At 40.3% G+C, this 72089-nt stretch overlaps 1 protein-coding gene across 1 annotated transcript; it reads right to left on the bottom strand.

The window, feature by feature from the left end:
* Positions 1–15798: 15798 nt before the first annotated feature.
* On the bottom strand, positions 15799–51048 carry ALX1 (ALX homeobox 1). Its single transcript, XM_063308455.1, has 4 exons — positions 50824–51048; positions 45520–45824; positions 31140–31268; positions 15799–16425 (listed from the first exon to the last, which is right to left on the bottom strand). The coding sequence occupies exons 1-4, from the start codon at positions 51044–51046 to the stop codon at positions 16111–16113; spliced, it is 972 nt and encodes a 323-aa protein (XP_063164525.1). The 5' UTR covers positions 51047–51048; the 3' UTR covers positions 15799–16110.
* Between the last annotated feature and the right edge of the window lie 21041 nt (positions 51049–72089).

A 72089-nucleotide genomic window follows, 5' to 3' on the forward strand; every position in this document is an offset into this window, starting at 1 on the left:
TATATTAAATTCACTTTCCTGAGACAGACAGTCAAATGGTAACAAGTGATAGAAAACAGTGCTATATTTCAGCATGATGTGTGTTCTCTCCCTTATAATTAACCCCCCTTGTGGGCCATCTGCATTTAATGGATCCAGACTACTTTGTAACTGCAGATTTTGTTCTCTTCTTCTCCTTCTTCTTCTCCACAGCCCTTATTTATTTGAGAGGAGGCCCAGTGACACCCTCAAAACATACAGCCCTGCCAAAGGAATTTGAAGAAAGAGCAAATGAATGAGCCAGTGTTGTTTTAAACATTAAGTAGTATAAATAGGAAGTGTAGATAAATACAGAGGTTTAAGTGGCTCTTTGAGAATCTTTGTTATATCCTTTGCTGACAGTCCAGAGGAGAATTAGGCCAATTAATGTATATAATATTTCATGCTGGCTTCCAATCAAAAAACTCAGGGGATATAGAAAATGATTATTTGCAAAGCTGATACTCTCTGTCAGAATAGTTTTTTTGTTTTGTTTTGTTTGTTTTAATTAGGAGATTCTTCTTATAGTAAATGCATACTAACTGATAAACAATAGCAAGAGTAGAAAATATAGTCAGCAAGTAGCAAGTTTTAATTCAATAATTTAGTAAGATATATGATTGAACTGTTAGAATTTGAAGAAGCAAGATAGGAACAGTATTGATGTTTTTGAACTTTGGTTTTGAAGAAGATTCCTGAGAATACTGTGAACAGCCAAGAAAACAAATGAATGGATCATTGAACAGATCAACCCAGAGTTCTCATTCAAGGTACAAATGACCAGGCTCAAATTATCTTACTTTGAATACATTATGCAAAGACCTAGCTCTCTGGAGAAGGCTCTTATGCTGGGAAAGGTGGAAGGAAAGAGAAGAAGAGGATGAGCAGCAGCAAGATGGACTGTTACAGTGGTGATGAGTGTTTCATTGGAAGACCGGAAAGACCAGGTTAGGGACAGATCATTATGGAGAAAAACTATCTATGTGGTCACTAAAAGTTGACACTAACTTGATGGTACAAAATCAGTCAATCAATAATCAATCAAAATGATTGAACTATATGAGGACAAATGAATTATAACTTAATGCTATACTAAAAATGTATTGATGCATTAATGTAGAAGTGATTTCTAAAAAAAAAAATCAAACACAAACAAGATTGATTCAGTTCTCATTAGTGAGGTGTAGATTCTTCCTTTTTTTTTCCGTCATAATATGACCAAGGGTTTTGTCTGAGTGTCTTTCATTGCACAGTCATTTTTCTCATGGTTGGTATGAGAAAAATGGCTTCCCATGCCTCAGCAAAATTCCAGAGGAAGACCTCATGTGAAACCGACTTCCAGATCAGGAAGAAGTACTGTAGGTGCTGCATAGGAGGTTGCCGAGTGTATAACAAAAAGCAGCAGCACCAATTCTCATCCTTATTTTACAATATTAAAGTAAACTTGGTAGCAAAAAATGTTAAGAAAAATTCTAATCTCCCAGGGAATGAGGTAGAAAAATAAAAGCATTCTTTGTAGAAAATTTTCATAAAATCTCATGAAAATAAAGCCTAATCAAGCTAAGACAGAATCAGTCGTGAAAGGAAGGAGGGAAGATGTGTCACTTCATGACCATTTTTCTTAAAATTAACCTCCATATTCAAGGTGATCCAAAAGTTCTCTCTTAGGAAACTAACTTGAATTTGGGGAAAAAATCTCTTCAGACTATGAATTGTGTTGAGAATGGGGGGAAAAACTATACAATCTGCAAAGACCTTGAGTTTCTACACAGGAGATAACAGTCGTATTTCAGTATACAGGTGTGAGATAGGTGGCAGAGAAATTTAATAAATAAATAAATAAATGGTAGTAATTGTAACTACAAGCCTCTGAGCTGACAAATACTAAACATTTACTATATTTGGTTCCACAGTAATTTTTTTTCTGTAAATTTTATAGCATTACCGCCAACAAAAATACCATGATAGTTGGAGAATCAAGGAAATACTGACAGTGCAAAGACCTGAGCATGTTTCCAACTAACTTTTCACTATTAGGATGCATCCAGTGAACCAGCAAGGCATAATGTTTGGACCAGCACCAGGAAAATCCAGATTCAAAATACCCACTTAGTAATGAAGCTCAGTAATGATTTGGGGTTGATCACTACCTGGTTCACACAGTGCACCGTAAATCATTTTAGTTTGGTTTGGCTTAATATATTGTGTAAATTCAGAATTGTGATTTTTAAATGATAGCTTATTATATAACCTACTGAGAACATCCCAAGATCTGCAGTTTTCAGTGAAGTATGGTTAACAAACAATTGCTTATTATGATATGTAAATTGAGCCAAAAATTTCATGTATCTCTCAGAATTGTACTACAAACATCCCCTTGAGTTCCTGAAGAAATGTAGGATATGAATGCAACAAGCTTCCATTTCTATTCCCAACAAGTTTCTATTTCTATCCCAGTCTCTGTCTCTTTGTCTATACCTCTCAGTTTGTGTTATTCATAAATTATAGATCAGCTTCTGCTGCTGAAATGTTACTTCCACATGTTCTGACTAACCATATTTTGGAGTTTAGTTACCAGTGGAAAATTCTGCCAGAGTTTGGAACATCCTGAGATAGCAGATATAAAGGACAGTGTGGTTCCAAAGAGTAATTAGTTCTATCCTCACAGGTAAAAATAGTTGAACAGACTGTCCCTCATCAAGGCAAAACTTTATGTGTTTCTTTTTTTCAAAGTCAGAGGAAAGGATTTCCATTATTATCTCAGCTTTCCTTCAGTAAAGTACATACTCACTTGATGTCTCCTAAAAGGGCAGTGAAAGCAATATAGGCTTGTGCTTTATATCTGAACAAATTGGAAGAAAGGAAGGTTAAACTAGAGAACTTGTTTTGCGCATCCAACAGGATTTTGACATTGTAATTCTATTTTTCCTGGTCCCAAGTGATGGTTTTCATGAGAAATGTGTGGGCCAAGCTGTCATCAGTGTAGATCAATGGATGCTCACATTCTTTACCCACCTCAATCGAGCCTATATCAGAATGTTGTATCTTTCTATAAAGTAGCATCTTGGGTTATGTACTATTAAAGATACATTAAAAGTCAGCCTCATTTGCTTTCTGTGGGAAAATACAAGTCTTAAAGTACAGTCACTCCCAGTTTTGAACATACTGTACATATTTAGCTAAATGTTGCATACCATCCAGAGATTTACAGACAAAGTATTTTAATTCTAGCATCACTAGCATCAAAAGAATGGAAGAAAACTATATTTTTTACAAGTAAATCATCGCCATTTTAAATAGATATTCCTGGAACAGGATAATACTGCAGAACTGATGAAATTATGGTATTCTAGTGGAGAATCATGAAATCCTCATGTTTTGCTGTGTTTTTTTTAAAAAAGGACCTTGTGGTAGATTTCATAATATTGCTTGCATTATATTCTGATTTATGGGAAACTTTTTGAAGGGTGAAATATTTTTAAACAATAAATGTGTTTTATTAAAATGCCACCTTTTTGAAATCTTATCTACTAGATGCATCAGTTGTCATTATTTTAAAATGTAAACAGCCACCATTACATTCAAACAAGATGAAGTTGGTCCCATGTTGAAAATATATCCCACAGTTGTTACAGTCAGGCAAGTGTAAGGAGCCTGCTAAAACAGAGTTGTTTCTCAGCCAAATTTTGGCCTATTTTCTGGGGGTTGAGGGAAATTAAGGGTGGGAATGGGTGTAGCCCATCTTCCGAAAGTTTTGCAATCCCATTCTTATTATTTCTGTAAAACAAAAATGAAAAAAATAATGCTAGTGAAATTCAGCCATTTGGCTGCTAAATTTTGGCAACTTGTTCTGGGGTGCTTTGAAAACCACAAGTAGCTTTTACAGTGGCTCCATATTGTCTGTGAGCAATGAGTTGCCTATCCCCATTCACAGAACGAAAACAGCAGAAATGGTGTTCCCTCTTCCAGATTTCTCCTAGCAACAGCTTTTGAGGTAGCTCAGAATTGGAGATAGCGACTAGCCCAAAGTCACCCAGTGAACATCCATGGCTGAGCTTGGACTTGGATCTGAATCACCTGGGTCCTAGCTCAACACCTAAACCACAACATCATACAGGCACCATAATGGAGAGAAAAAGACTGAAGGAAAAATAAATCAAGGGTTCAATGCTGTAAGCGTTTATCTGGTAGTAAGACCCAATGAACATGGTAAGAGTTATATCTGAACATGCATAAACAGGGTTTTCTTTCAGACTGAAAATCTATACACACTTATCTAAATAACATCTTTAAATATATATAAACAGGATTACACAGTAATAGGGTGATTTATCATCATGCCTGATAAAACAGAGGAGTCCTGTATCAACGGGGCACATTATATTGATGGCCAACTTTTGGCATATGGTAAATAAAACTTTAATGTTTTCCACTGGGCTTTGCTATAACTAAAACATCTTTCATATGTTCAATGTCCTGATAACAAGCAACTTGAAACAGAGTCCAACAAACTAGGCCTTGCGATTCTGACAAAAGTTCATTATTGCATTCCTATCTGAGATGACAGGCAGAGTCGCAATTGACAGAAAATGACATGTAGCTCCTTGAGACCTGATTCACATGAGCAACTGCCACATAAATGCATGGCAAGTGATCACCCTATGATTCTGCATTTGAGAATTGACTTTTTTGAGGTTTTGAACAGGCTTGGACAACCAGGAGCCTCTGAGTCTCTTTTCTGCAGTTCCTTGAGCTGTCCTGGCCATAATTACTGAAAATCAATGGTATGGTTTCCTGCCATTTTGAAGTAAGGGAAACACAAAAACTGGAGTGTAAACCCAAGAATGAGTTCACCATAGCAGATGAAAACAAAGAAAGCTCTCAAAATTCCTCTCCCAAAGTTCAGAAAAGAAAAACAGAAAAAGGTGACCTGCTGATTTGCACCATTTGTTCACCATGGCCCTCAGAGTCCTCTAAATGTCCTGAACCACCCCAAAAATTGTCCATTCCTGAATGAGGCCCAGTTTCAATATCTAAGTCCCCAGATCAGTGAATGAGACACTGAAGCACATATTGTATCAGTGATTTGATTCAAAAATGTGATTCTTGTCTTATGACTCTTTAAGGCCATAAAGACTAATCTAACATAACTCTGCAATCTAATGGCTCCAAACTGACATGGGTTATCTGGATCCCCATTCATCATGTGGAAAGCTGCCTCGATAGACTTTCATTCATTGCAGCTATGAAGCTGTGTGCAGAGGCATGACAAGTTTAAAGCAGTGTCTGCATCTCATCACAGCCTCTGCTCCAGCAGGATCGTGAATACCTGCTTGTCTAACTGCATCAGGGTATGCCTGCAGTATGTAACCAGAATAATTTCCACCATAAACATAGTGAGGGAAAGTTTAATTTAAACACAGTCTTTCCAATTAGTTAGAAATGGCAGGAAATTTGCATCCACGCCCTCTTCCCCTCCAGTTGAAGTAATTTTACACAATGGTTGATTGGCTGCAAATTCTCCACTACTGTTGTCTATTGGTAGGAACTTTGCAGTTCAGAGCTTACCAAGATTGCTTTGTATTTAATTATCATCAATAATGCTAACAATACATAAATTTTCCTGGGAATGAATAAATTAGATTTTGACTTCAAAACAGAGTAGACATTGGCAAAGAAATATTGTTCTTCTGTTGATAATGCTAATAAAAATTATCTGGAAATTTAGTAGGCATGCTATACCTTGGACAAGATTCTATGGAAATCTACTAAAAAAAATTAAAACGCTTTTCAAGAAGAGAGTTTTGCTACTTAATTGTAAATTGCTTATGCTTTCTCTTTCTTCTTATTTCCCTCAGTGCAGGAGAAAGTGATCATCAAGAAATTCACAGAAATATCTGGATTTTTAGCTCAGTAGCACCACTTCATAGTAATCATTTACTCCACTGCAATCTCAACAGATCATAATCTTCATTAAATTCTGAAATTGCATTTTTTTAAAGAAGTAATTTTATAAACTGCTAATCTTGAAGGGTTTTTTTTTTCTCCCCCTCCCCACCTTTCCCACTTCTGCAAAGTAACTGTAGACATGCTTTCAGAAGAAATGAGGTAGTAATTATCAGAGAGCCAGTTTGGTCTAGTGGTCAAGGCACCAGGCTACAAACCAGGAAACTGTGAGTTCTAGTCCCGATTTCAGCATCTCTCTCTCAGCCCAACTCACCTTACAGGGTTGTTGTTGTTGTGGGGAAAATAGAAGGAGGAAGGAGTGCCTTGAGTTATTTATAAAAATAATAATTATTATTTATTTTCTATCCTGCCTTTATTATTTTTATAAATAACTCAAGGCAGCGAACACACCTGTTATTCCTTCCTCCTCCTATTTTCCCCACAACAACAACCCTGTGCGGTGAGTTGGGCTGAGACACAGTATAAAGGTGGGATTGAAAAAATGATTTGAAAAAGCTTACCAATACATTATTGAGTTTCAAATTGCACGCAGAGACAATACATCTCTCCTGATAAACAAGTGATGCTATAAAAACTCATTTAAAGTGCATTATCAATAAGTATTTTTAACATTATTTTAAATTACTGTTTAAAAAAAATTAAAAGAGCTTCAAGCTTGGAGGTGACTAATCAGTAATTCCCTAGACAGACATAACTTTCAAGTTGTCAGCTGGAATACAGATTTAATAAGCAGACTTCTATGCCCATGGTAGCCATTTATACCTCACCTTTGAACAACTTCCAGTGTATAAATGGGGCCTGAAATATTAAGTATTAATCACATAATAATTAAAGATGGGCAAGGTCCCTCGAGCTTGCAACATATCACTTAAGCTTTTGGAAACCTTGATCTTTAAAAAAATCAGCATTTGGATATTTTTTCCAAGTCAGTGTATGGAGTCAGAAAAGACCCTGACTCTGCCTCCTTGTCCCCTGTTCCTCCAGCCCTAAGCCATCTTAGGCCTACAACCAAACTCTCTTCCCTTCCCTTCCCTTCCCTTATCCTGAATCAATAAGAACAAAAGTACACATCAATAGAAGATAAGCAAATTCCTTGTTCTACTCTCTACATCAGTCATTCTGAGAAGAATTCAGTGACTGAAAAGTTGATTGCTAGGTCTGGAACAAGAAAATTCATAGAGGTAACTAAAGACGATGTGATCTATCAATTGCATAATCTATATACTCTTGCAATAAATTAGGTTGAACTATTTTGAATGCAAATCCACCACCAGACACCGTTTGTGTGCTTCTCAACAGTATTCTTCCCTAGTATACTATATTATACTGTACTTCTCTGACTATATGTTCAGTTCTTCAAGTAATGGTCACAAATAAGGTTCAGTGTAATCACTGTTTCATCAAAGCACTATCCTTGTTGTTTATGGTCCTGGGTTGATTGCTTCAAGGACATGAATGAGGATTAACATAATTTAGCCAACTACTACCCAAGCAAGCTATATTAGGAAAGCTCTATAGGCTTATGCAACTTTTAACCAGCTATAAGCAAGAAAGAATATCTCAGTATGTCAAACATGGTAATGATAGGTTGCCTTAAGAATGTACAACTATGCCTCAAGCTTGATTATTTTAATTCAGACAAGAGCCATTCTAACATATAAGTTCTGCACCATGGTCATGCAGATTTTCTTCAGATTTGCACATACAATACATTGTATAGTTTTTGCTATTTTTTAAAAAAATCTCCCTCTGAACATTGAATGAGCTTTTCCCCACAAAAATCCTGACCAGTAATTTTTTCAGTAAAACAAGTTCCCCATTTGTTTAATTTGTTTTTGTTTTGTCAAAAGAAAAAGTATATAGTCTGCAACATTCATAAGGTCTTTAGAATCTTTTTAATTTATTGTGAATGTCATGCATCAGCATTTTCTGAAATATAGTAGAAACTGATAGCTAAACATTTAAAGAAAAAATGAAATTTACCTTCCATTATTTTTAGATGCAAATGGCTTTTATGATATTCACTTACCTGGAAATGATTAGCTCTCCCAACAGAAAATTTTGTTATATTATGAAGTGTACGTACAATAGATGTTGGGTTCTAAATTTCTGCCAATGACCAATAATTCTCAATGTTTGTGCTCCATCACTGGCATATATGAGGCATCATTTTGTTTCATAGGTTTGCATATGTTTAGCACATCCCCAAAATATCACCAGCTTTCTGGAAAAGGCTGTAATGCTGGGAAATACAGAAGGAAAGAGAAGAAGAGGATGCCCAGCAACAAGGTGGATGGGATGTTACAGAGACGATGAGTATACCATTGGAAGACTTGAAAGACCAGGTTAGGGATAGATTGTCATGGCGAAAATCTATCTATGTGGTCACTAGGAGTCAAAAATGACTTGATAGCACATAATCAATCAATCAATCAATCAATCAAAATATCTTATTATTCTGATCCTTTACATTTTTGGTCTATTTTTACAGATTTTCATATTGGTTTTTTTCTGCTTTCAACAGCTACTGTATGTATCATGGTATCCTGCAGGACCATCTACAAAGGTTGGGAATTGGTGGCACCATTCTATGGTGATTGTACACTTATCTGAATTATCGTTCCAGCATGTAATTATAGGGGAGCAGCATTCATATCCTTGGATGCTCCAGTACAGGAATGCTTCAGGGTTCTATCCTATGTTATTTAGTATCTTTATGAAGTTGCTGGAGAAGCTTATAATATGCTGGGATTTGAGGTGAGGTATCAATAGACAATTATACATTCTTACTCCAGGCCAAACTGGAGATTTTATGGAAAGCCTGAATCATTGTCCAGAAGCTGTCAAGATCTGCATGGACTGAAACAAGTTCAGATTAAATCCTACCAAAATCATGGGTTTTTTTACAATAGACATTGTGGTAAACCAGTAACACTGGTCCTGACAATTATACTAATTGAGGACACATTCCACCTGAAGGAGCTGGTTCATGACTTAGGGATCTCCTGGCTTCACAACTCCTGCTAGAAAGTCTCTGGTTGATGTGCCAGTTGTGGCCCCTTCTAGAATAAGATTCCCTGGCAATGGTAATGTATGCTTTGATCACCCCGTGATTGGACTACTGCAATGCAGTCTCCATGGGGTAGCTTTGGAGATCATTTGAAAATTTCAATCTAGAATGCAACACCATTTGGGTGGCAGGGTAATCCCACCAATTCAGGATAAACCGATTTTGAGATCATTGTGCTGGTTATCAAGAGGCTTCCAGATGTGAGAACAGCCAGTTTGAACTCAATGACACAGAACCAGGGTCACATCCAATCAAATGCGGTAAAGGCATTATTATAAGATATGTCACGACAATCAAGGAGAAGTGATATATGTCTTCATTGGTTGCATTGGCTGCATTCAGGAGAACAGTCCAAAAGAGTTCTTGAGGGTTGTGTGGAAGGTAATCTAGCCTTCAGTAATTCTAGCCAGCACCTTATCACTGAGCTCCACTGTGAACAGATTAGGCAGATATTTACAGACAAACCTCTAAAGTTCATCTGGGTTTTCTGCAACTTCAGGCAATAGCATACCTAGTTTGTCCACCACCTCATTTAATACTACCTGTCTGAATCAGATGTATTACTTCTCTTCTGAGGAAGTAGATAAGGCCCTTGGATTTATTTGCACCCATATTTACATATTTGATACCTTTATACAGCTTGACTTACAAGGGTCCCTAAGAATTCCATTCTGCCAAAGAATAGAATACCATTAACACACACAGGCACCTTTTTTTCTTTTTTTCTTTTTCCAAGCAGGCTCAGAAAGCACCTTAAAAGAAGTTACACAAAACCGAAACCTTTGCTTAAGGTGTCATCTTTGGACCCAGTTCATTTAAACTATGATCATGAACCTATGTCCAATACTCCATGTTGGGCAAGCTGGTAAAGAAGTGGTGGAGTTGGAGTTCCAGGAGCTCTGAGATGAAATGGATCATTTTTATCCTTTCCAATCTTGGTTCATACTTGAATTTGGCAATGAGATAGCCTTAGCTGTAGAATAGATTATTTATACTGGGAGGGGGAGGGAGAGTGCAACCTTATTGATATCTCTTTTCAACAGCCCCCAGTAACTCACAGTATTGTGGTTTGTCTTATGAAATGAAGTATCAGTGGAGTTGAAACAAACCATTTTTTTTAAATCAAGCTTGTTAATCTTATTGTTTTAGCTTCATGTTTTACACTTTTAATTTTGTCTTTATGAATGTTTCTATTGTATTTTGCAAGCCACTAACAACCCGTAAGTGCTGGGTGCCATATACATTTTCTAAATAAGCATATAGATGAACTGATGCAAAGGCACATATCTGCCTTCCTAGTAGGAAGCATGCAGTGGCAATTTAAACACCTAATACTTGGTTGACAGTATATTATTAGTAGGAAGAACTAGTGTACCATAATGTGGTGGTCAGCAGCCTTTGTTGAGGTGTCTCCTCTTTTCTTCTTGTAATTTTATTGCCCAGACTTTCTTTCTGCAAGGAGGTTGTCTCCCCTTCCTGTCTGAAGTTCAGGGGTTGTGAGAAAAAAAGCAAGAATGAACAGAGGCTGGCCTGTATCCTGTTCTACTCAGGTCCAATCTCAAGTGTTCCTTTATTTCAATTAAGTTGTGTTTACCTTTCTGAACTTGGGAGAATGTTTCTTTCAAAGAAGCGAATATTTTGTTCATCTGAAGGAGTCCGGAATGTGACAGGGGAAAGGGAGGAGAAGTAAATCAAAGCAGATAGCAATTCACCAGATGTAAAGTATTTTTCTTCATTGCCCCCTCCCTCTTCCCTCTTCCCTCCCTTCATCCCAACACACACATGCCTTGTTTTTCCTCTCCTACCAGAAGTTTCAGAATGTTTGCTGACAATTTAATTCCTTCATATAACAGAGGCACTGACATCCTGTAGAGGAGCAGCAGTTTTGTCTCGCTCCTGCTGAAAAGCCAGGGGGAGTTTTGCCTTGAATCATGTGCAACTCAACATACCACACAGACAAACCCTGACTAAGATGGACTGCAGTCAGTTTGAAAGTTCAGCTTGGTTTGAACTATTGTAGACCTTCTTCCAACTTTGCAAATCCATTTTTCAGCTTAGTAACCGTCTGGAACTGGCAGCATTGCCTGCATTCTCTACCTTGCCTTAGGATGCAGGAGAAAAAGGGATTCCTGAGAGTTTTGAGTCACATCAAGATTCCTTTAGTATTGAAGAATGACTCCCAAGCATGAAATATATAGCCAAAGGGTTAGCAAATAGGGAATGATGAACTGGATTCAGAGATCCTTTGAGCAGAGTTCCACTCACAGAGCACTCACACCCTACAACAGTATGGAGATGGTATAGGAGGCAGCAGGGAAAGGGCAGTGGATAAAACTCCTCTCCTCTCCTCTGTCTTTCAGGGTTGGGGCCCAAAAGCTTCTTTGGGATGCAAAACATAAATAAAAAAACTACCTTTGATTTAGATTTTGGGCAGGAGAGGGAAGGAATTCTCTTTAAAATGTGAGTGGGGAAAAACCATAATTTTGCCCAGTTACTATTGGCATGTGTTGTGGATGAGAAAACCACAATTTCTACAGATGCTGAAAGCATTCATGGTGTTATTTGTGTACTCATTTTGAGTTCTGAAATTGATTCTAAAGTGTTTTCAAATCCAGCAGCTTTAAAAATGAGCAAACCACCAAACATGAATTTGAAGCCATATAAATGTGTAATGTAGAATAAAGAGGGGAAAAGGATTAACAGTGGGTAAAAGTATGAAAGGTTGAATGGAATTTCATAGAAAGTTTGTTTCTTTTTCTTTAGGTCCCATTTCCATGCCTTTACTTACTTCACTCCTTAAATCATATATTCCCTGGAAATATTTTAATCATTTCATTTTTGTTTTCCTCCTAATTTCTAATCTCATTCCAATAATTGGGCAAAAAGGAACAACACTTGACAGCAAAATAAATATTTATAAAAATGTTTTTGAAGGTATATTAACATTTTAAGAGACCCGTTTAATTTCTGTCTTCAGGATCCCACTGAGAAACACGTCCCACAATTGGAGAATAGCTATTCACAGCTATTGCACTTAAGGCCAATCCATGCTGGTTAAAGATAAATCTTACACCAGCATATTTGTAAACAACTTTGTCAGATTTACATATAGTGTCAGAAAAAGATCCTCTTGCATGTTTTTTTCTATAGTTTTTATACATTTTTACAAAAATAAATATGATAAAAATTTCAAAAAAATGTTAATGTCATATTTACATACAAGGTAGCCAAGGACTATGTATAAAATCTCATCTTTCATTCCATGTAATCCAAATAAGAGATCTTGGGGAAATTCCTCCTACTCTTTTTTTTTTTTTCTTTTTTTAGATGCTACTGGGGCTTTGATGGAGGTATCCTGCCATTGAGAAATGGTTGGAGAATTTCTTCTTCCTATGAGAAAATCAGAGCAATTTCTCTGTCTACAGTCTTAACAGAAAAGTTTTAAAAAGCCATCTGTGTCGATCTCCGCTTGAACTTTCAATTTTGCCTACTAACAAAATAATTTATAGGTTCACTTTAAAATGTACTTTTCAGTTGTCATTAACACATCACAAGTGAATGGAATGTTATAATAAAATGTCTGGTTTTGATTGCTGTTAAATATTATATTGAAACATAAAACTCAGATACTATAGTGCTTTACACAACTGTCCTCAAATATCTAATGAAAGTGCTAGTCATTTTAGATCACCAATCTGTCTGACTCTCATTAAATAACTGGAGAAGAATTTTACTTTCATCAGACCGACCACATCTTGTTATAACCACCAAAATTAGCAGAACCTAGATTCAATGGAATATTTAAAAAAAAAAAAAGCAGCCATGTTTCTTTATGTGTTAAAGTATGGGCTCAATTAGAAGGCCCATTAAGGAAAAAAAAAATCTGTTGTGGATAATTTTGACATAGATACTACCACTTCCTAATTCCTCAGACTCACAAGATGCTCAATATGAACACATCAATAGTAATATTTGATGCATTCAATCAGTAACTTGGGTCAACTGGGCAGAATGCAATCTCAGTAGTAAGAAGCATCCAGTTCTTTCTTTCTACCCAGTCTAGTCTTCAAACCAAAGAAGCAAAGCCAGTAAACATGTAATTTGGCTTCTGCACCTGTTCTTCTTGCCTCTCTCACTCTTCCTTTTTTCCTGTTGGTGTCTCCCCTTTTTCGCTATTTGGATTAATGCTCTCTCACATAGGACAGTACCTTCTTTTTCTATGTTAATCGTAGCTCTGTCTGGGCATCCTTTTTATAGAAGTGGGATCTTCTATCCACAATCTGGAGAAATATTCAAAAATAAAAATTATTGGGAGAACCGCCAGCAGTGGAAGGGGGATTTCAATAGCCAAATGGGTTGAGGGTGATGGCTATGTCAAAATATTGTCCATTATTCTTTGGTAGGGAGAAAAGTAGGCCAACATAAAATTTCCTGTATTCAGTATCAACAGCAGCAACAGGTACTACCTTACCATTTTAATGTGGAACAGGCAAGGGAAGCACTTGATGCATTCCTTTGGCTTTATTTCTCCTCCTACTAAGCATCATCTGCCAGCCATAAACCATGGCCAATTGCTCTCACTAACTTGAATGGGGAAAGTGGAGAATGAGGCTTGGAATGATGCATTTAGCTCCTGCCAATTTGCCCAGTGAACACATCAGAGGAACAGAAGAATTCTGTACCTGTGACCTGTCAGCTGGTCAATTTCTCAGCACTAGACTGTTCTTTAAATACAGGTTCAGCTAGCTTTTCTCAACCTTGGCAAGTTTAAGATGTGTGAACTTCAACTCCCAGAATTCCCCAGCCAGCATGGCTGGCTGGGGAATTCTGGGAGTTGAAGTCCACACATCTTAAACTTGCCAAGGTTGAGAAACACTGGGTTCAGTGTTCCTCTGAAAGAACTCTAAACCTGTGTCCAAAAATAGCCTGGCTGACAGGCCACAGGCATGGTGCAGCAGTACAGGGTAAAGCAGGAGGGTGTGACTGCATTCATCATCTAGCACAGCAAGAGAATGGCAGTGCTGGTAGCAAGTGCCCATGCTCAACACCATCTGAAAGGAGCCCCTGAAATAGCAAACTGCATAGGTGGCCACCCCTGAGGAGGAGGAGGAGGAGGAGGAGGAAGTTACATCACACAGTACTTCCCTTTTTGTCAGAAGCAGTCAAAAACATGTAAGCCAATCAATGGTGACAGGACCAGCAATGCCGATCTCACAGAACCCAATCGTCTTTCTAGGTTTTAAATCAGCCTTTTATGAAGCACAGGACTAGCATTCCCTCAAGAGAGGTAGTCCTGCTTTTTAAACTCAGGTCTCGTGCTCTTTCAAATGTCTACTGAAACCATATTTTTGAAAAAACAGAGGTAGGACTCTTTCAAAAGTGCACTAAACCTGTGTGTATAAGGATCCAGATTTGGAAAGGACTTTGGAAAGCCCTGATCAGACATCATGTGTGCAGTTGCCTCTTTGAAAGCCAGTTTCCCATCTCTTCTCAGCCCAGGCCAACTGGTCATAGAGGTCTGCCTGCAGTAGCCTAAGGTGTCCAGTAGAAGCCAGGGAGATTCCATCACTGAAGTGGGTCATCATCAGAATCAAGGAGGCATTGTGGATTATATCCAAAATTATGCCATGAAAAGAGGCAGAACGCTACAGCTAAAGATGATTTTAAAGTACCTCACCTGTTTAGTGGAGATGAGACAAAGGCAGCATCAAGAAGATGAGTCATATAAAAAACAGTTAGCAGGGCATGGTTTGTGCCATAGTTGGCCCTCTAGGTGTTAAGAGGAGAGGAAGTGACCTGAATATCCTAAAAGGAAGTATGGCTGCCTGGCAAGATGGCTCAAATACTAGATTGCTCACACTGAAAATTTTGCTGCATATTTTATGTTCATGTGCCTATTTACACACACACGTGTAGTTTGATGTACACCCTTTATGCATAAACATGCTTTACGTGAAATGTTTCATGCAGATCTATATTTACCTGCCTTGGTGCACAAAAATTCTTAATGTCATGCAGCACTTTTTGTAGACTTTTTATAGCAAATAAGGAATTTGGTATTATAAGTTGCGGCTGTTTGGGGGTGCTTACAATTAGGCCACCTGAAATAACAAGCAAATGGCAAATTTGAAGGAGCAATAAGAAATTGCCCTAGTGGTGCTGTTGTCCTATATGCCAACAACTCTGAAATTTTGTACATTCTAAAGCAGATGGCTTTTAAAATTCCAGCAAAACTCACTGTGTTCATGGGAAATAGTTTTTAAGAAGGATGCATTATCAAATAAATAAATGCACAGCCTTCCCATAATAAGGTACAATCTTCCATCATCTCCTGTTTGTTAAAAAGGGAGGGAAAATATATATAATTCAACATAAACCATTCTTAAAAGTTTTCCTTTAGAACCTTGACATAATGAATTTATTTATTTGTTTATTTATTTATTTGTCAATTTTTTATCACCACCCATCTCCCCCCTAAGGAGGGACTCTGGGCGGTTAGAAAAATGCATTTTTCTCTGCCAATGTCCTGCTTATGAGTGTATAAGGCAGTGTTTCTCAGCCTTGACAACTTTAAGATGCATGGACTTCAATTCCCAGAATTCCCCAGCTAGAAATTCTGGGAGTTGAAGTCCACGCATCTTAAAGTGCCAAGGTTGAGCAACACTGGTGTAAGGCATTCATCCTGTACACAGCACTGACATCAAGTAATATGTAGCAGATGTACTTCTTTAATAGGTTTATTCTTTTTGCAGGTTTTACAATCATATTTCATCAAATGGTACAACAAAACATGTCTGGCTATTTTAAGAGGGCTTTTGGAGATTGGCACGTGGTAGTTCCATTTAGTCCTCATATACATTGATACTTAAATGTTAAATAGCATACTGGGTATTTACTCAAGCAGGCTTCTTTGTACATCCGGATCACTAGCAATTCTTCACACAGCAGCTTATTGTTGAGTCCTTTAAATATAGGAAATAAGAATGGTGGGATGGTGGGTGGAGGAGAAGAGCTTTTTTATGCCTGACCTTGAAATGGAAAGAGATTCTGGTACATTACATAGCCCAGGAAATATTAGCAGTATGTTCCTTGGCTTTCATTCGTAAAACTGCAATACTGGAGGACCTCCGTTCGAATTCTGGCTTGGTTTCAAATGCGTGTCCATTAGTTCCAGAGAGTAAAGAGTCAGTAAAAAAGTTATTGAGGGGAACATGGCTGAATTGGCTTTGATGATTTGAAAAGCCTGAGTACCCAGAATCTGTCCGAGGAGAATGGGAATAAGGGGTCATACAAGAGGAAGTATCCCGTGGAAGCATGCAGGAAGTCACTGAACTGCTAGCCGCATTTCCTGCCCACAAATTATTCTGAATCTGGAACATATAAACAAGACAAGATTAAATTTATATTTTAAACATTTTTTTTCTCTAGTTTCATTTTTTCATTAAATCTGTGGTCAATACAGCATATCTGGTAGTAGTATTTGTTTATTTATTTTATCAAAATTTTATTACCACCTATCTCCCCCCCAAAAGAGAGTATAATAAAGTATAATAGTATAGTAGTATAAAAGTAGTATAAAAGTATAAAATAGTATAAAAGTATAAGATTAAGATTATGCAAATGAAAAATAGAAATCCAAATGAGTATTGTAACTTTCTGAAGTGGCTGACCAAGTACCAAGGCTGATCTTGGATAATCTGCCTTTCACTAGAGAACTGGCTGTCATTTGCTGATTTGCCTCAGACTAGAAAATACCTTTGGCCACATTTGATCATAACCATCTTCCCAAAAGTAAAACTCAACAATGAAAGTAACATTAATACATTGGATGAAATAATTGGTAGTCCATTCATGGAAGGTAGAAGCACTTGTTTTATTATACCTAAGAGTAGGGCCTGTCTTTTCTGGGGAAATTGGCATCTTGCAGCAGAAGACTGAGATGCCAACATGATTCTCCTGGAGCAATGCACGAAAGCAAGTGTATAATGAAATGTTTTCTGGGCACCTCTGGTTTGTAAGTCTGACTTATATATTAACAGAAAAAAACTTGAAAAAGAAGGATACCTAGAGCTAAAGTTCATAAGCTCTATGTTTCATTTCAGCCTTGAAAATAAAGTTGTATCTAGTAGATTTAGAATTTCTTATTTCTTTTGGTAACTGTTCACAGCTGTTGATAGCATTAATTTCCTACTGATAGGATCGGGCGGCGGGCTCAGTCTTAGTGATGCTGTTAGAAACTTTTTCGGAAAACATGGGAGCAGGGCATAAGTCTGAGAGTTTTGTTTTTCCTACACTTTACAAAATGTACTCCAAATGGAATTAGATCTGGAGCATGTGGAAGATGCTATGTAATGGCCTGACAGCCAACAATTACTGCTGGTAATGCCATTGGGTAAGATAAATGTCACTCTCAAACATCTGGTGGGAAAAAAATTTTCTCCCTAGAGAAATGTAGTAAAATGATCACCTAATTCTTCTGTCCATGGAAAATGTGAAGGATTTGTAGGAGACATTTATGCACAGTTGTAGATTCATTCCTTAGTTTGAAAGTAGCTATGTGTGCAGCAGCAAACATGTAGTCTGCTGCTGAGAATCACTACAGAGATGCAAGCAAGCTATAAAACTAAACACCAACATGTAGAGATAGCTTAACCCTCTCATCTGACCTTGGATCTGGACCAAAGAAAGAATCAGAATACCAGCTACTATTGTCTGAAAACAAAAGGATAAATTCATTTCAGCTGTGGTGGGGGAAATGGTGCCATGCCTTGAAGCCTTTGTTTATGGAGATATTTTAAAACAATTGCAAGCTGGAGCCGAAGCAACTGAGGAAAAGCCAAGTTCTGTCATCTTAATCTTCCCCATCAAACTCTCAGGTGACTAAATGAACCAAATGGAAACAGGATTGCATTCTGCCCATTCCCACATGTTTGAGAATGGCTTTTGCACATAAAAAATTGTATATGCATAGGGTCTGTAGGCATAATCAGAAAACCCTGGCACAGCCTAAGCTGTACAGAGCCTACAAGTGTGATTGTAAATATATATGTGGTTGTACATTTGCTGATGTCTGGGGTATATTTCTGCTCTCTTTTCTGATTGATTCATAGCATCATTTGAATGGCAAGAATGAGAATACAAAGTACTCCTTACTCACATGGTTCTTAGCATCCTTCCCTCTTTCCACACATTCCATTCCTCAACAATCCTCTTGTACAGATGTTCCAACATCCAATGGAGCACTTCTGGAATGTCAGAGAAGTCATACTGGCATTCCTTATGTCTAGCAAGGATCACCTCTATGGTTGCTATGAGGTCACCATATCATCTCATGAAAACAACTTACTAGCCCATGGCTTGGCCACATTAAGGATTATATTAACGTGGCTGAAGGTATGCTGCCCCACTTGCCCCAGGGATGTCACACAAATCAAACATTTCCATCCCGGACCCACTCATATCTGTCTACACAGTCCCAAAGGCCAAAATACTGCCAACTGTGGTGCTTATTTGCTGGACATATTTAAATCAGAGCAGCAACCCCAAACACGTCTGCTCTTAACATATATGCAGGGCCATTGATAGTATTTACAGTAATTAAATTCATAATGTTATGGTTCCAAATAGCTCAAAAATTCTAGGAAAGCCTAAACAAAATCCATCCCTTTGAAAAAACATTTGGCCACTGTTAGGTTTCACTTAATATTGCTCAAGATAATTATATAACAATCCACATGGTGACTGTTAGATCAATAATTACAATACACTTTTACTAAACAGAGAATTATTAATATTGGCATGTTGCATGTAAACATTCAAGACAAGTAAAAATTGGATTAGGGTTTCCAAAATGCTGGCATAGTTAAAAAAAAAAAACAAGCATCTTGCTTGCAACACCGTGTTCAAATTATACCCTCAGCAATTTCCATGAATGGGAGTGGCTATGTTCCTGTTTGCTTTAGCATAGCTATTTTAGCTTAGGGTGCCATCCAAACTTGTTTAATATCTAATAGATTTTGGCTTAATGGTGTCTAATCATGGTCCTGATCAAACCAATACTCTGCAGCAATGGACTGAATCACCAAATTTTGATCTCCTGTTTGCAATTTGATCTCACATTTTATCAAGTTGGGTACCTGGACTCCCAAAGAGCTTTGGAAGGATGTTCGAAACACATGGGATATGGGCAAAAACTGAATTCATGACTTTGTGATTTATGCGACAAATACAGAGCCCGAAATCCCTCTAGCAACACATGGTTTAAGTGCAAGCAGCAAATGTTTCCCATGTTTTATTGTACACATATCACTTTAATTTGCTCTGAAACTTGAGAATTTAACCACAAAGTTTATGTCAGACAAATACATTAAGAATTTATAAGGCTGACAAGCAAGCTGTGAAGGTTTTCTTTAGTGGAGAAAATCTAAAATACAAATTGGATAATACAAGCATCATGATGCCCAACAGAACACTCACTGCTTGGCTCATGAATCTAGTTGGCACCTTACAAGTTATGATACTGTGAGTTTCATCCGTTCTGCTTCTTTAAGTAGAAGAGTTTGGTTTGGTCTGGTGTGCCCACCTGCTGACCTGTTGATTATTACCAATAGTATGCCCTGAAAATGACTTGTTTTTGGCCAAAGACAAAGCCAAGAAGGTGGCGTCATATTGGCAGCTTAAGGTTTGATCTGGATACAAAAGAAGAAGTAGAAGAGTGCATGCTGGAGACTCATTACTTAACAAGGTATATACTGTAAATATTGCAAAATAAAATCCTAAAACTAAAATTTAAAATAAATACAACCTCTGCTTTACAATAAGTAGAAAACTCTGGCACATGGGAGGGAAAGGAGACAGTGCTTGAATGTAAAAAATATTTATTCCTGTTTAAATGTTCTGTGATCTGTGTAGCATATAAAAGATAATTCAGGGAGTTTCTGAATAAGCCTATACATAGATCTCACCTCTGGTTTCTGTTACATCACAAACATTTTAAGTTTTTCTCTTGTGGTTACCATGAAATAATTGAAGTATCCTTTAATGTATATGTATGCATTTATGTCTGAGCGTGTTGCATAGGGTCTGTAAGATTCAAGCAGCTTAATTCATCTGTGCATCAACTACAATTTTAGTTGATTAATAGATAAATATAATTTTAATCTATGAGATTGGCACAGGATAAATATACTTATTTAACTTGAAGTTATTTTAGCACTGGTAAGTTACCCTGCTACCAAAAATCAAACTAAAGACTAGGTCCTTTACAATCTTAAAGAGATACCCATATTGCTGTAACACATTTATTTAAATGCACTGGGTTACAATCAGTGCAAATGCAGATTATTAATCAGTTCAAAATATCATTTAATTAACTAGGTAGAAATACCAAGTCCTGACCTCCAAGTCATGTCTGGACTGTTTAATTTTCTTAACCCATGACTCAGAATATCAGTATGCATCAATGTAAGATTGATTGAAGAACAAGTAATAGGGAAGTGAGATATATAACTACAACCAAGTGACAGATACCCTGCAAACTAAGGGATTCTAGACATATTCCAAGAACTTTTTTTATTTTTATAAATTTTATAAATCCATGTTAAATGGAGGAGAAGAAGAGAGGCATATCATGCCAGCTGATATCAAAATCTAAATCAAAAGAACAATAGCCATCCTGAGTATCAACTCTGTTGAAAATAAGAAGCTGATATGCAATATTGTGTGGCTCATCAGTTTTTTTGACTCTAGCTGGTCCAAATACCAACCCAATCTAATGCAATGTTCTGATGGTTAGTTGCCAATTCTACAATGAGCTACTGTATTTGATTTTCTTTTTTTACAATTTCATATTTCATGTCCTTTGACTAGATTGTAAGAATTGTAAAAATAATTATAACCAAACTGTGAAAATGAGCCTCAGTAATTTATCATTGTAAGTCAATGTATGCTGCTTAGTCTAACTGACTATCATTCCCATTTTATACTGATAATGAAAAAAGTTAGAAGGATACTAGGCTTAGAATATCATAACTTGGAACTGAAGCCAAAACCTCAGGATGATGACATTTAAAGCTGTGTGTCAGTCAAATTATTCCACCAAATAGGCAATGTCAGCACAATCAACAGGCAGTTTTGAGAAGATAGCTGCGGTCCCACAACACATTTAACTGGGCCAGTGGGGATTAGCATTTCATGGGAACATCAAAAAGGGCCAATTGATCCAGCCAACTAACCCAAAAGTTAATTAGCTCTCAAAGACCCAGTCCTTGTTTAAGTTAAATTAAGTCCACCAGTCAACTAAATCCCCCATGCAAACTAAATACGAGAAGTGGATCTGTCCCTTTTGATATGTTTGACTGAGCCTATACGTAGTCTCAGTCTCTGTGGTCATTTTTGTTTTTATACCCACTGTAATACAAAGAAAAGCAATACTGTATTCCTCCTTTCCTGTTTTTAATCTCTTGAAAAGAGGTATATTATACACACACACCCCGCAAAAAAAAAAAACCCTTGTCTTCTGTGGCTCTAACTCCATTAGTGTTAAAGCCATTAATAACTCCAAGAGGTGTGGAGAGAAGAGAGGGCCTCCTATCCTCCTTTGTATTAGCTGAAAGGACTAAAGCGTGACAGAAAGGCTGGGGTAAAAAGATCCTCTACTGCATACTTCCCTGACTTAGTGCCCACCAGATGTGTTGAGCAGTGTGACTTGAAATTCTGGGAGCTGCAGTAACAACACATCTAAAAAACAGGTAGGGCAACTCTACTACACAAACAAAAGCAATATTTGGATAAGGAGCAGGAGGGAGCTGCCTTTTTATGTATTCATATGATGATTACATTTATATTCTGCCTTCCTTGTACATCTGAGATAAGTTGCACTGAAAGAAAGTATCTAACCAAGGTTACCTAATGAGTTCCATGTCCATGGTCGCTTTGGTTCTCCTAAACAAGTCATAATTATAAGTCATAGTAAGTTCATTCTGTCTTCCCTGGGCCTCTATCTCTCTTGCCATGTAAAGAAATCTAGGGGGCCTCTCCTAGAACCATAAATTGACCCATTCCAAGAATCAGGAGAGTAAAAGGTCTGGCCATGGCACCCTAGATCACACAATATTAAGCTTGAAGTGCTGGTCTGTAGAAAGGCAGTTCTGTTCCTACTGTCCATACTGAACCCATTATTCCATGCCACACACGGTCAACCTATATCATATGCAGGTTTGGGCATTTTAAAAGGGAGGATGGCTGTAGCAGTTTTCTTTTTCAGAAAAAAACAGCTACTTAAGTCTCTGCTTTGGATGACCACAGCACAGGGGGAGAGTTTTTTTTTAATCTTCTGAGTGTATTATATCTACATAGCTTTACTTGCACTCTCAGCTTTAAAGTGTTAAAGGTTAAGTGATCCCTCCCATCAATCTGTTCTTCTTTCAGGGATTTAAAGAACTACTTCCCAGGCTACCAAATTTGCAGTTTGTGAAGATCCCTAGACAAGTGCAAAGAGGGAGAAGTCATCCATTGTTTTTTATAAGGTGAAAGACTTTTTCTCAGTGCAAATTAGCCCAACTTTACCCCCAGCTTTTGCAGAATATCCAAAAATAGTTACCCTTTCAGAGCAGAACCTGATTATATCTGGAATTATGTGCCTTGCTATATTCTGCTGTTTGTCTGTCACCACAACCAGAGAGAGACTCTTGTATCATCCCAATTACCCCCACTTCCACAATTGGCCCCACTTCACTCATTGCCTCCATCTCCTCCTGTCTCCCTCATCCACCTCCATCATATCTGCTTTCAAGACAACCACCCTGCTCCATGTTATTATATTTAGTTTCATTTTCCTTGATTCCTGGCCTGCAATTTTATAGGAACCAAGAATCATAGTTTAAAACACAAATGTAGTACCCAAACAGCAAGGGAATCCAAGCTTTATTATAGTTTAGCCATTGACATCAGTTATTTTTAAGTTACTGTTTTTGATTTATTCATAACAACAAACCAAAACTTGGGTGCCGTGAAACTAAATCATAGTTTTTCTTCTTCTTTCTTGACGTGCAGGAAGAAGAGAGGGAAAGGGAGAGAACTAAAACTTTGCTTAGCCTTATAAGAGCTCATGCCTGTAATACCAGCATATGAAACAATTATTCAGTCAAGCAGTGGAGTTGACCCTGCTCTGTTTAGTAATCTGTCTTTGCCTATTGCTTCCATCATATACCAATATGAACTAGCAATACAAACCCATGTTATATTTGTTTTATATGATTTTACAATATGGGAGCATTCAGAATGGGTAGAACAACACAGCCATGTATGCTACACTTTCCCCCACAATGCATTCATCCCACTTCACAGAGTTTGAGCAAGAAAATCAGGAAGGAATTTATTTCTATTTGCATTTGTTGAAGATGAGGAGCAATTAGTAAGATGAGTTGTAAGCATTACTTTACAGGGTAAAGAAAGAAATAACTAGGAGATTTTAAGGCACATTCCACCGAAAGTGAGTAGAAACTCTTTCCAGATTTTTTCTTTCTCGCTGTAGTAAATTCTGAAAGTGAGGAAGTAAAATAACATGTGGAGGCTGTTGCTGTTCCTCTTTGCCCTTGTATCTTTCAGGGAGCATGTGAAAGGGCTTACCTTTCACATGCACTCCTTGTGTAGGGGGGCGGGGAGATGGGCAGTGATAAAGTTTGATAAATAAATAAACAAATATCTTTCATGCATTACTAAACCATTCTCTATTTATCTAAAGAGAATATTATGAACTGTTCTTTCTAGCTGCTCTGTTGGACTGCTGACATTTTAGGCTGCCCAACAGTTCCTATGGAGCAACCTGATCCTAAGGTTATTCAGGAAAATGTGGTAGCTCAATTTTATCATCCAATAATAAGATGGTGAATTTTGAGAGGCCATTTTCACTAAGCCTTAGATAAACATCTGCTTCCTGGATTTCCAAGAGTATCTTCCTAATAAAGATTGCTGTGAAAATTTGGGCACTTCCACATAGTAACCAGTTCCACATACACCAAAATTCTCCAAAATAGACTTATCCTGCCATTCCAGCTTCAGAAATGACCAGCATTTCCTCTGATTGACAAATGGAGAAGCACAAAAATTTGTAGCCTCCCACCATCTGTTTTTAGGGCAAAGAAGAAAAAAAAAATGGGTCTGCCAGCAAAAAAAAACACACCTAAAAACCTGATGTAAGGACATCAAGGAATTCTACAGATTTTGCATCTGCAAGGGCAGCAAGTGCTATGAAGTCAGGAAGACAAAGCTGGTGCGAGTTCTGATAGGAAACTGGGCTGTCCCAAGCCCCATCAAGTTCCAGCATCTCAAAAACAAAAGTTTTGCAGTTTGAGCTGTGCCACAGCTGAGCTAGAATAAAATCAGCTGGGCTGCCCAAAAAAGATGGTGTGTAAAAGCTGGGGCATGGTGCAGATCTGTGATCAGTGCCAAGCCCTTTGTGGAAGGGCCCCCTAATGATCCAAACATGACATAGTGAATTATACAGTTAATAACTGGAAATTACAATTGAGATAGTCATAATTACCATTTTCTACTTGCTAAGTTAAGTATAAGGCTAGATAAGTATTCCTTAAGTGGAATATCATTTATCCCACTAAGAATAAAAAGTTGTGGTCAATGAATGTGAATTACTGGCTTTAAGAAGGACTGGGAGCCTTTGTGATATTTGTCAGCTTACATAGAACAAAACAACTTTTAGTCAAATGCCATGTGGTATGTAATATAGACCATATGGAGTATTTAATTAGAGCATATAACTCTGACTATTGCTAATGGAAGTTGTCCATGTATGCTATGGTCATAAAGGGCTCTGATGTGAAATTAAGATGCATGCTTAAACAAAGAACATGTGCATATTTACATGTGCTTATTCACATCCTTGGCTCACAAAGTAGAATTGTGCACTTTTACCAATTCCCACTGTAAGGAAGATTGCAATAGATGAAACACATTTCCTCCAATGGACTACCTCACCATTGTATGTTTACGTAAGGCCAACCAGTCTACTACACAGTAATTACGTTTGTTCTTGCTATTGTTATTGAAAAATAGAAGGCTAACCACTTGCTAAACCCTTTTCTTGATTCCATATACCCCAGTACTACCTGTTTGAAAGAGATTAAGGGAGTAGCAATTTCTGAAGTGATTTTCCAACAGGTATTGCTGCCTCACATTTACTTCTAAGTGAATTTAATTTAAAGCTCCCCACTGACATCTAGCCTTCAGCAAATATTATAGCATAACTTTATGCACTGATTAAATATATATCCCATTTTTTCTCAAAAAGCGCTCAAGGTGCTCCACACATATGCATTGATCTTGCTGGGTAACAGTCTCAGACAGCTTGAATGGGACTGAACAGGGTTACATAAAACCACAAATCTCCCTTAGGAAGAAGTGGTGATGGTAGTGCTGGTAGCACTGATTTTATAGGAGATAGACATTTTATAGATTAGACACTTTACATCTTTACATTTTGGGGAAGTTGTATAATATTCATACGGTATAATATATCTTGCATTTTGGATATCTAGAACTCTTTTTAGTATTCTGGCATTCAATAGCATTTTGAGAATGACAGAAGGGAACAGTATGAAATACACCCACTTGATCTGCTTACTAGTTTTTAAATCCATTCTATAATAGGTATCCCCTTTGGATATTCTGTGAAAAGAATGACAGGCTTCCTTATTTCATTATGATCAAGAAGACCGCAACTTGCCAGGATTAACTAAGAATCAAAAATACCCACCTCATATGCTTGAAACCTTTTGAGGTTTTCCTCTGTAATATCAAAATTTTCAGTATGCCATTGGTAAAGCACATAACAGGTGGAATGAAACTTCCAAAAGTTATATTCCATTAACATTTATGCCATAATAAATATATAAATGTATTTATCTTATAGTACCTTAAACATGCTTGATTGTTTTTGCTGCAACAGATTGATTAAGCGTTTTCCTGAAAATTGTTATAAAGTATGGTGGTGAGGAATCATGAAAATAGAAAAAAGAAAGACAAGTAGATTTCACGAGATTGGAGTTAAGACCCTAATGCTAAAGCATTTCAAAAGATAAGACGAGATGGCAGAAAAAAAAAGGAATTTGTCTCTCCCTATTATGAATGCTAGTTAAATAAAAGCTGCTGTCATTTCAAGTGATTATTATTCTGCAAATAAATCCAATAAACTAACAAGGGAAGCTTCCTTATTTCAAATCAGATTATCCTTCTAGCCATAATCTAACTGGCAATTGCATTTTAGTAATCTTTTCCATCACTATTTATTTGTTCCTTTTTTACTTAAGACATTGGATATTACAGTTTAACCCACCCACCTTCAAAGAAATGTACTTGACTACAGTTTCTCTACTATTAAGTTTTTGCCTAGGGCTATTTTTCCAATTTATTAACCATGTTATCCAAGATACTGAAATGGCTTTTGGAAGTGTTCAAAAAGTAATATTGAATGAAACTGTTTTTACCATTCTAGACCAGAAGAAGTGACCAGAAGAACTAGCATTAAACAAGTTTCCTCACTAGTGGTTTACAGAATCTTGTGGCATCATCCAGCCATTGTTGAGGTAAAATAATAAGTTACTCATGCCCTGATCACTACTTGGTTAGACTACTGTAAAACGCTCTACATGAGACTGCCTTTGGACACGACCTAGAAACTGCAACCTTATCAGTACAGTATATAAGGTTCCCACTCCCTGGAACAGCATCTCCCAGAGATAAGGACAGCACCCTCTCTTCCTGGGGTTCTGGAAAGCTCTTCAAACCTCACTTTGGTCCCAGGCTGGGGTTAATGTATTAATATATTGGGGAACAGGGGAAGGTTGTAATTTGTGTTGCCTTTAAGATTGTTTTTAGTCTGGGCTGTCTTTGTGTTTTTAGCTTTTAATCATTTTTAGGGTATTTTGGCTTTTACACTGCCCAGAGTCTGTTGGAGTTGGATAACTATTTGAATAAATAAATAAATAGTAACTCCAGTTTTGAAGTTGCTGTATTGGTTACTAGTAAGCTTCCTATGCAAAGTGCTGGTATACCACTAAAGCCTTTCACAGGGCAACACCTTGCCAAAAAGCATCTGCCCATCTGTCTAGGACATCTGGGTGAGGTCTGTTTAGATTCCTTTCCATTTGTGAAGTCTACAAGGTGATGGACAAGGCAACAGCCTTCTTGGTGACACCCATCTGATGCAACAGCATCATCCTGAAAGTACAGGCAGCCCTGACACTCTTTGCTTTCTGGAAGCGAGTTGAAGCAGTACTGTTCCAATGAGCTTTTGGCCAATAACTTTGCTGAGTGACCATCATAGTTAGTTAATTTATTCAAATCAATTTATTTATTAGTCACTTCAGTCTCCAAAGTGACTCTAGAGGGCACACACAGTAATAATTAGAACATCTACAATAGCAATACAAGGAAGAGAGTGACAGTTTATTATTATTATTATTATTATTATTGATTTTTAAAATATTATATTCTGAACTATTGCATGGTGCCAGAGTCTGTATAAATTTAGGCAACCACTAAATATGGATAAATAAATGTTTATTAGGTAAAGATAAAGGTTTCCCTTGACATTAAGTCCAGTCAAATCTGACTCTATGGGGCGGTGCTCATCTCTGTTTCAAAGCCGAAGAGCTGGCATTTGTCCGTAGACACTTCCGTGATCATGTGGCCGTCATGACTAAATGGAACGCCGTTACCTGCTTGCCAAAGCAGTGCCTATTAATCTACTCACATTTGCACGTTTTCAAACTGCTAGGTTGGCAGGAGCTGGGACTAGCAACGGGAGCTCACCCCATCACGTGGATTCGAACCGCTGACCTTCCAATCAGCAAGCTCAGCAGCTCAGCAGTTTAACCCACAGCGCCACCGTGTCCCTTAAATGTCTCTTAGAGACAGGAAAATAAAAATAAAATGCAGTTCCCTACTGAGAAAAATTGCTCATCCCTTCCTAAAGAGCACCTTTTTGGAAATTTGTTAAATGTTTGGTAATTGTCACAATGACTGTGAATTTCCTAAGGCTGTTCAATGTCTCAATATAATTTTTAGAAGACAGTATAGGTTAGATCATGGCTGGCTGGGGAATTCTGGGAGTTGAAGTCTACATATCTTAAAGTTGCTCAGGTTGAAAAACACAGGGTTAGATTATGTATGCCCAGATTGGAGACCAACATTTCAGCACCTCCCTTTAATTATGTTTTCATATGTATAAATAGTTTTAAGCTTGTAAAAGTCAAGCCACTCTAAAAAAAACTGAATAGGATCCAATTCTGCAGCTGCACTCAAGGAGGACTTGGGAGCCACTGGATACCTCTAGTAACAGAGAGATGCTTGCCAGCTTCCAATTCCATAAAGCTAAAGGGAACTTCCCAGGACAGAATGAGAAAGTAGGGGAGGCTGAGCAGGATGGAAAAAAGCCAAGGAAGTCAACAAATCATATAGTCTTATGTATTGTGGGACTGCACCCATTATTGGGGGGGAAGGGGGAGGAGGAGGAGGAGGAGGAGAACACTTGATTCTTTATAAATGTAGAGTACAGTACCTCCCTAATAAACTTCAGGTCACTCTTTGTTTTTTTGTTTTTTTTAAACAAAAAATCTGCTTTTCTAAGCATTGCATGCAGTCAAATATCATGATCTCACCCATATTTGCGATAAGCAATTCCATGTGCTGTCATGTTATAATGAACTTGAAATAAATTTGTGATGTTTGAAGGGAGCTTGACATGTGGCTCAGGACCTGCATATATTTAGTCCTGCCTGCTCCCAGCAGTTTCTGCTCATCCCACAAGACCTAGAATATCCTTCTTCATCAAGGCCCATGAGAGTGGACCTTTTCCATTGCTCCCCCCTCTCCTCTGGAACAGTGCTGCACCTGAGACTAGATCAGCACCAATTCTTTTGGCATTTAGAATAGCCACTAAGAGCAGGCTATTTCAGAAAGCCTTTAGAGATTCCCCCTCCATAGTATATGATTGCAGGGACATCCATGGGGTGCACAATCAAAGCCCTGTCCTTTTATACATGTGTCAATCACACACTCATGGCCACTATCTTGACTTTTTTTTTGTCCTTCAACCTTGCAAATGCTCCTTTATAATTGTAATGTTAGCAAGAGTGATATTCTGTGGTATGATGGAGGTAAAGGTTATTGCTATTTGCTTGCTTTTGTACTATATTATTTATTGCTTTAACGTTTCTACTCTATTGGAATATATATTGCTTAGAGTATTTATGAATGAAGCGCCTTATTAGCCTAAATAAATAAATAAATAAACTATTGAAAGTGGCTCATGGCTTGTGGCTCATAAATAGTCTTTACTATATGTGACCATAGGAAATTTCACTCCATAAGTTTACTGAAAGCACAGGATGGAAAGATTTATACATGCATGAATAATCTATAAACATATAATCACTCAGATTTTCTAGGGCTCCTTCTCTCTAACTCAGAATATGAAGCATTGGTTTCAGGCTACAACTTTCATATGCTCCAATCAGCATAACCAATGGTCAGAGATGATGTACCCCAAACAGCTGGAAGGCACCAATGTGAGGAAGACTGCAGCAAACAGATGTAAGACATTACAAAGTCAATCAACTCTAACTCTAATCATACCTAGTCAAGAAGTAAACAGCTTTGATATCATAGAAATAATATGGGCAATTGTTTTACCTTTTTGCATTGGAATCTCCATTCTAAAATGTTTTACTTGGAAGTTCATCCCATGCTTTTCCTACTTTCAGAGAAATGGAGATACTAAAGCATCTACGTTTGTCAGTGTTGTGCCATAATAAAACTAAGAAAACCTCTTGTTTTAGCATAATTACAACTGGTTTTATAACATGTGTAAGGACTCTAAATCATCTAGAAGACTCCACCAGATTGTCAAAACAGAAAAAAATAGTAGAATTTCCAGACAAAAGGTTAGTGCCTGACATTTTGCTAGGAAGCCAGCTTTGGGACTTTGGAAAGAGTTGAAAGAAGTTTTCTCTGATTCTCTTTTCACACAATATTCCAACAGCTAATTATTTATCTTTGTAAACACTTCAGTTGCTCTGATTACAATGCTTTCTGACATTTATGGAAGGCAAGGGGGGAAAAAAAAAACCCTCTCCAAAATGTGTTTTAGGGAAAATAAAATTATACAATTAGCAATTCACAGAATGGAATAAAAAGAAAACAGATGGTTGGCTACATTACTGTTTTTATAAAATTCTTGTTCAAGCAGGTTACAGATTGCCAAAAAAGTCCCCAAACATTGTCCTAGCATGCTATACAGGGGCAAATTTCTTTTCATAGTTAACAAACACAGTAATTTTGTCAAAACTAATTTTACAAGCTTATGGGTTTTCATTTTGAACTTTTACTTAAAATGTCTTCCATGCATCAGAGCTAAACCAAATCTACTGGGAAACAGGCATCCTGGTGCTGAAACATCTCACAACTGTGGGGGAACTCCCATGCTTTCCCCTGGATAAGGGTTCCCCAGTTAACTCTGCTGCCTGCAGACTGATTCTCAGTTTCAGGTGAGGCAGAGGAGACAGAAGTGGTTTTCTTGTACTGAGAGTTTTGATTCTTCACTCAGTATGAAATACTTTCAGACAAGTGCTCCATGTGGCACACAAAATCCCCTATTAGATGCAAATGATAAAGAAGAAAAAATGAATTTACGGCATAAGCAATTACACATTGTGCCACCTGACATTGGTTTGTGTGTGTCCTGACAAGCAGGAACCATGCTGAGACGAAGAATGAGTCTCTAGTGTTTATTACTGCTACAGTAGCCAGAAAAATCCTAACAAACTGAAGAAGCGTGGGAAAACCCAGACAGATAAACCCCAAAAGTCAAGGCGGGTCTGTTCTGGTTCTCTTTGAATGACAGCTCAAACTCTCTCTACTACGCATGCATTTCCCCCCCTGGATAGGGGCCCCCTCCTGCTCACCATTAGTACTCATGACAGTGTGTGTGAGATAAATAAATATGAATTATATGCTTTTGCCTTACAGAAAAAAACAAAAAAACAAAAATATTGAGTATATTCAGTACCTGGGGGTAGCTATCAGTCCGTGGTAGAACAGATATGTCATACGTGGCAGCAAAATGACTTTTGGCTTGTTGGATTTGCCCGTACCGTTCTCTCTTTCTCCATTTTGCTCTTCGGTTTTGGAACCAGACCTATGTCAAATAAAAAAAATATGAGAATGTCCAAAAGACCACTTCGGCTGCCCTCCCTCTTAATTGTTTTGCCAGCCCATAGATCAGTGGTAAACTGCTTAAGTCCCAGGACTGCAGCTGGCCCTTGAAAGCCTTGTGTGCATCCCCCAGGGACCTTGAAAAATTACAACCTCACATTGTAAATATTAATGCAACAGAAGGAGAAAGTGTTATATGCACAATCAGAAAGTAATATGAACTTTATTACATATTAATTTCATTTAATAAATGTAAATTAAATTTTAATATGTGGAGATAGGGTATCTTGGCTCACTCACTGCTTTCTGGACCACAGGTCCCATATGTTGTGTGTGCTGCCCCCAGAAAGATTTTTGCTTGAAATTATTATCAAATGAAGATAGAAATATAATAAGAAAAGCTGATTACAGCCATGGGATTCTTTCTTCTGATTCTCCAGAGAAAATCTGTGTATTAACACACCTTAGAAATGTTATAAGAAGACACTTTCCTCTGGAATAGCATTAGAGAGAGACCTTGTATATAATCTGGTTCTCAATGTCTCTCACTGAATAGCAGTGGGAAAATTTATTCCAATATATTTATTTCATTATTACCGTCCATAAGCTTTTGGTTCTGAGGAAATGCTAAATTCAAAATGGGAGACAGAATGTTTCTACAATAATCTTGTACAGAAAATCAAAGGAGTATTTTAGTGATTAGAAAATATACTAGAGTTGATCCAACAGGAAAGAGGGGAATCCCAGAAAATGAGACAAAGGCAGAAGGGATGGGGAAACAAGAACAGAGGTCCATCCTCACATTCTAAGAGATTAATTCCAAGGAAATAATTAAGACCCATTTAGCTACTGATGTTGACTTCATTTTCTTTACTTTTCTTTTTTTCCTTTTCAAATCTAAACTTTGACAGCCACTTTAGTGTCATATATGTGAAGGTACATTCAGCAGAAAGTAGTGCAGCCCAGTTCCACCATGTACTGTTCAGGGTTACAGTTGTAAGAAAAGATCCTGCATGTCTGCGCATCTTAATCAAGCTGAATCTGTCAAATGAACTCTAATTACCAGACTGTGATAGAACTACTTGGAACAGAGTTCCTCTTAAATTACTTTTGAAATATGAGACCTATTAATTTAGTTCAAACAATTTGTAGCTCTTAGAGACTGTTCCCCAATGAAATTACTGGAAATATACTCTTCCTGTTTCCTTTACCTAGCACAGTCAGAGAATAGGAATTGATGGCATAAGCAGTAGTGGGGAGCTACCCACAGCCAGCTACAGAAAAGGCCTTCAAAGACCACGTGTGTTGATAGCCTGATAACCATCACTGATGTAAATGGCACTCATGGTTGGTATCTAACTATGGAGAAATCAACTATGATATTTCAATAAGACTTCAAGAAAACACCTCTGATTATGTAAATTCTTTAAAATAGAACTAATTATGCCCAAATAAATATGAAGAATGAAAGACATGCTACAAGTAGCCATCATTTTAATATGGACATGGATATACAAAGACAAGGGCATCTATATATTTTACTTCCATTCTTTATGCCTTGGAAATGAATTAATACGCTACTGATGTTGCTCCCACAATTGTAATATGGAGTATTGCCTTTCATCTGTTGAAGTAAATGTCCCTCTTCCAGTAATTTCTAGGAGCTTTGGATCATATTCAATCTTGATGGAAGTTCCACTGAAAACATTTGCCAATACTTTTATGAGTTGAATACTCTTTAGGTAGATAAAAAGAAGAAAAAGAGCAGATGAGGCAATGTTGCCCAATTATTATTTATGGAAACAAAAGAAACCTGAATATCATACAAGACATTGGAGAAAATAGTCTTGGGATTTCTTGTGGAAGATGAGCAGAAATATTGAGAGGTGAATACATTCAGTTTTAATAAGCCACTCCAAACAAATGGAATGTGAGCTACGGATTCAGCATTTCAAGCATTTTCAGTAGTTAATCCCAAACTAAAAACCATCAATTCTTAGGGGAAAAAAGCCTCTTGGAATGGCCTCTTATTATTCCAGCAAGCACTTATAAATTATCCTTCAAGTTCTATAAAACTATGAAAGAAAATAAGTTTCTGCCAGAAATTTCTAAATTGGCACCAGAATGGTGTACTCCAATATTGGTTCAGTTGTTTACATATAAAAATACTGTCAACATTATTTCTTCAGGCTGGAAATGGAATACAATTGTTCCAACACATTAAAAGGCAGTAAAACTGAACTGAAATATTTCAGGCCTATCTGTTTATTAGATACAGCATTTGAACTGTATATAAAATGTATAATTTAGGAAAAAGAAAGAAGCAAATAACTTTTTTTCAGAAAGAACAAACTAGAACAATGCTTCTTCTTGCACAGTCTTGATATAACATACACCAGTATTTTCCATACAAACTTAGGCACTACTGTGGAGGATTATCATCTACTTCATCTATATTTCAGCCAGTGAATAGACCAAGATTGTGAGCCAAATTGTTTTGGGCCAAAAAGTGCTGAACACAGTGCAGAAATTGCAATTTGATGACTGAATTAAGCCAAGTGGATCTCCCTCAAAGGAGATAAATATTGATAGAGTGATTAAAGATGGATATACTTTGATTCAGGGATTTTTTCACCTGTATTTATAACAAAATTTATCTCCCTTTTTTTTCGCTAACAATACAAAGTCAGAAAATTCCACTTCTCATCTGTGCAGAGGAGTTTTTTCTCTCTTAGAAAGTTAGACCTGAGAACTTTCAAGAGCACTGTCAATAAGAGATAAAGTCTTCAAAGGCAAAACTACTTATCTTTGGCATAGGTTTAAAGATCCATAAATGGTTTATACATATTTATGGATGGCACAAAAATGTCCTTTTTAACTGTTTGAGCAATATGAACTTATCACAGAATGGCAATTAAGCAACTGGCAGTTTCAAAACAAGAACTGGGGGTTATGTACCATTCTTCACATATTGTAGACTCTTTACTATCACTAACAGGTAAAAGTCAACTTGTGGATTCATGTATACAATTATGACTTAACACAGACATAGAAATAATCAACTGTTTGCAAGCAGATGATGTTTCTCTTTTAAAAAATCATAATAGAATTAACTATTAAATTAATTTGCATTTTGCAAGTTGGGTGGCCATACAAATCATTTACAAATAAATATTTTTTCCCATGTTGAGAGAACACATGTTAAGACTACAGATAATGCCCTCAGCAATCACCGCTTAAAGTTATTTCTAAAATATTCTGAATGCCCATTCAAATATCTGTGAAAGCATAATTGCTAAATATATTTCCTCATTATCTAATCTAATTTTCTGTAGGATGTATATGACAGCAGAACAGTTGTTTTGTTTTACCCAAGAATGGAACAATATTTTACGACAGGAGTTGGACCTCAACATTTTGGCAGGTAGAAACTCTTTTTCACTTATCAAATTGGACAATTTGCTGTTTCAGTAAGAAAGTTATATGCTCATTATTTGAGCAAGATCACAAATGTTCTGAAAGAAGGATTACACTCATCAGATAGGAGCTGTTTTCTTAGATGTTTTATGTTTTGGGGATGGATACTTTTTCTCATTTTTTTAATGTTGGTCTTTATTGTGTTGTTTATAAAACATTGTTTTACTCTTGTGTGATTGCTTATCTATTGTTTTTGCTACAAGCAATAAAAATGGTAATTCATAATATTTAATGTGACAGATGGGTCATATTAAATTCATGGGGGTAATCATATCAATTATATTTAATCAATTCAATTTAAAAGAAAGTAAAGGTTTTGTTCTGGTCCTGCCCATTTCTTTGCTCTGCTATACATCTCCATCATCCCATTCATTACTCAAAAACCAAATACAACCCTTGGTCCAAAACACTGAGGAGAAACATAATCAGAATTCAGTTCTTGACTTGAGAGTCATCTTTAAATTTAGGGCTCTTTGCAGATAAACCTTTTGTCCCTCCTTTACACTATTTTGGATTTTTATGAAATCCTAGGGCCTAACAGCATTCTGATCTTGATAGGTACTATCATAAGCTGTCCCTAATACATGCTATAGAAGATGTAAGTGGTAGACCAAGGAAGGACTTCTTAGTGGAGACCCTTTATAAAGACAGAATAAGAAAGTACCAGCATGACTGAACTATGGTCCAAATCCAAATCCATAAAACTGCTTTTTATATACTAATACAGCTTTGACAATCAATGACTCTTGGGCTTTATGTAGATTTTAGTTTAATGTCATGCCACCCTCAGGATAATTTCAAAAGTCCTTTTCAACTAATCAGGCTGGAGTTCAAAGAGGAAGGATTTCTAATACTAATATCATTTACCTAAATGCTGTCCTGTTCAGACTGTGAGATGGCCAGGCAGGATTATAAAAGGAAAATCTTTATTTACAACCAACTATTTACAACAGAAAAGTGTTCTTATTAATAAGCAATATGATTCAATCAAGTCCACCCAGACAATGGAGGAACACAGGGCAAGGCTGCCAGATCTGGAGTAGCAGGAGATTGTGGCAAAACAGCAAGACAGAACTTGGCTAACTGTCTCAATGAATCAGCAAGACTGGGTGTGGCTAGAGTCCATGGCAAGGAGGTAGCTTGAGGTTTGATTGCAGGATGCGACATGGAGGTAACCCCAGAGACTAGGCAAGACTCTGCTGGAGCGACAAGACAAGGCTTAGCACTGGAGACAAGGCTGGACTTGGCTTGATCTGCAAGGCAAGGCTTGGAACTGGAAGCAAGACTGGACTTGGCTGGAATGACAAAATGGGGCTTGGAACTAGAGGCAAGATTGGGCTTGGCTGGAATGGCAAGATGAAGCTTGATACCTGAAGCAAGGCTGGGCTCAACTGGAGCGGCAAGATGAGATGTAGAACTGGATGCAAGGCTGGACTCAGCTGGATCTGGATGCAAAGAAGGTAGGTCCGCATTGGTAGAGGGAGCTGGCACTGATTCCATGTCAGCTACAGGCAAGGCTCCATTTCCTGATGAGGATTCTCCTGGCGAAGGTGTAAGTGCAGTAAAATGGTTGTCCCTGCCAGTTTGCTCCTGGCACTGGTGCCTTTTTATGTGATCCTTTTTGTGCCATTTCTCTTCTGTAGGCAATTGGGCTGCCTTTTGCTATGCGCACTTCTCCGCTCTCCTCTCTGGCACACTAATTGGAGGATTCAAACCTCCCTCTGTATTCTGCCTCATCAGCGTCTCTGAATTTTCCTGCTCTGCTGAGTCACTTGCTAGTTTCTATTTCCCCTAATCTTTCCTGATAAGTTTCATTTTCCCCTTCTGGCTCAAGATAAGTTTTGTTTTCAGAGTCCAGGTCAGACTCAAACCTCACAAATGCTTTGATACAATTTGGGCATATGCTAAGATAACAATTCCATACTTCATGTCTCAATTCAAATGTCATAGTCCGAATTAGCATGTGATGCATCTCACTTCCACCATGCATTTTTGATATATCAGGATATTTGAAGGACCTGTTATCATACCAAAAATAATTATCCCAGGAATATTTTAGAAATGGTCTCATAGCAATATTTTCAATGAGTTTCTGTGCAATATTTTCTGTGAGTCTCTGATGCTAGTCTGTTGCATGAGAGCAACAGCCATGCATCAGATGTGTCTAGTAAATTACTTCCCTGTTACACTGAAGCATTTTGAAGAATTCTGAAATATGGCTCCATGATCTCTTTTCTGAATGTCTAAAATTAGCAACATTTCAGACTTCCAGTGGGGACATGGCGGACTGAGCAGCTGTGCCTGCAGGCTCTGTGGGCGGAATGACAATGCGGCAATTTTTGGGAAGCTCAGGCAGGTTTTCCTGAAGCCCAGGAGTGTTCTCCGGATGAAGGAAAACACCAGGAATCACCCTATATGTCCTCCAGACAGCTGCTTGCAGCCAGAAGATCACAAACAGTGTTTTTCATTCAACTGGTAAGAGCTAGCTGGGAGTCTGGGATCTCACTGTTTTCTAAGCCGTGCTGTAGCCTTAAAGGGACACTAGGAGCAGCTACCCCATTTCTAAATCAACAAATACACACACACACACACACACAAGCATACATACTGTGTGTGTGTGTGTGTGTGTGTGTGTGTGTGTATGGATGGATGGATGGATGGATGGATGGATGGATGGATGGATGGATGGATGGATAGATAGATAGATAGATAGATAGATAGATAGATAGATAGATAGATAGAATGCGTACCCTAAGAGAGGCTTTCTATAGTAAGGAGAAGCAGGCTGTCTTGGTGCTTCTCATTATTTTTGGGATTACTTTTTTAAAAAATTCTGTTTTTAAGTTTTGGAATTTGTTTCCCTTCCAAATATAAAGGAGGATTGAGAGTAAATAATTGTCTTCCTGTTATTATTTTGGTATTAAATTTGAAGTTATTAGCATTTTTCTACACATTGAATTGGCTGATTTAAACCTTCAGCTTTCTGTTTCTACTTTACCTTGGGAACTGTCTGTTTATCTCACTTTCATTTTGTGTAAACATACTTAGGAACTTTTTTGTATCTTCGACTTTCACTGGTTAAGCACCTACAGGGTGCCATAATCTACTGCATGAGACATAGAGGACTTTAAACAGATTTTGACTTCCATCAAGATTTTAAACAGATCTTTTCTGACTCCTATCAAGTTTTTATACAAGACATTCAGGACATTGTGGAAAATATGAGGTTTTAAATGTGTCATCTGGTTCGGGATGTAGTGGATGAAACTGAGAAATTCAACAGTGATAGAAATGTTTCTTCTAAGAATGAGTTTGGGATTTCTGTTGAGATGCTGGATGAAGATTGGATAGTGGAGTTGGAGAAGTTCAATGGAGAGAGGGATCTGCAAGCAATAAGTAAATTTGACTTTTTGGTGAAATGTCATGAAAAAGCAGGGGTCATTATGTATGGGAGGTTTTCTGAAGAGAAGTTGGAATTTTTTAGGGGGGCTGTTGGGCTGTTTGATTTTTTTCAAGAGAAGAGCTCTGTGTACATTGTGGGGATATGTAAATGCTTTGGTTTATTCTGAAGTGGGATAAGGGTTGAAGAATGTTCATCTGGATCACTTTTAGGTTTTGACTCATGTTGTTTTTAAGGATATGGATTAAGATTATTAGGGTATAAAAATGATTATTTGGATGTTTCTAAGAATTTAAGGTCATTGTTTTGAATTGCTTTTCTTTTTGGGGTTTATTAGGATTAAGACTATTAAAACTGTTTATTATTTAGTATAATGGCAGACAATTTATGTGCTTTTTTGTTTGACTTTTATTATAGTAGACAGAAATGTATAGAATAGTAGTAGGAAGGGAATAAGTAAATAAGTGTTATTTTTGGGGTGGGGGCATTGTTTAGGAGGTTTATATGATTTTTTTTTCTTTATTTTAATATAAGGGGAGGAAGTAACTGTACTTAGTGATTTTTATAATGTGCCAAAGTGGAATGATTTATAGAAAAAATGTGATTTTGGTTTAATAGAGAGTAAGAAATTGATTATGGAAAATTTTTGTATATCCTTTCTGTAAAATGTCAGAAGTCACATCTTTCTGTAATGTTGTTTGTGTGTGTGTGTGTGTGTTTTCACACCTTTTTAGTTTATCTTCTCTTTTTTGTAGTTTTTTTTTGTTTTTTCAGTGCTTTTATCTTTCTCTTTAAACTTAATAAAATTCATAATGAAAAAAATTAGCAAGGTTTCCTAACTTTAGGTCCTCAGATGCTGTTGACCTTCACCTTTCATCAACCCAGGCATCAAGCCAATTTAAAGAGATTTTGTCATGTAAGAGGCCTCATGATTAAGTCCCCATAATATATTCTTTGGGCCAGTGGATTGGGGAGTTTTCATAGTCTTCAGCAAAATAAACATATAAATGTACCAACAAGGATATGATCCTACAACTGATGGAACTCCAATATCTGAGGAGCCAAGGTTGATAACCACGAGTCTATAAACATGCCTTCTTTGTCTTATACTGAATGGCTTTAATTTCAGTTCTATAATTTTCACTGTTGTTTATTTCAAAGGAATTATATTGTTATGGAAATCATTTATCATTATAATTATTGATAAATGATTTATATATATTAAGCTTACTAAAATCCGAAGTATTTTGTTCTGCATAATCATTTGTAACTAGATCTCCACCATTTTCAAGCATTTTCATTTATTTTAAATATGCTGAAAATAGGAAACAAAACAAAAAATACGAATGATAGTTTAAACCAGTGTTTCGCAAGCTTGGCAACTCTAAGATATGTGGACTTCAACTTCAGTTTGAACAAAGGATAGGCAGGATATATTTTTGGACAAGTGGCTGGTGACGCACCACCTGTTTACCAGAAGCAAACTAGTGCAGTTGTCTCCTGCCACTCTTTCTAACTCCAAAAGAAGGAGGGCACACTTCCAAACAGATCTGAGGGCTGCCTTCATCCACCATCTTTAAGAATGCTTATGGGACCAGTATAGGGCTCCAGAAGCAGCCTTGAAAATCAGGATGATGCTAGAGGCTATTTTTCACTATGCCAGCTTTCATTTTTTAAATTAAAATAATATATATTAAAAAAAAAAAAAGTAAAGTCATCAAGGCAAGGAGCCCAATGGGCACCAGCAGAAGTGTCCATAAGCACACTGGCGAAGTAAGCCCTGCATTGCCTGCTCCTGGTCTAAAACATTAGCACAATCAAAACACAGTGTTGGAAAATACATCATTTTAAATACAGTTCCATCAACTAAAAGGCATCTGTAAAAGCAAACTTTACAGCAAAACTCTATGTCTACCAAAAGGCAGCCAGAGATAGAGCAACACAGGAGAAGACCCTACCCCTCATACCTTGAAGGGAAAAGGCAGAGAAAGAGAGCAGGGGAACAGAGCAAGATACCTTGGAGCCAAGATGAAAGGGCTCACCTTAATCCCACCTGAGTTTTCTTGCCATTTCTTTCTTTGCCTCTTCCCTTGAGTGGTAAGCTATAAAGGGCTTTCAAAGCCTACATTTTATGTTAAAATGAACAATGAATGAAATAGTGTAATATAAGATTGGAATCACCAAGTACAGGTTAGGGTCACCCCAGTGGCAGTTGAAATTGCTCTCTCTCCACCACGCCACCTCACCACTTAGAATAATAATTGGAAACTGGCAAGCTGTAGGATAAAAATAGGGAGTATTTTTAAAAACAACTGCTTGAAGGAAAACAATTGGCAAAAACTCTGGACAGAGCACAATGTCTTTGCAATGTTTTGTTGCAATCCCCATTTTCACGTTCTTCCATGCTGATTTTAAAGACTTGCTGATCCAATTATTCAGCTAAACTAAATAAAAGTACAGTGTTTTTTGAACCAACTGAAGTTTCCAAAGGCAGCCCAACCACGCCAAGCATATTACAACTAGTTGATATGAAGCAGATGGAACTTCTGCACTTGAGGTCTGCTACTTTTGTGTTTTGGAACATCAGTGAAAAGGCTTATTTGCAACTCTCAAAGAAGTATAAGGTGGAATGGTTCCTTCAGTCCATTAGAGCTGCTATACCCATAGCAAGTCATGGCAGGACTGAGATCTCATGAAACTTGGTTGCTGCATAATTATATGACTTTCCAAAGTTATTCTTGCAGGATGCATATTAGCATGGCAAGTTGCACAAATAATTTATTTCATATTTATTCCTTTTCAGTTGAATATATTCTATTGTTGTCAAGTTGTTATACTCTACCACATTCATAGTCAGCTTTACACAATAACAGATCTACTACAAACAGAACTGTATTTCAGGGCAGTTAAAGGCTAGCCAATTAAGAAACGATTAAGCCACTTGAAATTGCTTTCACCTAATAGCAGAACAGGAACTTGACTGCCATGCTGAAACACCAGTGAGAGAATTAAAGTTCCACAGGCCCTCTTGCAAATTTAATAGAACGATTTTGAAAAGTGCCCCCAGACCATCAAAAGCAGACACACAGTTAGTAAGTATATCATCATCATGTATAGCAACCACTAGTCAATAAGATTTACCCAACTGCATAATCAGTTGCAAGAATAAATATTTTGTTGATTTATTTGTACTCTTATCTTTTTGCCTCCCCACTGTCTCTGCAGTAGAGGCAAATAACTCATAGTAGAAATTTAGCATTTAGGTCACAGTCATTGTATAGTTCTTGACCATCTCCTTAGGCTGGATGCCAATTACTTCACTGACATGCAACAGAAAACCACTTCAATAAATTAGGTTTAGGCAGACTCTTTTGGCATGTAAGCAGGATGAAACTTAAATTGAATCTTGATGAAATACTGGAGAAGGGAGATGTGTGGTACGTATATTCAGCCAATCATTTGGCTAAATTAAATCAAACAATTTGCTTGAATTTTAGAGGAACTGTTGGGAGAAGAAACCCACATATTTTAACACTGCACTCCCCCAAAATGTTTCTGTTTATATCGACTTACTCAAAACCGACTCTTGGCAAAGATAAAGTAACCATTGCCTATACAAAACGAAGAAACAATCTGCTGCTTGTTATCCCTGCCTAACCAGATGCTGGTCTCTGATGATGTAAGGCCTTTGAAAATTGCTTAATATCATGATGAAATACTGTTGCTGCTCAGTGGAATTATGAACCCCCTTTTCTTACATTGGCCTTTCTCAGTAGGCTGATCAGAGATGCAAAAATCTAGGGCATTTACTTCAATAAGCACGGAAATCTCTATGTACACAAAGAGTAGAATAAACATTCTCAGGGAAAAAAATGAAACCAGCAATTTTGTTCCAAGGAGATTATATAATATATACAAGCCATAACTCCCCTCTCTCTCTTTATTCTGCCTCCTACAAATTAGGTAGATCTGGCTCTGCCACTCTTTTATCTGTCCGTAATGACTTGAGAAGCTTTAGTGAAACCTAAGCAGCTGCCATCTGAATTAGACCCAATCTGGTTATTCCTCTCAGAGAGTAAAACATGCTGTTAACATAGGCAAAGATGAGAAGTACAGCAGTTTCTTCAAGTCCTAAAGGAAAACCTTAATCTGTAATTATGAAAATCATGTCCAGCAAAGTTTGACTTACAGTTTTCAAAAATATTTGCTTTTGACACTAGTTTGTTTTAAGAAATAGTATGCTTTGGGTGCTGAAGAATTGATAAATATTCTGGATTTAGTAGGATTGAGAAGATACAGTTTTAGCTTGCTTAAATCAGACAAGATTGAGTTGTAATAAGAGATGTTCTGGAAAAGTCATAAACTCAGCCCTTCTTTCAATCTCTAGCATTTTATTTATTTATCAAATTTGTCATTTTTTAAATAAAACTTTTTAAATTGTATTTTATTTTCACTTTAAGAAAACCTAACATTATTCTTTTCATAAAGATAATATAGGGCCAATAGCTTTTCCCCATAAGGAAAACCATGACCCCATTTTTGTTCTATATAATATATATGCTTTTTCTTTAGGCTATAAACTTCTCCTTAGACTGTTTTACTACCAAAACACCATGAAATATTAAGGAGTATAATCAGTAGGTTTTTCTTTACATAGTGTTTTTATGTATGTTATCTCTCACTGCATTTTTATATCTTGTTTCAAAAGAGACATTTCATGGGAGAATACAGCAGAAGGAAGACCATAAAGAAAGAATATTTTAATGCATGCAGTTGTTGGAGAAGATATAATCATATTTAGAGTAGATTAATTTAAATCAGTGGAATTACTCCAGTAACTCCAGACTTAAGCATACTTTGAGTTAGTCTTATTGAAGCCAGAAGGACTTAAATCAATTATTTTTTTCTAAGAGTGATTAGGTATGGATCCAAGGTATCTTTATATTTGTTTATTGGACTTATCTACAGTTGTTTAAAGGACATTGTTGGGTTTATTGATATATCCATTATTAGCTATTTCACAATGTACTTTACCATTTTAAACTTGTTGAGTTCAATGGGATTTGCTTCAGTTAGCAGGATGTTTGATGAGTTTATTCCAGAGGCATTTAATTCATAAGAAAATACATTTGGGATTACGATATTAACACCTGCAACTAGTCTCTGCTATCACATCCATCAGTGTTACATGTTTTACTGTGCATATGAATTAATGCAGCTTCCCTTAATCCAACAACCCCTTCAGATGTGTTAGATTACAAATCCCATAATTTCTAGTCCACTGGCTGACAATAATAATTGCAGTCTGACTCATCTGGAGGACACCAATTGAGGAAGGATAAAGTAAAGTTCTGTTCTGGTCTATTTGAAGTAACCCCCAAACATACCCTGATCATCAAAATGTAGTAGGTTTCCAAGCTTCTAGTGCCTCCACTGATTGCAGTGGGAGTAGCTGCCAGGGATGGGAACTGAATATGATAGTTTTAACTATTTCAGGTCCTTTATCAACTACAGATTACCAGTACAATATATTGCAGACTATATAATGTTCAAATAGATACTGCCAATTTTGCAGGTTAGGGTTACTGTATATGAGCTCCCAACTTAGTTGTATAAGTAGTTCTGTGTGAGATACATGCGCTTGCAAATAAAAGCATACCATACATTCATTGTTCACCATGCATATGCTTAAAACATCATAAAAATCATGGTTGTAATAATGAGGAGGAGGATATGGATATACAGTAATCTGAAACAGCCCTAACTGATCGCTTATACTTGCATTTGAAGAAGCACAAGAATATTGAATGAAATAATTGATGGAACATTGTTCCTTTATCATCCACTATCTACACTAACCTCAACAGTTTAATGCAGCAGACCCTATAAACAGAATTCCAGTGTGTCTACTGGAAGATCCAGAACTCTGTACTTTTCAAAATCTGTCATTGATAATGATGCAACTGACTCATAGAGCATGCAATAAAATGTTGGCCTCACAGTGCAATAGAAAGCTAGATAAGGTTCCTGGAATTATATAGGAGATTTCCAGACGGTAGTACAGTTAGGTCAGGACCTCAAGGCCAAAGTCCAAGATTTCACAGCTCAGAAGGAGCCAGCAAAGTAGTGATGGTGGTATCAAAAAGACCTCAACTGCTATGAGTATGCCAGTGACTAATGTGATTGGCGCTGTTCAGTACAGCATGTTCTTTCCTTATTCTTCTCTTTAGAAACATTTCAGAATCAACAGGTGATTAGATTCACTACAGGGAGTCCTTTTATTATTTTTTATTTTTAAAGCAAGTTATCATTTTCCTCAACAGAAGGATGTTATTCCCATCTTCAGAATCCAGATACATTCCTTTAACTACCTGCACATCTTGCCATTTCTTAATCATAAAGGTGGGATAAAAAATAATAATAATAAAATAAAATAAAAAATGTTAAATTAATTTTATGTTTACATCAGCTTTATATTTTCAGAGTCCCTAATGTGAACGTATTACATAGGAATTGGACTGTGTAATTATTTTTTATTGAAAACATGGCTTCTTCTGTTTTATGTCCCGCATTTACCAGATTTTGGTCTAAAATGCAGATAATGCAAGGGAGGTACAAAAGCACAGTTAAAGCTGTCCAACAGAACCATTTGCTGCCACAGTTAGGGATTCAGGAGTGAAAGGGGAAAGTGGAGCAAATGACAAAATGTGTGTTGTGACATCATGTGAAACCCCCATGTCCTACAACACTGAGATGCAAGCACAGAAAAGCAAGGATTGAGTTGTGATATCCTAACACACATTTCATCATCTTTTCATGATTGCTGTTAGCAATCTACCACAGCTCTGTTTGAACCCCGACAGTCCATAATCCATGATGATATCAGAAGTCCTTAGGCAAGACGCTATGTCTTTGCCATTTCTGGCTGTAGGGGATAAGAGACTATTTTGGCTTACCTTACAGGATTAGAAGAACTCTTGAGATCATGAAATGAAGAACTTGGGGTCCAGGGAAAGATATCTCTATAACTGTTCAGTGTTAGATGGATGACAACCCTGCTAGCAAATAGTAAAGCCCTAACATCAGCCCTAGATATCATATTCTCTTTTGTCTGACAAATAATTTATACCCTTTTTTTATTTGCTTGTTGTTTTTTTGCAGGGCCCTACTGCTTCATGTGCTTCTTTTAGTAGCTCCTGGTTCAGCATTTCTCAAACTTGGCAACTTTAAGATGTGTGGAACTTCAAGTCCCAGAATTCCCCAGCCAGCATGAAGTCCACACATTTTAGAGTTGCCAAGTCTGAGAAACACTGCCTGGATTATGTCACTCTGTTTTGGATGGAACTGAGACACCTACCTGAACTCGAGCTTCAGTGAGTTCTGTTCTTAGAGCCAGCTGCTCTCTGACATAAACATCAGGGTAATGTGTCTTCTGGAACACTTTCTCCAGTTCTTCCAGCTGTAAACTGGTAAACGTGGTCCGGTGTCTTCTCTTCTTACTGCTGGAAACATTGCTGTCACACTTATCTCCGAGTTCATCCAATTCTCTTTTCTCCGGAATCCCTTTCACAGGAGACATTCGGAGGTTGCTGCAATTGTCCAGCGGTCTGCCCATCTCGGAATGCAGTGGTTGACCCTCAACCTTCGTAATCCCAAAGTTCACTGTGCAGCAGAAGAAAATAAATGGGGTTGGCTTAAATTCATATTAAGTTTACAAGCATTTTAAAAAGTGGGTGAAAAACCAAACATTGCCTGTAAGAACACACTATGAATATAGATTGTTTATAGGAACATGGTCTACTCATGGGTAAAACCTGCTATGCTCAGACTTCCTCCTGTGTGATTATCTAGAAATTATAGGATGAGATAAGGGTATTCTTGTAGATTTTGAATGTAGTCTCACTGAGATTTCAGCATGATCTACTTTAAAGTGCTAATTCTATTTTTCAGTGCTAATTCTTTTCCAGTGAATATAAATTGATTCGTACTTAGAATGGAAAATCTGATCAATATAGTAGTACAAATGTATGGCACAGTACTGGGAATATCTTCTTAGCAGTAAATCCTGTTGTATTCATAGGAAGTTACTTTGTAGTAAGTCTCTTTATTTAGAACAATTCTTACTCTGTTCAATGGGGCTTATTCTCCATTGAGTACATCTAAAGCATCAGCTATACTGTGAAGCCTATGCATGTCTACTTTTCATTCACAATGCAGTCAAAGGGGCTTATTTGCAGGTAGACTAGCAATACTATCAAATATAATTATAACCAAATTTACTTAGGAGTAAGATCAGTTGGGGATAATGAAACTTATTGCTGAGCAAAGAATATGCAGAGGAACAGGCTGAACATACTCCATTTGGAAAAAAAATCAGTGAGGCTTTTAAAATACTTTGCTTTGGATAGACTATGTCCAGTTATTTTATTTTTCAGATTGTTTAACAATGAAAATTATTAGGGGTGTATGTATGACAAGGATTCATTAAAGGATGGAGCACTACTGAGTCAAGAATAATAGGAAATGAATATATTCCACAGAAAAATAATGTTCTTGGTTCTTAGTGGAGTGGCTTTGTTTCCGATTAGTTTATTACTGCAAACGGGTGCGGGGGGTGTCTTCAAAATCATAACTCAGTCAAACTGGTTATTTCCTATGTTTTGCACCGGTCCTATAAGAACCATTTATCTTCTCAAAAACACTCACTGTCCAAGATAAGGCTTAAAGTATTTTTCCCCCTTTAGCTCCTGAACAAATTCCCAGGATTCCCCCACCCCCCTTAAAATGTCACATTTCTAAGATAATTGATGTTACAAGTTTTTTTACAAGTTTGGGAAGAAAGAGTGATTCCCTCTATCCATAACAGTAAGCATTACAATGAATGGAACTTAACTTGCCATTCTGAACTTGTTTTTAATGTTCTCTGTCACTCCCAGTAATTTCATGACACTGCTCTGTTCACTGGGTGTAATTTTAACCAGACATGGCCTGCAATCTAGAGTAGTGCCCTTACCTATAGCTGAGATTCCAAGTAAATTCAGTGGAAAGTCCTACTGATCAAATGTATTTATGTTTTTACTCTTTTTTACTTATAAATCAAGATTGGAGTTGCTCTTTTGTCATACATATACATACATAAACACACACGCACACACCCAAAATAGAAGTATATAATTTAAGCAAAGTGAGTGACAATGACTTAAACTCTGCCAACAATATACTTTTTGGTTCCTTTCCTGGTAAAAATTTTATGCCATCTTCTAGCACGCTCCTTTAATGCAAACAAGAATTAAACATGTATAAATAGTGGCAAAATATTAGGCATTAAACAAAATAGCAAACTAATTGAATAATTTTATGAAATTGGTAGATGCATTAGATGTTCACTGCATTTCTCCATATATATATTGGTGTGTGTGCACACACATGTGCTGAGAAGTGATTCCTTCTGAAATCATTTGAGCTTATTCTTAGGTCATATTGAACACTGGGAACTTTAAAAATGATAGATATATCCTCAATTCCAATAATAAGGGAAATCATGCTATGATTCATAATTAAATTTATCTAGGGGTAATAAACATTGAACATAGTAGGGTTTACTTTGACCTATAGCATTATGTTATGTATAACCATAATATATTCAATATCATCCTTTGCTGTTATTGTCACAGCATTTCTAAGAAGCCTCCGAAAATTTCAAACTTTTTATAAACCTTTTTGTTCAGAATAAATTAGTTACCAGTTATAAATTAAATATTTGTATCTGTTTAGGTATGGAATAAAAAGGATCACTTTTTCACATTTATATTCTTTAAAAATTGTTACAAATACTGTGCTATAAAGTCAAAAGTTTGACCACTTTTAATTTTTACTGACTGTGTAACCAGTTGGCCAAGGCTGAGTCTGAAGTTAGAGAGCAAATCAAGTTTCGATTGCGAGTTCTGTGGCAGAGAACACATTGCAAAGGAGAAAATAACTGTAGCATTTAAAGAACAGAAATGCTAACGAATTCCAGAAAGTGGTTTTTTTACTAGAAGTTTTAGGCCAGCCTTGGGTTGTTTGTTTTGTTAATTGACAGGTTTTTGCACTAGTTATATAACGGAAGAGAACTCCAACCTCGTTAAACGGCTCCGTAACAAAGCATTTCTTCTTGCCTTGGTTTGCCAGGTTTAAAGAAGAGGTAGGAGAGAGGTGGAAGTGGGAGAACGAGGGGCAAGGGTTTCCTGATGTAAGAAGCAAATCTGCAAGTTAGAAAGAGTAAGGGAAGTTTAGCTAATGTCCTTGTTAAGGGGTTTTAGACGACCCTCCTTTGAAACTGTTGGGCTTAGGCCAGGATCTTTTCCTTATAAATCTCCCAACAAGCTGATTCCAACTGATCCTTATCAGTTGGAAGCGGTGAGGTGTGTGTCAGCCTAGTTTTTCGGAAGAACAAAGTCTAAGAGGGAAGCTTCTCAAAGACAAGGGGATTCGCCATCGGGAAATTCCAAAGACTTTCCAGGCTGGAAATGTGTTAATAGGCGTGCCTGGCCGCCGAGAAAGCTTTGGTCCAATGCAAGTTGCCTCGGAGTAAAATCCACTGAATACTTTTCACTTGATAAGTATGGGAATCTTATTGCAAACCAAGGATTTCTGCCTTGCTACTACTACCACCACCATTACTTGCTTTTGCCACCGTTGCGGGTGAAAGAAAGAACAGGCTAAGAAGGTTCTGACCCTTTTGGTGGTTTTAAATCCCGAAAGCTGAACTCCGGGTTTCTGATTTCCAGCATTTCATTTTGCTGGACTGCGAGAGTTTCTTCAACCTCGACAGAGCAGGCAGGCAGGGCGGCCAAACTACGCAGCGCTTCCGGACAACATAAAATTAACCCAAAGGGCAGCTGCTAGTTTGGGAGAGAGAGGAAAGAAGCAGCAGGACCACTACTTAGCTACGCAATCATTTATTTTCCCCTTAAATTAGGGAGCAAACGAAATAAAATTTAAAGAAAATAGCGAAGACAGGGACGAACCTATCTGCAAAGCAGCCAAGTTTAAAAATAAATTTTAAAAAATCGTTCAATGTTATCGTGTTGACCTATGCCTTCGCCCGAGTGGTGCGTTCTGTACCTTTTGGACAACTCTCATCATCCCCAGCTAGCATGGAGGTTGGGAGAGAGAAAGAAAGGTGTTAGAAAATACATTCAGAGACCGACCGACTGACCATGTCCCAAAGAAGCTCAAAATCGGAACAGGGCTCCGCCAGCCATATTCAAAAGTTACCTGGTCCTTCAGCCATCACCTTATTTCGTTCTGCCTAATAGTTGTTCACTGATTGCTCTTGCCTCCCCCAACACATACGCAAGCCTCTTGTGCTCTAATACTGGTGTAGGATCGCAAGTCAGATATTTAGTCGCAAAAGTTGAGCTGATTTATGATGCAAGTCACGGCGGTATGAGAGTTAGCTGAAATAGCGGGTGAAAATGAAAAGTAAAATGGAGCTCCGGTGCGCCAGTTCACCCCAAACAACTGCTGCTTTCTGCCGTCCTGTTTACTCCCCCCCCCCACCCGCCCGCGCCAATAATTCTAAGTTTAGCATCCCGGACTCTGCCTGCAGAACTTTTCGGGATTCACTTTCGTTTTGCTAAGGAAGAGGAAGATGCGCTATTGATGCTTACAAAGTAAAGGGGGTTGATGTTTCCTCCGTATAAGATCGATGAGTACATGAACCCAGAAAACCTACAAAGGGCACAATTCCGAGCTTATGGACCAAGACGTGCGTGTGTTTTAATTCAAACCAGCCTCCAAGGTTTCAAAGGATTTCCTAAAGCATGTTCTTCCCAGAGGAACGTAGAGAAAGAGCACCCAGAGGAATTCGTCCGGAGACAGTCGGAAAGTTCAAATATTCCCGGGCGCTTTCCAGACCAAACTTCTGCCTGTGAAAAGACTGCACGTGTGTGTAACTAGTGTGCCCGAAACTTAGCTGCAAGCATTGATCAGAAATTGGCAGCTACTTTAAAATGAAACGGCAGGCGGGGAGGAGTACACCTTGTATTTTCTCGATTTTTGAAGCGCGTGGATTTCCTTTAATTCACAATTATAGCATCCGGTCCTATTTTTTTTCCTCCCCCCCCCCCCCCGTCACGCCTGTTGATTTCAAGAATTGTTGGGCTTCTCTTCCCACATCCCGCCGCCAATAAACAATGTCTGCCAAAGGCCTCTGCGAGACTCCCCCCCCACACACACAACTCCTCCAACTTCTTCACTGCGGGTCCTGACTAAAGCGGACTGGAATCAGAAGGAGTCAGGGAAGTCCTAGGTGGATCGAGCCCAAAGAGTGCCAATCACAGCACGAACCCAGAACTATCCAACCGCAGTTTTGCCTGGCCTGTTGTGCTCTCTCAACTCGACTGATGATTTACGGTTCAGTGTGTTGTGCAAAGCCATGCAATTTGATGAATTGAGTAAATCGGGTTAAATTTGCTGTCCGGAGCCGGCCTGTTTGTGCCCTTAGCGGAGGGAGAAGAATTGCCAAAGATTCCCCCCAGTTCCCCCTCTCCCCAGCTTTCCGTTCTCAGAGACCGGCTCGGCTCCGTTGGCGCTGAGTTTCCTCAGAAAGCAGGGCCCTGGACAGGGTTTCGTGACAACCACCCGCCCGCGGCCCCCCCCCGGTTGCCTCACTTACCGGAGCCGTCTCTAGCCGGGGAGGTCCTCTCCAGCCGGCCGTGGGGAGTGTAGGCAGCCTGGCCCACGCATTTGCCTCCGCCTTTGCCATAGAAGGCTTCGCCGCCGTCTAGAGCTTCCATGACCTGCTCCAAAGGGGCTCCGGAGGCCAGGTAGAAATCGCCGCTTTTGCCCGCCGCCGCCGGGGGGCTCTTGAGGCCGAATTTGTCGCTCAGGAACTCCATAATCCTCGACGGAGCCGCGCTCGCCCCAGCTGCTGCCTGCCCGGCCGCCGTCCTGCTCGCTGGCTGCCGCGACGGAGGCGCCCCGACGGCGCTTTTTATATCTTGAAGCGCAGCAGGGGCTTCTTGCGCAACCCTCCCCGCGCCGCAGCTGGCTCCACCCCGCCTCCTGCCCCCCTCCCCCCTCATCAAAGCCTCGGCCCACAGCGAGGGTACGCTGGCCAAGGGGAGGGGGAGCGGCTGGGAAGAGTCCCTCATCGACCGCAACCGACTCACATTTCGGCCCGGATTCTTCCCAGCCCAGTGGATTCCTGCCCTCTCCCCGCCTCCCTTTCCCCAGCGACGCTGTCTCGACCCGAGGATTTAGCTTCGGCTCCGGTAAACCGGAGGAGAAAGACAAAGGGACCGATGAGCGGGAGCGGGGGCGGCAATGAGGGTGGAGGCGGCTGCAGAGCTGTCGCGTGAGCTTCAAAGCCCTGGCTGGGCTGGAAACAGAGCGCGACTCCGACATCGCCCGGGAAACTTCTCTGGCCCGCTTCGCAGGAAGTGGCCTGGGGAGACCAGCAAAAATGAGAGCGCTGCCAGGCTGGCGTGGAAAGCTGCTGCTGCTGCTGCTGCTGCTGCTGCTGCTGCTAGGAATTTCAAAGGAGCGGGTGGAAATCCGCCTCTTGGTCCAGCCCCATCCACGAGCTCTTCTCTGGAAGTAAGCGGTCCTCTTAGTGCCTTGCGGCTCCGGATTCCTCACTCCGGATCTGAAACAAACCCAAGTGTGTGACTGGCTGGGTAGGATTCCAGAGCGTCCCCGGTTTCAATGTGCCACCTCCGTGGTCCTGCGTCTATTTTCGAGGAGTCGTTTACCGCCAGAAGCAGCTCTGCCTAACTTAAATCGACTCGCAGGCCAGGGAACTCGCCTCCACGGAAACGCGCGTCTCTTTGCGTGAGCTCTCGGGATCCCAGAAGCCCTCTGGACACGAGGAGGGCGCAGGTATTGCCAAGTAACCCATAAGACGGCGGTTTCGCAGGAGGACATCTCACCCACCAAAAGACACAGAGAGATGTTTGGTATCTTGCCTTTTCAACCAAAGTTTTCAGCGGCTTAATATTTCAAGTGGATGCAGAAGGATGTGTCTATGCGGATTTGTGGCAAGGAATTGCAGAGAAAGGACCTATACCTTGGGAAGCCTTTTGGAAATGACTGATGATGATGATGATGATGATGATGATTAAATAACAATTTTAGTGTGTTTAACTGGAAAGCCAAACTCTGTAGCATCTTGAAGGTTAATTAAGTAATTAAGAATGGCTTCTTGAGCATGTGGACCGTAACCTAGGAATTAGGAAAGACCTTCTCCTCCCCTCCCCCCCTCCCCAGCACCTTCAAAAGGTTAATCTTTAAGATGCTACAAAACTTGTACTGTTTAATTCAAACCTGCCTCATGCATAAGTGTGGCAATCGTGCTAAGATTGATTTGTTGTTAAGAAAGCAATACACTGGAATCCAAACCCTTATCTGATGTTAATTCTTTCATTCCAGGGAAATATGCCAGGAATGCTGAACCCATTCTCATCTTTACCCTTCTTGCATCTCCCATGACGACCTATATTATGAAAACTCTTTCGAGCAGATTTCCCAGTCCCCTACGGAGGCAATCCTTTATGTTCTTAGATTTTCCCCTCCGTTTCTAGCGATCGTCGGAATCGTGTGCATAGTAGACACGTTTCGCTTTGTTATGGCCTGTGGCCCGGAACATTTATTGTACTGATATTGCACTATATTTCTCCTCTCGTCATCGCACTCTTCCCTTGACTCTGAACTTTGCAACTCCAGGGTAAGAGAAACAGGAAGGGGGAAAAAAGTTCTGAAGCCTCCCTGGCCTCCTTTGAATTGGGGGTGGGGGGTGTTTTATTACATAAATAACAGAAACTCATAAAACATTGGTGCTATTTTTTCCTATCAGAACCTCCCTTCGTTGCGGAGGGGGGTTTTCGGGAACAACTGTTGGGTGGGTGCCCCGGGGGAGCGGGATCTTGAGAGGCGAGACACTAAATAAATAAAGCGGTTCGGTTGGCCAGTTTTCGGAAGGCTTTGAAATCACTGAACATTTTGCTAGGAATTTCACTGCAGCCTGTCTTCTGCTCCAAACCTCTGCCTCCTCCTTTTCCTCCGGATGCTCTTGATGCTTCTTGATAAATATTGGAGACCAGGGGAAAACAGGAGCTCCTGATTTTTTTTTCTAAAACTGAAGTAGGAGGGAACATGCATCTTCAGACCCTCAGAACTGTCGTGACTTCGGGATATTGTTGTTGCTGTTACTGAATGTTACACATGAGGTGGGAGCACTAGGCAGACTTCTGCGCACAGGCCGCCCTCTCCGGTGGATTCTTCTACCCAGTCCAGGCGGGAGCTTTGAGTAAAAGAGCTTCTGCGCGGGTGATGTTGCACTCTGTAGAATCCCAAACAACGTTTCTGTCACTGACGACCCTCTAAACTACACATCAATGAATAGCGATTTCCCGAGCTGACCACGAGATTCCGAAGTCAATCCCAAACTATTTCAGTTGGAAGAGCCAGTTTTTTGCAGGAGTCAGTCAAAATCCATTAAGGTCAGTCACAAAAGTCGTCCTACGCTCGTTTCGAACAGTCCATCCCAAACTGACTAGAGGTTGGATTGGATTATTGGCACAGAGAGTTCTGCGATCAAGTAAGGGATGCGCGACCGGGGACTGTTTGCTGGCTTTGTGGGCTCTCCTAAAAAACAGCCGTCTCTGCACACTGGTCTCAGGCATAAAATCCTGGATGCGACCAGAAACACACGTGACTGAGAATCAGTTTCCATCGAAGGTCGGGGTTGAGATGATAGCCTTCCGCTGCGCCAGGTAGAGCGAACCAGTCACAAATTTTGACAAGGGAGGAAGGTACGGAGAATTTCAGACGCGAAGCAACTTACTACATTAACAACCGGGATGGGACTGCGTTTAGCAAGGCACTAGTGCAGAAAAGGCGTCTAAAATTCAGTCCTTCTAAGGTGTATACTTGAAAATCGTCACAGGAGCTTAGGATAACCTTCTCCCGAGTTCCGAGGTCCATCCCTTTCTCTCCATCCCTCCCCAGCCTTCATCAGCCGAGAGAGATGCGCGTTTCTGTATCTTTGAAATGAACGTCATGTGCGCCCCTCTCCTCGCCATCAGAGGCAGCCGACACCAGGAAAGAATGGAAGGGGAGAGTAAGGAGGAGCCCGGGAGTGTTGAGCAGGCCAAACACCCGGTTCCACCCGGCCTCTTCTCTTGGAAGCCGCCGGGAATTCGGGGGATCACCTTGTTTTCTTCCCGTGTACTTCTGCACTCTGTCCAGGGGCTTTGCCCTGGATTTAAGGAAGCGATGGGACCCCTCGCCAGACAAGCTCCGTGATTTATAAGCCTTGGTTGTGATAAGATCGAGCCCAGGGAGGGACGAGGGAGGCGACCAGGAGAATCCTTCCCTAAAGGGCGGGGGAAAGGAAAGGAAAGGAAAGGTTCTGCTCTCCGGGTTCGGTGAATCAGGAGACCCGAAGCCCCACCGGAATCTTTCTTCGCAGCTATTTTTGGGTTACCTTTAGTGAGCCGCTTTGTTCCTTGCCTTGACTCCCAATGACTCCCAGGCCCATGGCATCTTCAAAGCCGGGAGAAGCGCAAAAGAGATCGTGCCAGAAGATGCTTGCGAACGTGGCCTGGGAGGAGAGGAAGGGGCCCTATTGCTTTCCCTTTCCTTTCCTTTCCTGCCCTATCTTGTCTTCCCCCACCTCACCCCGCCCGCTCCGACGAGTCCGAGGCTCAACCGCTCTGAAGAGCATCCTCCTGAAGGGCGCCTTCCCCGGCTGCAAAAGCCAGACGGCCAGGCTTCTCCCAGCGGCCGGGAGGCAGATGTGAGGCTGTGTTTCCAGAAGTGCAGCCTTCCCCGGACCGGCTGCAGGAGGGTGTCGGCTGGATCGGGAGACGGTTCTTGGCGGGAAGGGGTGTGTGCGAGAGGAGGGAAACAGTTCCTGAGATAACCTCGGGAGATTTCCCGGGCAAACTGCCTCCCCGCAGCCGGGGCCGGCGGCGAGGAACCCGCCTGTTAACGGACGGCGCTGAAAAGTGCCGCTGACGAGCTGCGTCAGCCTTCAACGTCGGGTCGGCCCGACTGTTCGCCCTTCAGAGGGTGATTGGGGGAGCTAATGAGCTGCAGGAGCAAAGGACACCTCGCGACTCGTAGCTGGGGGTGGGGGGCGGTGGAGAGCCGCGCGGCCGGCAAGTTGCTGGAAGAAAAGGTAGAGGGAGAAAGGAAGGAAATAAATGAAAGAGTAGAGCAGCGCTGTGTATGTTTCCAGCGGGGGTGGGGAGCGTTCATCATCCGCCTCTGCTAAGAACAACCTGATTTACCCGAAAGTAAAACAATCGTGGATTTAAGATAACTATCCTCCACATAAAAGAAGTGGGGGGGGGGAGATTATGCAGAAAAAGAAAAAAAAGCACTTGCCTCTTTTTAGTATATTCTCAAATAATTTTAAAAGGCCCTTACAATTAAGGATCAATTACTTGATTTAAAAGCTCCCGTTCAAATACTCTAATGCTCTTAGTGCCATGCAATGGAGCCTCTTAAAAACAGCCACCAAATATCTGCTTCCCTGTAGCTCAACAGGAAGTAAAAAGGGGAGCCCCGTCTTCGAGAGCCCTGCTTCCCCGTTAGCGCCGCTGCTCGGCTCACGTTTTCCTTTCCACCCAGCCCCGTTTCACAGGATCCAGACTCGCACTGACACAGTCACTAGAATGCCCCTAAGGCTTGCGCGACCTCTTCCCCCTCATCCAGAGGGAGTTACGAAGAGAATACTACTGTTCTTTCAAACACGCTGGCAGCCTTCAAGTAAGAGAAAGGTCATTAGGCTCTTCCATTCATATATTAACTGGTCAACTCCCCTTCCCCATTATTCCGCCCTTACGACTTGCTTACACTGCCCACTTTCTTCCTGGTTCTCTTACCTTTTTCCTTAAATCGTCCCCCTCTCCCCGCATCAATTCCTGGCAAACTGGGAGCTTCCCCCTTCTCCCCTCCCCCAAGTTCTAGCCTTTCAAAAAATCGCCTTTGGAAATCACCTACAAGGAACACCTCACAGATTCCGTTCAGCGTTGTCAATTTCAAAGTCCGCGTTAATTTCAAAGAGGGTCTTCCAACCGTCGTCTGTTTCAATGGCGCTTGTTCCTCGGGTCCCGTCCCCCCACCCACATCTCTCTCTCTCTTCCCCCCCACTTCCCACCCAGCATTCAGGAGAACGCCACGGCTAAAGTTTAGAGCTGGCCTTCGTATCGCGTTCCTTCTTGCAGACAAGGCATCGATTTTATTGCCTGCCTTGCAAAGCGGCGCATATTTGTGGAAATAAAGCCGGCACCGCGTCCAGGTTTTCCCGTTTCCTTGAAAGTGAACGGCAGGGGAAAGCACGGACTCGCTCAGAAAGAGATTTCTCTCTGGACCCCTCTCCCAGGGATTTTTGGAATATAAACCCACGATTATTTACTGAGTAGCCTAACAAGAATGAGTGATATTTTTAAATGCTTCAGTTCTAGACAGGCGGGGCAGGAAGCAGCGGAGCAGCCTATTCGACTTGTTCGTGTTGTGTAGATAAGAACAAAATGTTCCTACCTCAAATTTTCTGTGCGTTGCTTATTATATGGTCTCCAGACTCAGGTAGGTTATCCCTGGGGGGAAAAGGTGTGTGTGTGTGTGTGTGTGTGTGTGTTCTGCCTTGTTCAGATTTCATTGCAGGGAGCTCCTATCATTATGGTATTAACAATTATTATAAATAAAAATGTTCTATTCAACCTGAGTTCCTTGAGTGGCATTATGAATCAAAGCCAACCAAACACCTCTAAAGGGAAGGAAGTTTACCTAGGATACAGCTAAAGCTGGGAAGGTGCTGAACTACTAGAAAATCTATACACAGGGTGATTTAGGGTGCAGTTCTCCGCACTTCGAGAAAAAAAAGTTCCCTTCGTCTCAAGAATCCCCCTGTAATAGTGCTTTCTGAAATAGTGCTATTAAGCTGTAGGCTATTACATTTTAGGGATGGAATAAACATCTGGGGAATATGTGAGAATATGCTTAGATCTGTCGGTCTACTTTATCACCAGATCCGATTTCACAACATCTTAAACTCCAGCCCAATAAAGATCCGGGTGTTGGGCGAAGACCCTACAAGTAACCTGGGACCAGCGAACTTCCGGCGTGACAAGCTCGCTCGTTGTCTTCATGCAGTTCATATATAACAGGTCTGACTCAGCTGACTGAGTGTGACTCTCGATAAGTGAATATGGGCTTAGGTGCCACTCTAATTCTACTTGGCCACTCAGGTAAACCCCACTGAGTTCAATATAGTTATTCTTAGGGGTGTACGTGTGCACTTATACCCAGGCACACACACATTTCAACAATCATCCACACTTCTCTGCTCCAAAATGGATGCCACAAACCGAGTTTAAATAAAAATAAATTCCCCTGAAAATAAGGTTTAAGTCCACTACACATCCCATCAGAGAAGGAAATGAGAGCAAGCATGTGGTTTAAATTCCGATTGATTGGTAGGGTGTAAGCCTTCGGGTTGGACAGAGGATTATCCAAAGCCTTCGGGGCAGATCACTGTCCGCACCCCAACCTTTCCCTCCACATTCCTGTACAAAGTTTAGACCAACTCACTCAGCGACGAGCTTGAAAAGAGGATTCAAACGTGGTCGAGGGAGTGGGCAACTAACGCGCCTGAAGAGTTCCGACCTGGAGTGCACCGCACCAGAGCAGCATCCTGATAGGAAATTATCTCTTTCAAAAATAAAACAATCAAATTCTGGTGAAGTCAGCGCTATGACTCCAGAATGCAGAGGATTTTAGCATCCCCTTGAATCTTGTGTGTGTCTCACCAGAGCTCCTGCCAAAGCTCCTCTGCTAATCTTATGTTTTAAAGTGTCGCAGCAGCTCAGCCGCATTTTATGACTTTAGAAGCAGTTTAAGGGAAAGTGATGTTCATGTAATTCCTAGCCCCGCCCACGGTTTAGACTGAAGGCCCCTGGCCCGGCCCTCCAAGACCGAGGGCGCCCAAGGGCGCTGCGTCCCTCCTTGGTCTCCGAAGGGAAAGAAATCGGCTGCTGTTGCCACGGCTTTGTTTAGGGCCCTCCTTGCCGTCTGGCCCTAAACTGGCTTCCTATTCAGATGCCCAGCGTGAAGTAGGCACCAAGGAACAGGGACCCAAAGCCCTGTCGTGGCGGGGATGCCTTTCATTCTCTTCCTCTCCGAAGCAGAAGCCCCGCCGCTTTGAGAGGCGGGAAGCGGGCAGAGAAGGAGCAGGTCGCCCTTCGGAGCCCTCCGCGCCCAAGAAAACGACTTGGGGCCGGTCGTCAAGGCTTGGCTGCCTGCCTAAGCCGTCCAAAAGACTCCGACACCTTTCTTGCCTCTCTTGGCTCAGGAGGAACGGCAAGAAAACTCTTCATAACATATCATCTTTCATAAAGTCGAAATGCATCTCTCTCTCTCTCTCTCTCTCTCTCTCTCTCTCTCTCTCTCTCTCTCTCTCTCTCTCTCTCGGGTTTACGGTCTTCAGTTCCTTCTCCAATCAGAGGCGGGCGCGGGGAGTGGTTTTCCCTCTGTCTGAATGGGCACGTCTCCTTCACAGAAACGGTGAAGGTCAACCTTATTTTAATCCCTTAAGCAACCTTGCTGTGCTCAGGAGCGGGGCTAAAGAAATACAATCGCCCTCTGGACCCTGACCAAAGTCCGTCCTATGAACGTTTTGTCGGAAAATCCCACGACGGAGTTGAACAGGATTTAATGCCAAGTTAGCTTGTCGAGGGTTGGAGCCCCCGTCCTACATTTTCTTCCCAACAGCAGTTCTCCAGATGCGCTGAAAAGTTCACATGCAGGGCATGAACTTCATCTCCTTCCCTGCCCCTGTCAGCGTTTGTTTTCAGAATCTGTGGGTATACTATTGTTGTTCACGGAGGATCCGTCAGTGGATCTGCCACTTATTTATTTGCCTAATCGCCATCTCACTGAGGTTCTCAAGACATTTATTCCAAAATCCCAGTGAGATCAGGTGGGATCTTCTCTGGCAAGTGGGCACTAAACTGCAGCATGGCTCTACACACAGGTTTACTAAGTTCTATTTAGCTCTGCGAGATCCAACCCCCGGAAGAGGTGCTAGGATAGCTTTCTTAAACCTTAACCTATGACAACAATCTACTTTAAAAATTACCAGTGCTTTCCCCAACCTGATGCCCTCCAGATGTTCTGAGCTAGAACACCTATCATCATTGGTCCTCAGAGTTGAGGATTATGGGAATCTACTCCAACATAACTTGAAGGTGTCCAGCTGGAATCTATACTGTCCCAGACACAGTAAAACTTGTATCTACAAAGCTTTATTTGTGAGCAGTGAAAGTGATCTCTGTCCTGAAAAGCACGTGCTCATGTTGGAAGGGGGAGATAACAATGAGTAAGTCCCAGTATAGATTTGGAGCAGGATCCAGCCCAAGTTGAAGTAATACACTTTCCAATCTCTTTTGCACAGAGGGTACAACCCCCTTGGATTAAAACTGGAAATATGAATATTCACCTTGACATAAATTCCTCTTTAGTCCTTTTGGAAGGGTACCAGGAGAAAATGCCCCAGGCCCTGAATCAGGAGAAAGCATCTTGTAAGGTATAGATCAGTTTTTCAAAAGAGCAGATGGATTGATATGTTTCATTCAAGATGGTCAAAGTAATATGTTAAAATAAAATCACCAAGCAGTCCCACTGATCTTGTCCAATAAAGAATTATGTTGATTTGGGATGTAAGGAGAATAAAATGTGTGAAGTGCAGGGTTCAAAAGACAATTCAGAATCCCAGAAAGGTCTTAGCTCTACTAATTTAATGCAGCTTCCTCCCAGTTGTACTTGCATGGGAAGACTGCATCACAGTCCTGTGCAGTGGAAAGGAGGAAAATGAATCTATACACAAGACAATAACCCACCCACCCCAATTTTTGTTTGTGGAGGGAGCCCCAAATAAAGCAGCTCAGCAGCACCAATGGGAACTTCTACCATCTGGGGAAGCTCAGGAGCAGAACGTTCCACTGGACCCATGAACACACACAGCATCTGTGTAAGGCTTTGGTCTCGCTCTGTGTCCACGTCTATGCAAATATTTTTCTCTGTTTTGTGTCAGTTGAAACCAATGGCCAGTAACCCAGTTGGTGTGCAGAAAACTGAAATAACTGAAATATTTTAGCCAACTCGTTTTACCACTGCAAATAAAAAGGCATGGCTATAGCTGACTGCTGCAGATACTGAACCATACTTCAGCTGGGCCTGCTGGAAATATGGCAGCTCAGTTGCCCTGGTGCCCACTCCAAAGGCCCCAAACCTAGGCTGCTGGTACCTGCTCAAACTGTGGACAACTTCCATTTGATTTCAGCAGAAAAATCTGCCAGCTGCAGCAGACCAGCCTTTCGATGGCATGTGCCTCAGGAAAAAAACATGAAGTCAAGGAAAGATCATGGTGAAGGTCCCCCTCCCAAATATTAGAGAATAGTGTAGCTGATTCTGGCACTGATAGAAGACATTGTGGAGTACCTGGAAAACTGTCCTTGTCCTGCTCCAAGAGCAACAAGTGCAAGAGAAGCTCAAGATTGCAGCCTTGAGTACAACCCACTGTTTTGGGTGAAAAGGCTGACTTCATTTAAGAACAGGTTTGTATTTGGATGTCACAATCCCCCACCCCTGATATTTCTCCAAGGGATCTTAAGCTGACTCTAGACAAATAAGAAGAGATGGGAACCCAGATGTGGATTGAGGCTGGCTCAATCCTCCTCTTAACTCAAACAGCATCAGGCTCTGGGCACACCTTGGATGGAGGCTAGAGATGGGCCCACAAAGCTCTTGAAGCCCAGCTCCAGTGGACCTGCTTGGTGTTCATCAGTCTCTTACTCAATGAGAAAATGTACTCTGTTGAGCATTACTGGCCTATGCTGCCTTGACAACATTATTCACACATCACACACACACACACAGATCCACAACCAGGTACCCAATAACCATGGTTTCTTGAACAAATGACAATTTATTGAGGTGACCTAAATACCCTAAGCCATAAAGTATGGCTGGGTTCACATGACATGCTTAAAGAAACCCAGCCAAACCACATTATGGTTAGTCTTGTAGGATCTTCCTCCCAGGGAAACATTGCAGTCATGTAGCATGCCCTACATGTCTTTACCTCAGTATTTGCAAGAAAGTACACACAAAATCGCAACTCGAAAGGACAAGCCTAAGACACCTGACTCAGAATAAGTCTCATTAACTGGATTCTCACAACACACTTAATTTGGTTTCTGAATTAACCTCTCTTTCCAGGTTTGTACAGTACACTGAAACATAAAGTAACAAAAAGCGATGGGTTTGTACAACAATGCTAAATTACCAGAAACAGCTTAACCAAGGTTAAAACATGGAAATGCAGCTGCTAACTCTTTAACTGGTCTAGCTAAGCCTGTGGTGAGAACCCAGCCATCCAGTTCTGCTTCATTCCATGGCATTACAGCCTGAGAGGGTGAATCTGCACATGTCTACCTGGAAGAGAGTCCCCTTAAATTCAGTAGGGCTCAGTCCTCTCTTCCTGGATATCCAGTTACCAGTTGGAGGCCTTATGTCAGTCTCCAGCAAGTGTCAGACAGGACTGAATATATTCTTTGAGGCATCACAACTGGAGGACTCTTTATCCCTTCTGGAGCCAGAACTAGACTATATCTTTCAGGCATTATATTTTTCTTTGAATTTTTTTCCCCTGACAGTGCCTTTTCAGTTTCTCTGAAGCTCTGAAAATTAGTGTGTGAGTGAACTCTACTTAAAGCAAAGCACTGTGGTGCAAAGTGCTGTGCAGTCCAATCTATAATGTTGACTCTTGTTAATTTTGAAAGTGACAAGATCCCAAGAAAGTCATTGTGCAAATAATTGCTAACTTGTGCAATTAATGAGTTCCTGCACATCAGAATAACCTTTTGTGGATTAGGCTAAACTGGTTTCTCCTGAGAGAGATCTGTAATTAAGCTTTGTGTGATTTTTGAATTTACTTAGCAAACTATAGTTCTCTATCAAAACCTGCAGCATTTTAAGCCAAGAATTGTAAAGCCAAGACATTGACTCCCTGCTCCTTCACCTTTCCTTGTTTTTGTTTTGTTTTGTTTTAAATTACCATATTCATTGCTAGCAGTACATAGCACAGGCTCCTTCCTATGATGCACAGGAAGTAGTTTATGTTTTGCACTTCATTTTTGTTCCCATATTTGAATTCTATGCTCACAACATCTAGATCCATTATTCATTTTAAAACCACTATGAGATCCAGCCTGTTCAACACTTTTAAATCCCACTGATACCAGCAGAAGAAAAGTTAAGCACATGCACCGGTTTCTGGTTGAAATAATCAGTGCGTCTGATGGGATAAATTCCAGGACCAATAATGTGTAGACTAAATGCAAACACTTTCCCTCCTTAAACAGAACATGCAATATGTCAGTGCTTCACTCCTCTGATTTTTTTTTCTTTATTGTTGTTGGAGAGGAAAGGAAAATATGATTGCTGTTCAATCTTATTTCCACAAATACATTAAAATGTTACATAATAACTTGTGGGCTAACCAAAAGTAGTTGGGATCCAAATTAGTTGATTTTAAGAGTTTAGCTGCAGAATATAGGACGCTGTTCACATCCCACCAAGACGAATATACATTATGTATTGCAGCTGCTTTTTCGAGCCACATTTACAGCTCAAAGCCGGACGTGCATCAGGCAAGACGACTTACAGGCAGGAGATAACGAAGTGAACTTTATCGAGGGGCAATGCTGGCTAAATGGTCTGAAATCCACTCCATAAGAGCTCCGCTGTCCAAGGCCAGAGATGAATGGCGTGGATGCCGCCAACATGACCCGGAGGCGACAAGCAGTTAATCCTGAGTAAACTTGCCTGAATTCAGCAAAGGCTGGTTGAATGGTGCCATTTCTGCTGCTAAATAAAACTAAAGCGTTATTTAAAAAATTGCTGGAGAGATCGCATCCTGTGGGTTTAAGGCAGAAATCTGCTTCCGAGCAGGAGGCGTTCAGCCCCATAATAAGCAGAGCCAGCCCCTAGACGCGCCCGTTCAACCGCCGAGGAGAAAACCGGAAAGGGCCGCGTAATTGCTCAGATGTTTTTTCACCAGTTGCGACTCCTTTCGCTTTTCCGCGTCGCATTCCGGAGGGGGCAGGAGAAACGTGCTAAATATTACCCCTACAGACGCACGTCCTGCCCTGCCATCCGGCTGTCCAGATTAAAAAGGCCTTACGGGCCTCGGGCGGGTCACCCCAAGGCTGGTCTCTTACAGGCCCCGCGGAAGGTCGCACAAACGGCCCGAGAGGCCCCTTTCGGCCTTTTGCAAAGATGAGCCGGCTTCCCCGCCCCGGCTGGATCTAAGCCCTCCAGCAGGGGCCAGATTTCAAAGTACGCGCGCCCAGGTTACAGAGCAGCATGTGAAGGAAGCGATCAGAGAGCTCGGCCCTTTCTGCCCTACAGAGACGAAAGCCATCCGGAATCAGTGTTCCCCGACTGATGCTCTGCTGAACCTTGGAGCCGGGGCCTGTAGACACAGCGCGCACACTCCCTCCGGTTGGCTGGGAAGGGGGCTCCCCCTGGGTTTACCCTATGCTAAGCCCAGATTGCAGCGGCGCCCAGGCTCAAGGCCTACATAACTGAATGGTGGCTTTCTTCTCTGAAATCGGATAAGAAAGCTGGCCGTGGCCTAGACATCGAAATGGGCCGGGCTCAACATCATCGAAAGTTCCGCAAGGGAAAACACTCCTAGACCTTCTAGGCCTGTTTCAGCCGGGCATTTTAGCTTCCTGGTTAAAGCAGAGAAAAGATTTGAGCAATCTTGCTGCTTGAAGGGGGTATCCTGCTTGCGACCTCAGGGGCAACTAGTATTCTGAATTTTAAAAAGTCGAGCAAAGCGTTAAGAGCCATATCAATCAGCACCTCTTCAGGTAAGTGCCCTCCTCCCTGAAGAAATGTCCTCTCGCTTGAACGGGCAGGACAAAGTTTATTCCGGTGGAGTTTCAGCCTCTGGACAACAGTTTTATGACGGAAATTACACTTGCATCAAGATGGGGAACTTTTTGCTAATTCTGCAGGGTGTCTTTAGACCTTTGTCTCTACGACAAAGCTGCTCCAAAGGCACCACTGTCCGTCTCTGTCTCTCCCCCACCCCCCACCCCCATCCCCCACCCCCCACGCCCTTTAGCGCTCTGCTGCCACGAGGCTTCTTCGTTAACGACCAAAGCCACTGGGATAGGCGCGGGTAGGCAACCCAGCGCCCTCCGATATTTACCATGCCCACGGTCTTTACCTTTTGGCCCTGCCAGCTGCGGCTGGTGGGATCTGACGGGCATTCCGTTTCCTGCATGTCACTTAGGACACGGAAGCAAGCGACCTGAGCCATTCTCGCTTGCTAACAAGCCAATTCCTAGAGTGCGAGAGATCACCGCGGGAGATACAATTGCTTGTCTAAAGAGCGAGCCTCCCCTTATCTGCGTTCAAACCTTTAAGGAGTCAGTGCAGTTTGCTAGTTCGATTCTAGGGCTTCGTGCAGTGTAAACCCGGGAGAGATCGCCCCATACATCCCAAGCAGGAGCTGATATTAGGAGATATTAGGAGACAGTTGCTGGCCGGACTGCCTTCTGCAAACTATAATTCTGATCCGGCTTGCCCAGAAACTCGAGCGAGCGCACTGAGTTCACGTGCTATTTACAAACCCACCTTTCCCGCGTTGGCTTGTTTTGACTTTTTCGCCCGAAGCCCCGTGACGCAGAATTAGGGGAGGAGCGGGGTGTGTGTGTCCAACTTCCCAACAAGCAGAGCAAGTGTAACCGAGCTACCCTGAAGAGCACACAGTGGCCCCTGAGAATGTCCGACAAGTCCGGCGGCGAAATCGCAGTCGCCCGCCTCTCGTTTGCTCCGGTGGAATCGTCGGTTCGAAGGGGAAGGGGGCGCTTGCTTTAGCAGCCGGCCGACCTGGCAAAGAAGCGGTCGGACAGGGCGGACGTGATTCGCTTTCCTGAATCTTCCTGTCAGAGTATTTCTCAAGGAAGTGGGAGTATCCCTCCAGAAACAGGGGAAGAGGTATCAATTTGCCCTTAAAGAAAAATGTCCTGGGTCAGAATTTCAGTAAAATGAAAAGAAATCAGTTCGAATTCGGAGGCTGGGGCGAGAGTGTCATGTCAGAAGAGTTTGCACAACCTCGGAGAAGGGAGAGTCCCTCATGGCCAAGCGTTTCCTTCCAGAGACGGAGACTTCCGCGAGACAGAGGCGTTTGTCTGATGCTCCCGAATGATGGGGCACCAAAATCAGGAACATGATGATTCCTAATTTGGTAGTGGTGGGGTATCTACGGAGATCCCTTACACGGAAATTGCACACAAGACAGCAATCATTTATCCCAATGTTTTTTTAAAATTATATTTCTAACTTCATTTCCTCAGATTATATCCCTTCTTTTGATTCAACGTTTACTGAGCTTATGCTTTATCAGGATCGCACAGTGTAGGTTGGTGATAATTCAGCCTCATAATTGTTAAATCTAAGAAATAAGCGCTGTCGGTTGTATCTCCCAGGCAACCGTTTCCAGCGGGGTAGCTGAGTATTTTGCCAGCAACAAGCAAACGACCAGCACAAAAATGATGGCTCATAATTAATTCAATTTTCTTGGAATACGTATACATATTTGTATATGTGTGTGCTAGCCTTTAATTTGCCACAAAATGCTGCTGCTGCTGTTTTCACCTCCAGTAAGAATTCTAAAACGACAGTAATACAGCCCAGCCTGTGTAGCTTACTTACGGGTTAATGAGCGTAAGATTGTAGCTTTAGACTTGCAGATGTCACTACTCTTTCTCCCAGAGAGTTTTGGTTTGGAATTAAATCTCTTTGTAAAATATTACATTCCCTGACACTTTCAAATATGCAAAACACTGCATAGGAGGCAGTGTGTCTGATAGCATCACGATTTATGCCAGAATACATCTACAAATAACTAAATGTGGTGAGCCTGGCGTTTCAGAAATTTGCTGTTTCTTCCTCCTCCTCTTTGTTTTTATTTTGTTAGAATAACAAATGCTTTACACACTGACCAGAATTAAAATGAGCAGGAGTTTCCCTCCTGTTGCTCGCAGAGCATACTTCCGAACAAACAGGCATAGGATTGGATTGTGTGGCTCTGCCAAATTTTTTCCAGCTGTTACTGACCTGAAAACCAAGCACTGTCATGCGTAAAGAAAGGACTGAGGCGAATACCAAGCTGAAGCCGAGTTTCCTTTGTCAGACAAGCGCATCTTCCTTTCAGTCGGGTAGTGCCGCCAGCGCAAAAGGAGGGAAGTGGGGAGGGCAGCCTTCCTGCCTGTGCTTTTATCCTAGGGCTGATCAAAAATCAAGTTCTTTCACTCTTTCCTGCAGGCATCCATAAACCCGGATTTGAATCTGCTTCCTTGGAAGCTAGTTTCCTGGAAGCCCAAGTTGACATGTAAAGAAAACTGGTGGATCGTGACCCAGCCTCGGTTTCAGGGGTGTCCGCAGGGTATGGTTATCTTGACTCGTTCAGGCACAAGTCCAAGGCCGCACAGCCCGTTGGGAGCCACATTCAGGACTACCAGCATCTTTTTCTTTCCCACCCCACCTGCTCTGCCTGGGTCTTGCTTTTCTCTCCTGCTGCTCCTTCTCTGCGGCTGGGGCGCTCTGGAGCCCCTGAAGGACATCTTGTTCAGCCACTCTCCACCATCCCTGGCAATACCCTGCCTCAGCTATCCAACGCCTAGGCCTGGCAGGCTTAGCCTCCTGGGCTTTTGTGGAAGCGGTCTCCCTACTTCCAGAGCGGCTGCCTTTCCCTTCCGTCCATTTCCACGGTTCTCCCTCGTCGGCTTCTAAGTGCAAAGCGGAGGTCAGCCAGGAGTCTCTGAGGGGCGAGCAGAAGCCACTTTAGGACGGCTACAGATGAAGTAGAAAGGATGGCAGTCCCGGGAATTACATTAGACACCCTCCCCACACCCCCGCAAATAAGCCCTTGTCTCTGGTCAAGCCTTTTAAACCCACCCCGCGGTAAGGCATGAGAGATTTTATTGTAGTCCGCCCAGAACCCGCAGAGAGAATTTCTAAAGTAGTTGAAAGAAAGACAACCATTATTTAAATTTCTGCATGGGAGAGTTTTTTAAAATGGCCCTGTTTTGCCCTGAAGGAAAAAGAGGTGCAGGAGACGCGATCCTATTCATCCGTAAGCATCTGGCAGCAGATCTTCCCGAGCAAATTGGCCCTCCTTACAGTTAAAGATACTCGGGATTGCATTGCGGGGATGAACTGCCCGGGGTAAATGAAGTCGGGCGGATGTCAGCTTCGTCCCCGACCTGAATTTTAGGAAAGTGTGTTCCGATATTCGCTGCCCCACTTCTTTCGAGTGTAAAAAGGCCGTCGGCAATGCTGCCACGTAAACAGCATTGGGTCTAGAATTTGAAGTCTCCCCGGAAAAAAGAAAAAGAAAAAAAGCAACGTGCTCTCGATAGAGCATCGGGGCTCACACAGAAGGAACCTTCTAGGACTGTGAGTTTTTAAGCCCGAGATGCCTCTGCACCTTTGCTGCCGGGAGTAAGTGCTTCTGAACAAACGCTTAGCAGATACTTCTGTAACCTGGCGCCCGCCCTTTCTATCGGACTGCACCTCCAATCATTCCCATGGCTGGGGCCAATAGAAGTTGCTCATTTAACAAGAAGCCCCCGAGATAGACAAGCGTCGGAACTGGGCCACCGTCTGCTCTGCCCCTGAAATCCCCACCCAAGGCTTGCGTAAAAGCCCTTGCTCGAACTGCGGGGACTGGGCACCGCGCGGGGTTTATTGGGAATTGCGTGCGAGCCGGGCTGGCTTCGTTCAACCCAGAGGAGCTACTTCTCTCGAGACATCTTGCGGACAGAAGCGGCCAATCCCGGAGAAGGGACTTCGCTTTTCCAAGCAGGTCCTGGACACGCTCCCTCGGGAGAGGCCGTTTGGGCTTGGCTAGCAGAGATTTAACTTGCCCGGATCTCCGCGGGCTGGATGGAAAGGATTTTCCGCCGGATTGCTTCCGCAGTTCTTGGCTCTGCGTGGTCATTTTGGTGCTGGGCGACTGGGGCCCCGCACTTGTGAGCAGCCTTTCTGCCGCCACTTGACTTGAACGCGAGCGGCCTGAGAACTGCGGGGACCCATTACCTAGGAAGAAAACCGAAACATAGGAACGGAGGTTAAGAGCACCGCCAACCGTTGGGTCCTTTTCTGATGAATCTTTGTCCTTCATGATTTTGTCTGAAAATTACGCGGACCAACAACAGGTTATAAGGTCTTGTTTTGGTACCTCTTGGCCACCAAAAGAAGAGGCGCTTCTCTCGCCTCTGTTTGATCAGGCCGCCATAGAGTTCAGCCCCAACTTGTGGCCGAAGATCTCGACCACATTCCTTCCCATTTCATTTTTTTCCACGAGGACCTCTTCTTCTTAGCTATGGGCGCTTAAAAGACAAATGTGGGTTTTTTAGCTCCTCCTGGCTCTTAGCACTTTGCCTCATTCTGATTTTGTTTCATTGGGATTCCTCATAGACAAACGTGTGCATCGGAACTGGACTGGTTCAGGGTTTCAAGTGATGTCATGGAGGGGAAGTTTTGGCTTGACAGGGAAGTTACACCCACAGCCACAGAGTGGAAATAGAACTGCTGAGACTGTTTTGTTGACCAGTCACCTTCCTCTTAACTGACTTGAAAACAGGCTTGAAAAAAAAGGCATATCAAAATCGTATGATAAAATTTCTCCTTTTCCTTGAGATTTTTTTCCTCAGAGATGTAAAGTGACACGGCTGACTAAGCCAGCAACTGCCTACTGTTCCTATTTAAAGCCCTATTTTAATATTTCTTCTTTCATGCTCCTTCCTTAGATAGGAATCAAAACCTCCTTCTGACGTGAAGGGAAGTCTCTGAAATTCAGTCTAACAAAATAAAATGTGTTCCAGTGGAATCAAATGGGCCTCCAGACAATAATCAAGGAACACTTTCAGTGCACTGATCAGACAGATTGCCTACAGATTAGTGAGGAAGAAACTCTCCTTTGGCATATATCTGATCCAGCCTACTTACAGTTTAGCTGCTTTTGAGTTTGAGTACCTAAACTTGATTTCTTTAGGAGCAACTATTAGAGATACCAGAGACAATGTCCTTGGATTACCTAACTTTCATGGAGACCATGTGTGCAGACTTGGCGTCTGCAGAAGAAAAGTTACGCCAGGGATCTCATGATGTCATGGCACAAATAATGCAGACCACATGATTCTTGACATTTGCCAGATGACAACATGGCATGTGTGACATCACCATCACTTCTACCAAAGGGCTATGGCAGGCTCGCAGGTGGTGGAGAAAATGCCCTAGCTTTGCTGCTCCTGGGTTTGGTTCCAGCCATCCATTTTGTACCTTCAGCCTGAATTAAGCCAGATCCCAGGCTAAGAAACAAATATGGGATACTTTGAAAAAAGATTCTTTCATTCTTTGCTTAAAACCAGCTTAGCATCCCTTTTTTGTTTTTCATTATCAATCACTGAGAAATCTAGGTAAGCTGTGATATATGAAGTCTGATTCCTAACCAAAATAATAGAAAATGCTAAGAGTTCTAATCCAGCAGGCACTTTGCAACCAATAGGAAGCTTGTCCTTCTACCTGACTGAAGATAAATGGGAGAGAATCAGTTTTAGGAATCAGCACCCTCCAATAAGATATGAGTAAGGGACTTGAGGACTAGTCCTTTTTCTCTATTCCTATAATTACTAATGTTTCATTGGCCATTTCCCTACTAGTGACATAGTATCTTAGAGCATCATCCAGCTGCCTTTGTGCTAATTTAATAGTTGAGGACAGGCTTTATATTGCCTCCATGATAGCTGGGGAAAGCTAGAAGATGCAGCAATTCAATAGAGAGGAAATATGCTAGGTTAATATTGCAGACTTGGGCTTGGTAGGATGTGAAAGAAAAAATGGCCTATCAGGTCTGTTTTGCATTATGAAGAATGGAAAAAAAAAAACAGAGTGCATTTCAGTGAGTTCACAAGGTATGCATCCCCACCCCCTGACAATGGCAATTGCTCCTGACTTTATTAAGATATGGGCTGTGATGAAACTAATAGGAATTCCCTCCCACTTCTACTTTTCTACTAATATAGAGATGTGACAATGCTTGTCCTTAATGCTCTTGCTCTTTTCTATACAGACAAATTGGGATATTTTTAAAACTCTGGCAGCCAGAGACATTTCATTCAATTCTGTACTGTGAAGCAAATCCTACTGATTTATTCTTATGTTTTATATTCTAGCATAAATTAATTTTTTAAAAAAGAAAGAATAATCAAGTTCTAGAAGAGCGGGAGCTGGCATGCCAGTTATCTGCAAACAAGCTTCAAAACGCTGATAAGAAAAAATAGCTAGGACTGTAGATGTAATCCTGTAACTCAACTGCCAATTTTAATTAACTGTATTTTTTGGAGTTGCACAGAGGAAACTGGCAATAAGGCTATGCATACACACATGTTCATACTCACACATCATTATCACTGTAATTAAATTTAGAAGTTACATTCATAGGATTTTGTTTCTTGACTAGACTTCATTTAATTTAAATTACTATCACAAAAACTGTATTAGTGAACAGAACAAAAAGGTGACAAAACAATGACAAGTAAAAAGAATAGAAAAAGGGGAGATAATATTATCTGAAACAGCCCAAATAGGTTTCTATCACTGAGGTATTCAGTTTTCAAACAACAGATATGAAATCATATTGTTTGATCTTGTTGTTGATACAGCTATTTAAAGGTTGAGAGCTGACAAGCTTCACTGAATTACATTTTAAAATCTGGTATTCACACATCTTTCCAATTTTTTTTTTTTTTAAATCCTAGTTTTTACTATCATCCAGGCATAATATGTCCAAAGCTTTTCATACAGTCAGGTTCTAAATTTTGCAAATATAATGTATGTCCTTAAACCTTAATTTACATGCAAGAATCTGCTCCACCATGGTATTTATTTCTAGCCAATAAGGAACTACCAGTGGACATGTCCAAAGCATACATACTAACATTCCTTCAAATTTGTTACATCTACAGAATAAAATAGATGATAATCATCCTTTTTCAAACATCTATTGTAGTGTCCAAAATATATCATCATCATCATCATCATCATCATCATCATCATCATCATCATCATCATCATCTTTTTAAAGAAATATATTCACATTTCTTAAAATTTGAAGTAATTATAATTGCAATAAAATATACTCCAACTGTGTATTCTAAGTTATTTGTGTATTATTTAAATTCATTTTAATGGTATTTCTTAGTTTTTTGAAATAATGAATTCTAAGTTTAGTTTCTGTAAAAATGTTCACCAATGCAGATAAAACTTCTGGAATTTCAGAGGCTGCTAAAAGTGTCATAGCCAAACATAATAGGTGTTTTACTAAAATACATTGCTATTTGGCTGTTTTTTTAAAAAAAATGATATTCTTTTTGTAGTTTTTCAAAAGTTTAAAAATATCATTATATATTAAGAATAATTATATCCCTTTTAGTCCATTATTTCCAACACATCCTCCCTTGTTCTACCATTTTAAAACAGAAGTAATTTCAAAACATCAGAAATTTCAATTTTTCAGGAGATCTAAAACCACATTTTCTTTTCCAATATGGCCCAAATAATAGGCAAAACAATAACCTACTTGCAGGAGGTTTTCACTGATATCAAAGATACTGTTTTCAAGCAATGCCTTATCCATAAATACAAAGAGTTCAATTTTCAAATTAGTATGCTTAAGATGACAACCTTATGAGTTGGGACTGAAACATGATAATCATGTTCTCATTCATATATTCAATTTTCATTAAGTAAAATTCACTTATACTGATGACAACAGACAACTGGTTCTTAGCC

Source organism: Candoia aspera, chromosome 7 (assembly GCF_035149785.1).
Source record: "Candoia aspera isolate rCanAsp1 chromosome 7, rCanAsp1.hap2, whole genome shotgun sequence".
Classification (NCBI taxonomy): domain Eukaryota; kingdom Metazoa; phylum Chordata; class Lepidosauria; order Squamata; family Boidae; genus Candoia; species Candoia aspera.

What these genes read in the sequence shown, in the direction of transcription:
- ALX1 (XM_063308455.1), bottom strand. Translation starts at nt 51,046, where the DNA reads ATGGAGTTCCTGAGCGACAAATTCGGCCTCAAGAGCCCCCCGGCGGCG. An exon ending in TCACTGAAGCTCGAGTTCAG is followed by an intron (nt 31,269 to 45,519) that starts GTAGGTGTCTCA and finishes TATTTGACATAG; the next exon opens with GTCTGGTTCCAAAACCGAAG. An exon ending in GGACTGATAGCTACCCCCAG is followed by an intron (nt 16,426 to 31,139) that starts GTACTGAATATA and finishes TATATGTTCCAG; the next exon opens with ATTCAGAATAATTTGTGGGC.